The 57,604-nt window shown below is 41.6% G+C and overlaps 1 protein-coding gene across 4 annotated transcripts; it reads left to right on the top strand.

The window, feature by feature from the left end:
• Positions 1-7,359: 7,359 nt before the first annotated feature.
• LOC139653180 (E3 ubiquitin-protein ligase NEDD4-like) lies at positions 7,360-54,975 on the top strand. 4 transcript variants are annotated; one of them, XM_071530150.1, is made up of 32 exons: positions 7,360-7,658; positions 9,956-10,029; positions 15,499-15,580; positions 17,735-17,773; positions 18,238-18,291; positions 27,564-27,599; positions 28,374-28,424; positions 30,118-30,179; positions 30,541-30,643; positions 31,805-31,959; positions 32,556-32,691; positions 32,819-33,007; positions 33,155-33,232; positions 35,643-35,702; positions 37,085-37,222; positions 38,248-38,421; positions 41,006-41,203; positions 41,801-41,878; positions 43,769-43,823; positions 44,388-44,446; positions 44,870-44,935; positions 45,544-45,773; positions 47,843-47,964; positions 48,450-48,520; positions 49,165-49,260; positions 49,407-49,480; positions 49,676-49,736; positions 50,022-50,081; positions 50,279-50,386; positions 51,365-51,461; positions 52,202-52,274; positions 52,392-54,975. In XM_071530150.1, the coding sequence occupies exons 1-32, from the start codon at positions 7,614-7,616 to the stop codon at positions 52,492-52,494; spliced, it is 3,027 nt and encodes a 1,008-aa protein (XP_071386251.1). In that variant the 5' UTR covers positions 7,360-7,613; the 3' UTR covers positions 52,495-54,975. The 4 variants fall into 4 exon arrangements, with proteins under 4 accessions (XP_071386251.1, XP_071386252.1, XP_071386249.1 ...); XM_071530151.1 differs by lacking the exons at positions 27,564-27,599; positions 35,643-35,702; positions 37,085-37,222 and having other exon boundaries at positions 32,819-33,016; positions 33,161-33,236; positions 38,312-38,421; XM_071530148.1 differs by lacking the exons at positions 7,360-7,658; positions 9,956-10,029; positions 15,499-15,580; positions 17,735-17,773; positions 18,238-18,291 and adding an exon at positions 22,515-23,790 and having other exon boundaries at positions 27,571-27,599; positions 32,819-33,016; positions 33,161-33,232; positions 37,085-37,231.
• Positions 54,976-57,604: the final 2,629 nt, after the last annotated feature.

Raw genomic sequence — 57,604 nt, 5'->3', positions numbered from 1 at the left:
CAGGTAGGCTACCTTCAAAATGTAAACAGATTACTGATGTAACGTATCCTATTTGTAGGCCTAATGTAACGTATGGCAGGTTTTGAGAGTAACGGATTAGGCTACACGTGACGAAATGCAATGTGATAATTAGGCTACATGCTATCTGTTACAGTAATGGGGAAAAAAATCACAGTAATCAGACAATAGGCTAAAAAGTAGGAACATGTTGGACAGTTTGAAGGGGATTTTTTTGTGTTTGTTTGCTGTAATAATAGATATAAACTTTTGTTCACAACTTGTATATTAATGATATTCAAATTACAGCCTGTAAATTTTAATAACAATTGTCAATAGTACTTACTATTTTTTGAGGCAACATAATCCAGAAATCCAATGGATTATGTTGTGACAATTTCAAAGTTGCATTACAATATGTTACACTACACTACACTACGTTTTATATGTTACAATTTTACCAATGGGCCTAATCTGTAGTATAAAGTAACATACCCAATCCTATCTGTCTGTTTCTCTCTCTCTCTCTCTCTCTCTCTCTCTCTCTCTCTGTCTCTCTCTCACTCTCTCACACACACACACACACACACGGTTATTATAACAAACCTCCATAAGAGCTGGCCTACTCAACCTTGAACCCTTGCATTTTGTCAGACAACAGGGAGTTTTATTTATTGTACTTGTTAGGATGGCGAGTGGATAGGAGAGGAAGGCACAGGCTGAGGCAGGCTTCAATAGCACCACGTGGAATTTATTGTGGAGTATTTACAAGTTCAGTTGTCAGAACACCAAAAAAAATGAAAATTACTCAAAAATGTTTTGAAAAGAAAAATAAAGAAATAGACAATGCGTCGAGAAAATTACAAAAATGACAAGGCAGAACTAGCACTAAACCTAAACATAGGCTAAGCCCATGACGTGGGCCCTATGCTCATAGGCCAGCAGTCCTGGTCCCATTTCTGGCTGGAGCGAGGCAGAGTGAGCAGGCACCCATGGGTGCTGGCCTCTTATATACCCTAAGCCCCTCCTATGTACACAAAACATAATTAATTTCAATTAACACAGCAATACCTCAAGGGTCTGATTCAATACAATATTTATGACATTGATACCACCATGTAATAAACATAATAAATTGCAATGACCCTTTTATCAGTCTGAAGCATTAAAAATAGCAGTATACATTTATCAATTTGGACCCCCCCCCCCCTCTCTCAACCACACTTGGCACATTCCACTGCCACCCCTCTCTACAAATGAGGTTGGACTCCTCCGCCTCCGTTTCGCAGTCCGGGTCCAAAGCCAGAACTGCTAAGTGCAGGAGAACAAAAATACACGGGGTAAGAGTAATTTATGAACTGTTGCATTAAACATGATAAATAATTAAATGTCTCCGCTTCGTTATTTAACTTTTGAATGAATTATTTGATGTGTAAAGATTGCGGAGTTACGTCAACAATGCAGGCGGGAATATTAAATAACGCCAATGCCGGTAGGCCTCCCGGTATGGCTGGAACACTGCAGTGAGACAGACGAAAATGCATGAATCCAACAATCAAAACCAAAACACAGTAACACTTAACTAACATCTCTTAATGGCGCCAAGATGTAATCTATTGTGAAGAAATGAAAGTTAGTACAGGGAATGTTTGGCTGTATGTTAATAAAGGGCATCAGTACTGATAGTGAAATATATTGTGTGATGTATTGTCATATTCAATGTACCACTCTCATCACTGCAGATCTGTTTTGACCAACTCTGCTCTGTCCCCTCCACCCTTTCTTTAAGGATCACAATGGAAATGAGACGTAGGGCTTTATTGTGTTATCCTGAAAACATTTTCTGTTCAGATATTTTGCTGCAAGTAATATTAGCTCATGATGAACAGGCTTGCATGGAACAGAATACAAAAGCACAAAACAAAATAAAAATACATTGAATAGATTCTATTATTCTACTATTCTACTTCTATCTGCAGTAATATTTTGAAACTCTTAAAACTATTAAAAACAGTTTTACAAAAATATTACCTTGTGGTCTAGTTTATACTGTCCACCAAACCTTTACACCTTTGTTCCAATTATATTCAGTTTGAATACAAAAAAAACAAAACAGTCTCATGGAATCCCTGGTTGCCTATGCAAAAGTGTAATTGGCCTTTCTCTCCAGGACAACACATGGTGTTTGTTTGCTGGTACCTTAGTGACTTTTATAATCACTGTCCGTACAAACAAATATTGTAAAACACATTGTGATGATCAGATCACCATGTCCTCCGAAACAGTGTTTATTCTGTCTCTGGTTCCTCTTACTGGGAGCTGTAAACATAGTGAGGTCTCCCAGGTTTTTATCATCTCTACCTCTCTCTCTCTCTCTCTCTCTCTCTCTCTCTTTCTGTGTCTTTTTTTCTGTTTGTCTCTGTGTATCCATGTGAACCTTTTGCTATATTAACACTTTATGAATCAGTGAGCACAAATTAAACACACACCCACATATTTTTTCCATCCCAACTTTTTATGGAAACACAAATTCTCTGAATGAAACATCAGTGAAAATAACAACCAGTGATATCTGACAACCTGGAAGGAAAATATGTGGTATTCAAATGTACATTTGCATTACAATTTCAACTTTGAAGTACATAACTTCTCCTGAGATGCCTTTTGGCTTTGGATTGTTTATGAGTGAGCGGCTTGTTAGTCGTCTCAGCAGCTCAGTAACAGCCATCCATGGAAAACAGCTGTTCTGCTCTTTGATTGGTAAGAAGCTGGCTATGTCAATTTGGAGGGACAATGTTCTATTCAATTCAATGAGCAGCTGACCCTTCTACAGACTATTTTATTCAGCTAAATAAAGTACCAGAAGAAGCCATCTCACTGAATTCACTGAGGCAGACACTGGCTGTGTGGCAATGTGAGGTTCCTGTGTGGCCCACCCACACCACCCATGACATGGTGGAGTCTACTGGTCTAACAAAACTAAATATGGTTAAAGTTATGTTGGAGTTATACATTAACAAAGAGTAAAGTTACAGCAAAATATGGTTAAAGTTACGTTGGAATCATAACAAAGGTTAATGGTATAACAAAATATGGCTAAAGTTATGGTGAAGTCATAACAAAGGTTAAAGTTACATAAAAATCTGGATAAAGTTATGGTGAAATCATAACAGTGAAACAACAAATAGTGTTTGGAGCGGAGCCTCATTGCTCCTTGTGTTCTGAGGCTGACAGAGGGGCTGCATGTGCTCTGGGAAGCCACAGCTGTGGAGATTACACACACACACACACACACACACACACACACACACGTGTGTGTTGATGATAATGCTTGACTAATATGCCTGGATAAACTTCAAATGAACCCCCCCCCCCTCTCAATTCAATTCAATTCAATTCAATTCAATTCAATTCAAGGTGCTTTATTGGCATGAAATACAAAAGTACATATTGCCTAAGCAAAGTCAACAAATTCAAATAACAGTAATCAAACTTAAATATACAATTGATATGTCAACACATATACAACAATTAATTAACAGTCGATCAATTTCTATAAATATGTGACAGTGTCAGTGTGTCTCCCGTCTGAGACAATGACAGGCTGAGACATATTTGGCTGCACTAGTGATGCACTCCTTTTTCTCTCCTAGAAGGTATTGGAGTTTTTCATTTAATGGGAGGTTTTCAAAATCTGTGCATAAATTTGGGGAGGTAGAGATCTCTGATTCCTGCATAGTTTGCACAGTGCAAGAGGAAGTGCAGCTCTGTCTCCTCCTCTGCCTGTGAGCAGAGTGAACACAGCCACTCTTCTCTGGGTTGCCAGGTCTGCCGGTGTCTGCCTGTTTCTACAGCCAGGCTGTGTTCACTGAGTCTGTATCTTTTCTCAGTTTTCTCTCTCTCTCTCTCTCTCTCTCTCTCTCTCTCCTTCTCTGCCTGTCTATCTATCTTTCTTTCTTGAAAATCTTTGCTTGAAATTATTTTAAAATTTAAAATTAAAACAAAAAAAAATCATAACCAATGATAATGGTATATGGTCAGTGGGATATGTTCAGTACATTAGGTTAAATCATGTGAAGAAATTAAATATTTCACATGCTTTTTTCTTTTAACTCTTGTATGCTTAAACTGTTTAGCTTATCAAAAAATATGCACTTTTTGCGACAAAAATGAGCCATAAAAGTGAACTAGTCTAAGAGACATCAGTTTTCAGTGGTGATATCTGTGACTGTGTATGATGGTTGCCTGTAAAGTGAATAGCAAAACCAATCTCTCATAATTTATTTTGCCAGAACAACATTTTGATCATGTTTTCATGCAACCTAACACTGCAACACATTATTTGGAACGGAAATTCCTTCATTTTAGAGAATATTTTGAGATCTGATTGTTTGAAAACATCAATGTACAGTATGTCACTCATTTAATCTCATTAATCTATAGTTTTTGCATGTGGGATTAAGGAGTTGAAGAGAAAATTCAGCGCAGCAAACAAGCATTTAGTTGAAAGGATGGCTTTGTGTCAAGGGTGGCTTGGGAAATCTCTGCCCCTCCCCCTTTCAGCTCTACTTAGAAGCAATAATGTTATATAATGTGGCCATCTGCTCCTCAGATTGATTTAAAAGTCCCATTATATGACATATCCATGGTGAATGAGTGAAGCTACTGTGCAATTCAGAAACACATTTAATAATTTGTGGTTGATGCTCTATTGATGAACTATTATTGTGCATTAGGCCTATTATTACAATGCATTTTTCATCATTTATCTTAGCATTAATGATAAACACATTTTATTGTGCATGCGTATCTGTAGCCTATGTTGGATGTGTTTTGCATGTTTGTGTTTTTGTTTTTTGTGCATGTATGTAGGCCCATGTCAGCGTTCATTATTGTTCATTCAGTTGTCTCTAAAACAGATTCATCCAGGGGTGAAGTGGATCTGATCTGTTCCCAGCCAGGCTTCCTCCTCAGTTAACCAGCAGGCCTACCGTTTACACATCAGCGTATCAAGTTGTGTCTGCATTACATTTTCTTTGTGAATGTGTCTCATCAATGTGTAGCATGCACTGCAGCGGCTGGGCAACTGAAATGTCATATTGAATCAGTTATGACTGTGTAGTGACATCTAGCGGTGCTCCTTGGAAACTGATTAGGTGAATCCATTTGTGTTAACCAAGCAAAACTCGGTCTCTGTATGGGTGAAGGTACAATTACAGTACAGTTTGAAGAACTACCATTGCTGTTGACGTCATATTAGGCTACCTGAGGGGGATTTATAGGGCTATTATAGTTCTTGTCTGACACCGATTGACAGAAAGAAAGAAAGAAAGAAAGAAAGAACCGTGACCTTGAAACTAACTCATCTGTATGTTTATTTATGTTATTATATTTATTTATTTATATTATATTATTATATTGTTATTTATTTATTGTATACTAATTTCTTAATTTCTTTAGGTTATATCACTTTATTAATCTGCTGTGGGGAAATCTATAAAATATCTATTTCTAGTTTTGTTCATTTTAAATCTTTGTAAGGTAGCCTACATTTTGGTGTAACTCCAAGGAAAGCTGTGCAGCACATTTCACTCCGGTAGGTTTGCTCGTTTTCTATAGTATAGTAGTCTATGGGCGGCGCTACAGGACAAGCAAAGCAAACTGGTTGGTCACCAGAGTGGCAGAGAGACGGTTTGGCCTCAGGGCCTGTCTCACCAGGCGAGTGGGTTAGAGAGCTAACTTTGGCCTCAACCCTGATGAGTTTTCTGTGTCATGAAGGTGTCTCACTTTACAGCGGGTGATCACCATGGTAACTAACCTGCTCCCTATCAGGTTCAGCTCAGGCCAAACGAGGCCCGCCTCCTCACCAATCAGCTGACTGGGAAAATGACATCACCACACCTACAGGATCCCTGGAGGGTTTTTTTTTAATAGGCCTAACCTTCCCTGGAAAAATTCAATTTACCAAACCCGATATGAACAAAAACATTGACCAATACAATTGCATTCAAATGAATGATACAAGCAATAAACAGAACTGCACAGGGAGATACTACTGAATTAACACAAGGGCTCTTGGCAGTGTTTAGATACCAACAGAACACTTTCGCTTTCCCTGATGATTTATTATATCAGATACAACAATAGTAATAATAATGATAATAATAATGATAATTATAATAATAATAATAATAGATATAATACATATTTAGAGTGTTCCCAGGCCACTCTGGCTATAAAAGAGGGTTTTTATCAAATAGCAGGTATGGTACATTCCTTGACTAGTCAATTAATAATTAATTAAAGTTACTGTTGCATATTAAGTGCGATAAAATTCCTTCATAGGACTCACGAGAGTGATTGGTGCAATAAAATGCGCCTATATTCCCAACACCACAGCCCATGAGGCAGACTTTTTGAATATTACATCTTTTCAAAGCCTCAATGTGATTACACACACAATATTGTATCAGTGAGAAGTATGTTAATGAAGGGGCAGTGATAAGCCTGTTTACTTACACAGTCACACTATCCGCAATTTACCTTCAGCCTTGGCAGCAGAAACAGTGTTACTTTTCACTGCTACAGTGTTTTTATTGCTCATATTTATTTATTATAATAGTTTGTTAATGAGATAAGAATAGAAATCTAGTAATCCAAATTGTTTCCCATACTTTCCACTTTTACACTCTAGGCCTAATACTGTTTTGCCGGCAGCATATGTTTACATAACCCCACAATTATTTATAATCCATTGCTTTTATTGTTTGATTATTTTATTATTTTCTACTGTGTTATTGCTTATTTTAATAGTCTAGTTGTGTTGTGTATTATATTCCCTTCGAGTCATATTACTTTTGCTACTGCAACGACCTAATTTCCACGGTGATCAATAGTTTAATCTGATATTTTATCATTAAATGGGCTGCACTCTGGATGAGTCCGTGTTGCATGTGATTGGCTATTTGGTACAAACCCCGCCCCTTTCATGTGAACGCGCTCATAGCAGGATTGGAAAATCCTGGGTTGACAGAGCGAGCTGATAACCGCCGTTAGTGAGATTTATTAGCTAGGATTGACATTGTTAGGTTTTGTGTATCCAGTTATCGCAAAGATACCCTGCCTGTGTTGAACTTGCTTCGTGAGACAGGCCCCGCACACCCTGAAGAAGAAAAAAAAACACACATACTCCAGCTCCACGCCCTCTGCCTGTTTTATTGGCCGGTGTGGGGCTTGGAGGAATCCACGATCCACTTGGTTGGTCACAGTTATCATCAATCAGATATACTGTCATGCGATTGGCTCAGCCGGTTAGAGGAAGTCAACTGTCACACCGTTTCTGGGGATAAGCTCGGAGTTGACAAAAGCGAGCTGCCTCGAAACATTTTAGGCATAGTTTTAATTGCCAAGTTGTAGACTCGTCAGACCACGCTGGCGAGGATTACGTTATTTTGCTGCAAACGAAACCACCGTGCCGTGCCCAGGATTTGCTCTTACTCTGGACTCACCACCACCGCACGGCAGAGAGAAAAGGGGACTTTATTGTTCAAGGCTAGCTAGCTAGCTTTGCCAGGCGGCTTGTTTTTTGTGTGTGTAGAGTGTGGACCGTAGGCTATATGGCTACGAATTTCGAACCAATATATGGACTTTCAGAAGATGAGGTAAGCTGTAATTTCAATGGAGCTTTGTTATGTAGCTAGCAAAGACTGATAGGTTTCTGTAACAGGGGGTTCAATACAGCCAATCAGCCACATATAGCTAACGTTAACATTAGCTGGATAATCAAGCTAACAAGTCCTACATTCCATAGAAAGTCAGCTGTCAATTTCCTGCTCCCTGTCTACATGTCCATGGCATTAGTTTACAGACCTTTATTTCATTTATTTCATGATTACCGCACACTATGGCTTTACAGTCTAGAAATTACACGACAGTAGAGTACGATCGAACAATCTTAAAATTTTAAATAAAAATTATATATTAACGAACTGTAGCTTGACCAGCGCCTCAAAGTGCTGTTTTGGAGCCTAGATGCGCAGGTTAGATTATATTGTGCAATCTGTGTAGAAAATGCATGGCTGCATTACCAGTTAGCCACTCTGTCTGTTCAGATTTTAACACCATCTGTTGTCAGTGTTCAGAGCTGGTGATGGCTAGTTGACCACAAAACGAGTTTGAAGAGTTGAGCCATGGCATGTTCATCTGCCATTGCCAAAGGAGCTCGTTATATCCACTCCTATGCGGTGAACTCTCTTACCTTTGACACCCATCGAGGAATTAACGTTAAGCAGCCTATAAATCAGTGTTAGCATAAAAATGTTGTTTTACAGATTATGAATCACGAATTAGACATGAGGAGATTACTAATTAAAAAATAGAATGATTTGCTAATTGATCATCTGGCCTTTATCATCATTGTGACTGCAGGGTGTCTCCTCTAGTCACATCAGCAAACTGCCTAGTAGACATTACTGGTGCAGTAAGGAATAATAAGACTACAGATTTTTTTGGGATGATCCAGATGGATGAATAAAAATAATACTCTTAGATGTTCTTTCTGATTTCTTACAGGAGAGTAGGGGGCGTGTCTCTTACTGTTGAGCTGTCTGTTTACAGCAGTAGACAAAAGAGTCACTTTTTCACTAGGATGCATATAAGATTAGCCTCAGTCAACTCATTATACTGTGCAAAGGATTAGGTATTAGGTGTATTATGTTGACTCTCAAAATATAGGCTAGTGTAGCCTTGGTCAGGTTGCTATTTTAGTCAAATACACAGTTATCTTTAAGTTGATATAGTGGATCTATGTCTTGGTGATATTGCATTGGTTAATTCTAAAATTTTGTATATTGACTGAAACACTTTATGTTTTTTTAGTATTAGGATCATAACAGTCAGTGGTATACCTTATGTCACAGGGTAAGAGTAATGAAACTGAGATAGCCAGGTACCAAGGCAGTTGTATCTGTTTTGGTATCTTGACTAAGTTCCTCCTTGACTCCCACTGTGAACCCTGTCTGTCAGTCTGTCATTATGGGAGGGAGAGCTAAAAGGCATGATTATAACAGCATTCCACACGCTGCAACACAAGGGACTTTGGGAAGGGTTGGCTAGTTTTTGGCTAACATTCACTGTGTTACAGACATAAAACCGGAGCTTGACTCAAGTTTCTAAGACAATATAGGCCCACATTCCATAAGACAATAAGCTTCCTGTGAGAGCGATGTAAACATTCAGTAATGTTACACCCCTCTGAACAAGGCCGTGGCCTTAGGTAACAGCTGGGTAGGCCTGGGCTCCCCCTCCCTCCCCCATTCTCCAGCACTTATCATAATTAAAGCTGTGACAGAATTTGTTGTCAGCCATTATGTATATGGCATAAACATTACTTAGCCTACCTACTGGGAAGCAGCACGTCATCGATTTTCTTTTAACGCGCATTTCAAGTTGCAGTGTAGTAGGGAAAAGTGGGTGTGAACCAGTAAACGGAGCATGGTGTGAGGTAGGTCGAGGTTGACTACAACATGCAGTAGGTTTCCTCTGCAGGAGGTGCTGTTGGAAGAAAATGTGTGCATGCACACAGAGTAACATTAGGGTCATAAGACGTAAGGAAACATTCCTAGAGAGACTAATGAGCCAATCCTGCATTGCGTATATATTTTTTATATTTTATATATATTTTTTTTATATATATATTTTTCTGCAGTAGTTTAATAGAGTTTTGTCTTATCTCCTCTGTTAAGTCATGAATATTGTGATCACTCAGCAACCCTCAGCAATAAGCTAGTCCTGAAAGCCTTTGAAATACCACTCAATCCTATTTAGGTCAGGGTTATTAACTTATAAAATGCAGGTCAGTGCTGCCAACAGTTTCAGATGTTTGAAGTGGCTTGGTTATGAGATCATTTTTCCATGAGTTTGATCAAATATCTCGATCCATCATCTCTTTCTTCTCCAGCATGAAACGAGGGTGCTGCGGGTTAAGGTCATTGCTGGAATCGACCTGGCGAAGAAAGACATCATTGGAGCCAGGTGAGCATTTTGTGACACACCAGAACATGATCTTTTTATCAGAAGCATCTCTGTCATTACACTGTTGCTCACTTCATCATTGTGAGAATGCTTTGTAGGCCTGTTCAGTTCACTGGTTGTGGACGCAGCTAAGGTCAGGGTTGACATTGCACTTTGTTTAGCCAAGCTAGGCCTTGGGCTAGGTAATACTTTGGTTGGTGTTGGCTCTTTAAATATGACATTTTTGCTGGGCTCCAGCCATACAGTTTTTGAAACGTACAATATCTAGCTAGGCAAAATACTTTGGTTAGAGACCAGGAAATAGCATGCACAACTCAAAAAAGTTCAAATATCAAAGAATATATCTTAGACTGAGTACAAGGTCTAACGGATACAGAACAGAACAGAATTGAAAAGAAATGACCAGCACTACAAGTGTATGGACTAATATGTCTTCATTTATTCTTAAAACATGTAGTAGCAACAGCCGAATGTTGCCATCGGCCATCATCAGCATCGGAGCTGAAATGCATTTCAGCCATCAGCCATCATCAGCATCACAGCTGAAATGCATTCATCTGTTGCTACTACCGTGTTTTCAGAATAAATGAAGACATATTAGTCTATACACTTGGAGTGCTGGTTGTTTCTTTTCAATTCAAAATACTTGGTTAACGAGAATGATCTGTCAGGGACGTTTAAGTGAGAAATGCCCAATGTAGGACCAAGCAGAGAAACGGTTAGCCTTGGCCTACCTATAGCTTTCTGCCTTGACTTACAGGGTCTCCTTCAGTCTGTCCTTTCAACTTTGGCCAATACAGTGTTTTGCACTTTCACTACATTCCAAAGTCACTCTTTTTATGAATAAACAAAGACCTTGAACTCCAAGACTTAGGCTAATCAATGATTACCTAGTTGCCTTCACTATCCCACTCATAACCCACTTACTTTCCCATTTTTGTCTTTACAGATAAAAGAGTTCAACTAATAATTAAACATAGCTGCTATTTATTAAGATACGGCAAATATTGAACTTCAACTTTAGAGGGTCTTTCAAACATTACGTTGATCAAAGGGCTATTCTGTGAAGCTGCCCTTGTTTCCCCAGTGGTGATTCTGTGATGAAGTGTAACCCACTGTTATCAGAACATTTATGTGATGTTGCATAATGCCCCTCTGTGGCGTTTCATTTAAAGATTGCATTTCGTTTTTTTGTTTTTTTTTGCATGACTAAGCAATGTGACTCATGTCCCATGATGAATCTTAATTACCTACCTTTTTGTACCCGCCTTGCTAGAATAACACTGTCAGTCATGAATAATATGCCATTGAGTGACCACCAATCACCACTTAATCAGTTATTGCTCTGGTCATGTGACAAATGGCAAAATACTACCTTCTTAGTCCAGGCTAAATGCATCATTTTGACAGTCCAAGGCCTAACTTCATGCTTAAGCTCAACACTATCTTATAAATCAAGTGAGGTGTAGAGGTACAGGTAGGGAGTATTACTCTAAAGAATTTAAAACAAGCTCATCAGAAGTGAAGATTAGAATGAGGGCTGCAACCATTAGTCAGTGTCTGCAGTGATGTTATTTTCAGATACATTGTTGAAAAAGTGATAAAGCAGGTTCTCCCTCGAGTACAAATTCTTAGAAGGCTGTGTTGAGTTTTCAGTCCGCCTTCATAGTCATCTTTTTGGCCCACAAAGGTGTGCTGAAATATCTGACTAGATCTATACATTTGAATGTAATGCAAATATAGCTAGCCATACTTGTAATGCAGTATCATATTTGGGTTCTGTTTTATACTGTGCTGAACTATAGTTTTGTTGTACTTGACTTACTCCACATGAAAATTTATGTCCATGAATTTTGAAATGTTCAGTTATGTTCAATTGCTATTGTAAATTATTCACTGAGATTGAGATTGTCGTTTAGCCATTTATATATTAAGTAATGGATAGATTCATTGATAACAAATTAGATGTTAGTTGCAGCCCTAATCATAACAGAAATTGATTATTTTGGATCCTCCTTAAATGTCTTCAGATTTCACTGCAGGGGTTTTCTTCCCGGAATGGCCTAACCAGGAAATACTCAGAACAGGCTGCCTCACTGGAGATTGCACATTACCAACATCATTCTTTAATTGCATCCTTACCAGCATCCTCAAACCTCTGTTGGTACAGTACACTGTGTGCATGATAAGGTCAAAGAATAGTCTAGATGGGACAACGCCCATTTGGAACATAGCTGACATGCAATCAGACAGAGAATCAGAGGTTTTTTCCTGGGTAGAGTTATGGAAAAGGGGTTTCTTTTTCATTGAAGTGTGATTTAAATGTAGTGGGTATCTGGCTGAAACCATCTTAAGACTAGTGTAACCCTCACCCAAATTTTAATACATGTCTGGAACTACAATCCCCATGATGCATTACCATTGTCTGTGGTACTGTGTTGTATCTGAGCTGTGAGAAAGCTGAGATTGAGAGCCTGACATGTTCAGCACTGTGTGAGTGCTACTCACATGCCAGAGTGCCTGTGTTAGCATCCTGACGCCCTACTGGCAGGCTGGCTCGGCTCTGCTCAGGAGAAAGCTGTAATGTAATGAAGAAACACTGAATGAGGTCTCAATGTGTGGCGAGCTACCATCGGAGAGAGAGCGCTGACTTGGCAGTCTGTCACCTCATAAGATGCTCAAACACTGCAGGCTTGTTCTTTTCTTGTGTTTGCTCCAGACAGACCCATTCCTGTTACTGTTCTATTCTGCAACTCTACTTTCTTCTGTAGTGTCCTGCTCTGTTATTTTGGACGTTTTGAAGGGACCCTGAGGTTTTGTCTTTTGTTGGTGTCCCCCTGAGGTGTTGATAGATAGAAACTTGGAGAACTCTTGTGCAATCAAACAGAGCTTTTCCACTGGTGGCATTGGTGTTACCAACTTATTCAGTTGGTGGCACCAGCATGCGATTTGGTCCTAGCATTTTTTAAATGTAAATATAAATCTTTTCTGCTGTCATCCTGGTGACAGCGCCTGCAGCTATCTCCTCCTGTTGTTCCTGCTCCTCCTCAGCATCATCAGCACCACTTGGTGGCTCTGTCTCCTTTTCTCTCTCCTCTCTCAAAGTACTCCGCTATAGAACGCTTAATCTTTTCACTGACGATGCGTTTGTTGTTAAACGAACTTAAATTCATGTGACTGTCCGTTACTGTGAAGAATTAGACTTTTTTTAAATGCAGTGTTAATGGTATGTCAGTCAGGATGGAGGAAGCCAAGATGAGCAAAAGTGATTAGCCTATAGGCTACATGGACTACAAATAAATAAGTACACATAAAATAAAGAACAGGTTAAAATGATTGTACACAGTTGTTTAAATTAATCATTTCTCCCCACTCGCACAAATGTGACCAAGTCAAATATGAACTTGCATTTCTTTAAAAAAAGGGTTGCACTTTAGAGCCCTGTCAAACAACCGGTGGCCCAAACTATCATTTGAATCCATTGACAGTTATTTGAATGCAGTGACGAACGCTCGCTTTCATCTCCCAGGCTTGACCTGAAGTAGCCTGTCTGTCTCCCTCAGCAGGATTATTATTGAGAGAGGGAAGGAGACAAGAAGGAGTCTCAGTGTAGCTGAAATAGGCCCATTGTTTTTGTTTAGTCACAACACATCACAGAACCACGTCAACACACAATTAGAGGCTGTGGGGATCCTGGAGATGTTAATTAGCAATCAAGGAGCAGTTTTGTGGGGTTCCAACTGCACAGGAAACTCAGTTCTCTTTTTTCCCCATTCCTTGTGTCTGCTTTCTTTGCTCCCTCTCAGCTGCTTTCTTAGAAGGAATGTAAGAGAAGCCCCTCCAACTCCACACAATTTGTAGCGGATGTAAGGAAAAGGATGCAGGGGCAAGAAAATACAATTTTAACAGACAATCAGTTTTGTCTCTGGTCTTGATAGGAGAAGTTGTTTCAGGAGCCTAACTAGAGGAGTAGATAAAGGCTGTGACATTAAGTAGTCCATAATTGGGGTAGCATAAGTTCACTTAATGGGAAACTTTGACCCTATTTACACCTGATATTAAAATGTGATCTGTATCTGCATATCTTATCTGGATAAGGGAAAAAAGGTGTAAACACACAGAGCACATATTGCGATGGGGATGTGATTGGATCTGCCAGACCTTCGGAGGTGGTCTGGCTCACATTGAGATTGAGATCGGATCTCAGCCAGAGTCAGCCAGGTGTAAATGAAATCCGTACAGTATGTTCACATTTGTGAGAAAGTACCACCCACTCGGTAGAAATGTCTTGACTCAAACTGAAGTTTGCCCTCCATTCAGGACTCCAGCATGATCCGCTCCCACCAGTCATCACTCCTCATCCTCATCCACAGTGAAGGAGTCGCTGTAGTAGCCTTCACAGCAGCTAAAGTTTGCAAACACTGATGAGGCATAAATAACCTGTCATTATTTGTCGTTGTTGTTGTGTACTATGAAAGAATCGAAAAAGACAACCCTTCCCAGGGCAAATGAAAAGTGAATCCAGGCTGTATAATATCTCGTCTAATGACTCTACATCCGCCATGTTAATTTCTGTTGACAATCCTCCCCCCCACCTGCTGCCTGTTTTGCATAGTGACACAAAAAATGAGATCTGATCAAAATGCAGACAGAATGCACAATGCAGACAACGAGAACGCATACAAAAATACAGGTATAAATGCAAATGGTGTGATTGGATTGTTCATTATCCAGATAGCATATAGATACAGATTGCATTTGTGAAAGTGGTCGGTTATCCAGATTAAATTTGTGAACGTGTGAAGTCTTCCTTTGGGAAGGTTATGACCTGACACTGAACCTAGTGTGGCCTATTGGGAGAGCAGCAGAGGACTTGGTCTGCCTAATGAATAGTGCTGCCCTCCTCTCTACCTAGAACTCACTAGAGATTTCTACCCTGTCAGCACCTTCAGATAAACCAGTCGGCTATTTTTAAATGGCACAGTCACAGGCACTCTACTTACTATTTGTCCTGCTCACCTCAAAATGTTTTGCTCTTTCTATTCTTAGCACTATGCTTTGTCAATAAGACATTATAGCCTTATCTCACAATACCCTAATGCAAGCAGTTTTTTTCTGCGGGGTTGTCCGTTGCTGCTCAGGTTTCAGGTCTGGGAACCGACATGGTGACAGAGCCTAGCCTAGCACTACCTGTGACCATGTTAAATTTATTGTTAGATTGGGAATAGGACTAAGGTACATTAGGTAGGCACACTAAGCACTAGATGGGGATCCCTGTCTTCCTTTTAAGACTTCTGTAAAGTAAACATAATGTTATTGGGTGGAGTTTGTGCAGTGCATGCAAGAGAGTGTTTGGTGCAGATTTGTACATTTGATGTTGGATGTGTGGTGACAAATGAAGCAATGTGACAGGCTCAAAGTCACTTTAAACAGCACTGATATGTTTCTCTGTTGTGTCTGTTTCTGCAGCGATCCTTACGTCAAACTTTCCCTCTATGTTGCGGATGAAAACAGAGAGCTCGCCTTAGTCCAAACGAAAACCATTAAAAAGGTAAGTCCAAAGGTAAACAATGGCTTTGACTCATGCTCATCTGTAGCATGCTACCGCTCCCTTCCTGTGTCCAGCTATCAAATGTTAATTTTCCCCTCATGAGGAGTTTTGGCCAGTTGAGTTTCCTTCCATCATTAGCTCTACAAGTACAATTAGAAACGCAGATGGACTTAACATCATTCTAATTTGACCTGTGGCTGTCTCCTTCAGACATAATGACCTCTGATGTATTTTGTTGTTTGCACTGTATCAGAAGGGTCATCCCTGCCCACCACAATAATCTCCTCCCACACCTACGCCACTCACTTACTGCACAGTCATTGCAACAGGGCTTTAATGTCACTCACATGTGCCCTTGATCACTCCCCTTGTAAATCACAGGCCTGAGATGACTAGCTCTTCCTATTCTCCGCTTTGTGTTTTTTAACCATGTCATCTGTGAAGGAGGGAAACCAGTGGAAGGCACCAGAATCCAGTGCATCCTTGTCTGTTTAGGAGAGACTATCTGAGTCTAGAGGGAGACATAGGCCGAGCTCTGTTTCCCCCAATGGACTGTTTCTGGGGGGAAATCTGTTCACACCAGGGGGAGCTGTTTCTTGTTATTCAGTGTAACCTTCACTGAAAAAATAGCTTTAAATTTCAGAGGGGCTGTAATTTAGAAAATAACTGTCAGTACAAACATTGTGGAATGATTTGGACTAGACATGGTTTAAAATGAACTCAAACGGTTCTGCACAGCATTTTATTCATAGGCCAAAGCTAGGCCTAGGTCTGTGGAAATATATAACATGCAAAGATGAAGCTTGGATGATCAGAGCACTGCAATGTAGCCTGTTGTACTGTGGCTGTCTGTTGTGTAATACCTGCATATGCTTGCCAGATAGACATCAGTTTGACTCTGCAAGCAGCTTCATATGTCTTTGTAAATTCCTCCTTTCTCGGTGGTTTAGGTCAGCTAGTTGCCAGCCAATCCTCTGCTGGAGTGAGGCAGCGCAGGCCTCCATGCAGGCAGACATATGCTGCCAGTGGCCATGCCTGCCTTCTAGGATATAAATAGCTGACAATGCACTGCTATGTGGAGCAGAAAAGGAAGCATCACTGCTACGCTCTTCTATGGGCTCTGTCTATGTGTCTTTAAAGTGGGCCACCTCTGCCGGCATCTTTGTTGTCGAAGCTAAGAGTGTTGCTGATGGCAAGATGCACTGGAAAAAAACCCACATTGTATTCTAAAGCAGGTCAGAGACTGTTATTAGTTGGTAAAACCTACCCTGAGCTGCTTGGTCTACCTCATACTGTGTGTGTACACAGGCTCATGCTGTAAAGTCATACCTAATGTTGATATTTTGCATAGCATACAGGATATTTTTGCTATTTATTAAGGAGAAATTGTCAAAATTTGAATATTTCATTAAAATTACATTTTTGTTTTTTTGTCAAGGGCAATGGGTTCAGTGGGAACTCTGATATCGCAGCAAAGTTATTTTAACAGAGACGTTATTTTATCGCTGCGGTAAAATATTAAGTGTTTATTAATCAGAGAGACTTGTGAAATTAAGGCTTCATTGACATTCTGGTGTTTGCCTCATTTCAATAACCAAAGGCATTTTAATGAGATCTGTCACATAGTTCTCAGACCAATAAAATATAAAACTGGGTATGTGTGAGAGAGAGGCAGAGGGACAGAGGCTTTGCAGACACATATTGAGTTGATCCCTCCAGCAAGTCAGTGGAAATCCTCATGGCTGTTGATCTGGAGACTAATGCCAATCATTGGGCCATGTTGCAAGCTACAAACTTCCTCTAACAACTTAAGAGGATCATTGAAGCACAAGATCAAGCCTAATTTCTCACTCAGGCGCTCCTCTCTCACTCCCTCTTGGATAAGTTTCTGACGCGTCCTTGTGGCTCAGAGGTCTAAGTTTGAATCTGGCCCAGGGCCTTTTGATGGATGTCATTCCTCTGTCTCTCCCAGTCTTTCAAGTCTCTCTCTACTTTGAACAATCTAATAAAGGTAAAAATGCCCCCCAAAAAAATCTTTAAAAAAACCCAAACAAATTCTGTTCTTTGTAAACGAGTGATGATGTTCAGTAGGCTTCAGTAAGTGGTTAATTAATTATTAGTGTAACCATGTCTATACTTGGTCTTCTTTTTCAGACCCTCAATCCCAAATGGAACGAGGAATTCTACTTCAGAGTGAGTGCTGTTTTAAAAGCATAACTTTTTATACTGCAATATGCCTCAAATTCCCTTTCTTCCCAATATAGATCCTCCAGAAAGACTGTTACTGCACATATTGTTTACTCTATAGTTGTCATGCTAGACTTAGTTCATCTCTTGTGGCAGTTAAACTGAGAACTGAATCCCATCTCCTCCACCGCTGTAATCAAACGAGCCATATTAAAGTTTACAAGCTAAGCCACACGCATATGATTACTGCCTACTGGTTATTTATAGAAGAATCATAGTTCAGTCAGTATAGTGTAACGATTAAAGGAGGAGATTGACTATTTTTTAGCCACGCTATTTCGGTAGTTGTGAATTATTGTTACCCAAAGGCAAACAGTTAGGCAGTTACCTACAAAGTGTTGGCTTTATATTCTACATCACCACTGGATGACTGCTCTAACATCACCCCTGTCATTTTATTGCCAACACAGGTGTGTCCTCAGAATCACAGACTGCTCTTTGAGGTGTTTGATGAAAACAGATTGGTAAGATTCACACTTCGTCATCTCTTCTCCTTTACCCCTTGTGTAACTTATGATATCACATTTTACCTTTTTATTTTGGTCTGTTGTGTTCTGACGTCTTTCACTGTAGTTGATTTAATTCCACACACCAAATGCAACATGCTTTTTTCATTGATTTCACATAATTTATTTCTTCTTGTTGTAGACATTGTCTTGATAACATCTCTGGCCATATTTGGTATTGTTTGTTCTACTGTGGTGATAATGGTCCTTAATGATGATAATGGTCCTGGTTTCCTTAAAGATTCAGGTTCTAAAAAATGACTGTAACAGAATCCAAATGCAATGTAACTGTGTAACTGATATTACTGTAAGCCATCATAGACCTGATATATCTGAATTGCATGGACTCTTTATCTGTACCCTAATTTCTTCACAGGAATCCTCTTGTGTACTCTATGACACATTTCCAGATTTGATTTCACAGGATTTTAGCTACGGACTCTTACATCAGTATTATGATTTTGAGCAAAGGAAATGCATTGGTGGGGAAGATCTATCTGCAGGTATTCTCTCAAAGAAACAAAAGCCTTTTAAGACTGTGGTCCACTAACAACTCCTACACCCCCCTTATGTCATTGTGGTGCTCAAATCCTAATTTCTCAGATTTCTACCATGGAAGAGAACACTGGTTTCCTAGACTTGTGAAATTAAGCCTGTCGTAGGCTTTCAGTTGCCATGACGACTAGATTAAATTTCTGCATAATGTCAAATGCCACAGTAAAGAAAAGCAGAAGTAGGCCTTGGTAATCAATTTACCATGCTCTCTATCCATCCAGTTGTCTGGTATAAAGGTTCCCCCACCATGGCTAACCGTGCTCTTAAAACAGTGGAGACTGAAGTGAAATGGTTATTGACATGGCGTCCTAAGACATTGTTCTGTGGAGGAAGCAAAGACTTCCCTGGAGGGGGGTTGTAGGATAATGAATGGTGATATTTATTTCTAATGGCTATTCAGTAACTCTGGATGTTCAGTTTGATGTTTGATATAACAAACAGTGGAGGCAGCCCGACAGAGAACTGGTGTTCTTGGCTGGATAAGGCGGATTCGGTTGGGGTCTCACAGGTTCAGGGCTACTGCTTTTGTGGTTGGAGGAACAACGTGGGAGGCCAACAGTTTGGGAAGTGTCTTTCCCGTCTTTGTAATATGATAGACACTGAATTTTCTCCTTTCCCCGATGAGTTTAAGTGCAGAGGTGTGGCTATTATGATGAACTCTCAGTTACTTTTTATGTGCACTGTCCATGTTTCATATACTCATGCAATTGCTACATATAGGTGTGTGTTGTTTGTGCACCTTCTACATTCCCCTGTTGATGGGGACCTGCTGGCGTTTGGCTCTCTAGGAAAAGGGCAGCTCTGGTTTTCCCTTAGCGCAGTGGGAGCTCTCCTGGCGCAGTCTTAGTGTCGCAGGATAGAAGAGGACAAGACAAGAGAGCAGAGCACAGGCAGCCTCAAGCCTGGTCGTCTCCTTATATGTCTGAGGAGGTGCTTGCCTGTCTGACTCTAGGTGCATGCCAAGGCAGCTCTCCCACCACTGGCCAATATTTCTTTTGAGTGGGCTGCTGGTCCTCCTGCGTGCATTAATTTATGGTTTATTTGTCAGAAGGGATGGCTGAAAAGTTAAACTAAGCTTTGTGTTATGGTATTTGTGGTAGATGATGGCTTAGTAATGCGAAATTGTAGGTATACTAATGCTCTAGATAAACTAAATGTCAAGTAAACTGAGTGTCAACAAAATGTATTAAAGACTGCCTCCAGTCAATGCTGCCTGTCTCCTTGTTGCCCTGTTGTCCACAATCCACAGCATTCCTTTTTTTTCTTCTTGACCATTCCTTTTTTTTTTCTTCCCTTTCCCTCTGTGGTGCACCATAAGTGGCCGGGTTGTCACTACTGCAGCTTGTTTTTTGACACAGACGGGCTGACACACACTGAGGACTGGATCATAGGTCTTAGCAGTCATGGAGGTTCGAACAAGGCAGCCACTTTTGAGACCATACGCCTCTGAAAGGCCACATTATCATAGAAGCTTTGTCCATTCTCTCCATTCACTCCCCCACTAAGTCTAGCCTCAGGGCAACATAGTGTTACATGCGGCCAAGTAGCCTAAAACCCCCATTTATTCACTTGTTTGAATTCTGATAGGCTGAGGAATCTCTTTGCTATATGTCAGTATTACACATTCTCTCATTTGTGCACTGGTTGAGTCATGATGGCTAGCCTTTAGACGAAGAGGTTTCATACAGAGAAAACCCATATAATTACCTTTCAATTCAAGATGGGGCGATAAACAGTGAAACCTATCCATATCATCCAAAAGTTTAATCTGTTCTAAAAATGTAATCTGTTCTACATTTTCCCAGCGAACCCATGGTGTATCTTGGATTACATTAAGCTTGTTTAAACCGAGACAATACTGGAGATAAATCAGTCATACTTGATTACTTGTCCATACTCATTCAGATCTACCTTTCAGTATCAGTAGTTACTTTGGACACAGATGTATTTGATCAATATGGATGTTAAAGTGTCTCTAATGCATCTTGTTTTACCATGTGCTCTAATGTAGCCTAACTGATTACAAAAGCTGCAGCATCATAAGTGTGCTTGAGTTCAGCATTGCAGTCTATGATCACAGCTGAGTCTTATCTTCAGTGATATTTGGAAGCAAGCAGAGTGGCCTATAAAACCACCAGGCAGTTAAGTGTTTGGCTGTGTATGGGAGACAGCTCATGTCTATTCTGTTTGAAGAAGACTTGGATTGCTTTCCCCTGAGATGACTATGGGGTTTGCCTTATCAAAGCTGCAATCTGTCAGATAGTCTGCTCTTCATTTTGCTGCTGCCTTTTTTTCTGGTCCATTTTTAGCATCCACTTCCTTATGCTTCTATGTTGTGTTTCCAAACTACAGGAAGTAACAGGGCTGAGATTTGATGGTAAATTTTGCGTTTTTAGTAGGACTTTGGGCTATATTTGGTATTAGTAGGGAGTTCAGGAAGGAAATCATCTTCTCTAATTGTGACCGATGTACCAGTTGCTAGGGGGTATGGATGTGTGTTTGTGTATGTGTGTTGCACCCAGATTTATGGTTCTGTTCTTCTACTGCCTGTCCCAGCTGTGTTCAGACCCTGGTCTCACCCTTTCCCACTCCCCCGTACTCTCTCCCCTGTCCTCTTTCTTCCTCACAGCTTCCCTCTCTCTTCCTCCCCTTGGAGCCGTGGCTTGGTGTCCTTGCAGATCAGGGGCAGCTGAGAGGGTGCTGTTAGTTTGGCCCGGAGTTGTTACAGTTAAAAAGAGACCGTATGGGGGCGGAGAGCAATTGAGGGAGGGGTGGTGAGAGATGATGTTCACCAATTATATGTTCAGATAAGATGAAACTTTAATGATCTTTAGTGAGTGGGAAATTGGGTCGTTGGGGAATTGTTCTGTGCTTCTACAAGTACTTGGCTCCTGTAACTCAGAGCAGTTTTAGGTAAGAGAATGAAGTGGGAGGTCAAGTTGAGTTATGGGGGTTAAAAACCACCAGACTGTCTAGAACTCGGAGTGAGGAGGGGAGAGCATAGCCTGGAAGAGGAGGGGATAGCGGACATTTATGAGAGGTGAGGGGACAGTGATACAGGCGGTTAGAGACATTGTGGAGTGGGGGGGGGTGGTTGGTAGGTAAGATGTGTGTGGGGGACAGTTGGCACTTGAGGGCAGCATGGGGTTGCAATAGGAGGTGGTGAAGCCATTTGCAGTCACATGACTGACAAGCAGCCCACTGTCACCTCGGAAACCAGGAGCGCCGGCCGCTCTTATCCAATCATGCCAGGAATGCTGGCCGTCACTCGGCTCAGGCTATTTCTGCTGTCTGTCGCTATTGCTCGGTAGTGCTAAGAGTTTGGCATACAGGGATCCTTCTTTTTTTGTTTCTCCCTCTCTTTTTTCCCCCTCACCCTTGCTCTCTCTCTTTTGGCTCCACTCTGCCACTCTCGAGTGTGTAGCCTTAAGTTGTTAGCTCTCTTGCAGTGTGTCTTTTGTTTTTGTGGTGTGAGTTTGCTGCTCTTCTTTCCTTCATACAGTTTACTGTAGGAGGGAAAGTTGTGGAAGAGACTCGGAGAGGGAGAGGGGGAAGGAGGGAGGGGGGAGGGAGAGAGAGAGAGAGAGGGGGAGAGAGAGAGAGAGAGAGAGAGTGTGGAAGAAAAAAGGGGATCAGCCAGCTAGCCAGCCAAAGGAGAGAAGTGGGCGACACTCAGAGACAGAGACGGGAGCCAGAGGAGAGAGCCAAACAGTCAGCCAGAGAGAGAGAGAAAGGGAGCTGTAGGGCGCGAGGTGAAAATGTCCCACCGTCTGCGTCTCTACTTTGGTTCAGGCCGCAGTAACACAGCACCGGAGCTGGAGGTACTGGAAGGAGACTCCGCGGAGCAGCAGGGAGACAACGATGTGGCCATGTCATTCCGCATGCAGCCACCTCCAGTGTCGAGGCCATCTCAGGAGCAAGCCGTGCAACGCTTCTCACCTAGCTCTGTGGTTCCGGGCTCGGAGCCTCTGCTTAAACGCAGCTCCTCCATGTTCATACCCCAGCTCACCCCCTCAGCTGAGCCGCGGCCCACCAAGAGCTCATCTATGCAGATCTCCCTCCAGCGCTCCAATGGACCAGGCAATAGTGATTCAAGTGGACTCGCTGATGATGGCCCACCACCCTGTTACACTCCTCCAGGACCTGCTCCCGCCTACACCGAACCACTGGTCCAAACCGACTTTCCACGACCGCCACCTCCTCCGTACTACAGCCCAGATACTTTAAACTCGCTAAGTTATCCTACAGAGGCGGACCTGCCCAAACGCAGGGTCTTCAGTATTGGTTCCAATGGCCATTCTATGAGCAACAGAGGCCAACCTGGTATCAGTATTGGTGGGATTTGTATCCAGAGAAACTCTCCTGATGGTTCTGACGTCCAACATTTCAGAATCCTCCCTTATGGTGGTACTGGCTGGTCTGTTCAGCAGCAGAGCTTGGACCGAGGCTCTGCCGTTAATGGTGGAACACAGAGACTGGTGTTTCAGCTCCAGCAAAATCAGAGCCAGGATCAGAGCCAGGGGAGGCAACAGGCTGCTTCATCCCTGGGAGAATTCACTGATCCGGGCTTTGCCAGCTCCAACGGTGGCCGTGTGGTGCGTTACCCTCAAATTCGCCTGGAGAGAAGCTTGTCCCAACAGAGGCTGTCTCTGGAGAATCAACACAAGAGATCTGGTGCAGATCACCAAGCTACAGAGGAGAACCAAACAGAGACGGAGACACAGAGAATGGAAGCAAATGACAGATCTAAAGGTTGCACTGTTAAAATCGGTGGGGAGACTCCCAGAAGGCAGCCTCATTTCAAGATATATTTTACCCCGGGCGGGGGTGGAGATCAGGATGTAAGCTTTGGCAATGACTCGACCAGGAATAATCCCAAGGTAAAGATTACTGATGGAAAACTTTAGTAGGACTATTATCTCTTAAAGGTTTGGTCTAAAGCTATGTGTGAAAAGGTCTTTGTTTTAAGTTTCCTTCAACTGATTATGTTGGCCTCATAAAATGTAGTGTTGCACCAATAATTTTGATTTATTATTTTTAAAGAAATCAATTTGAGAATGACTGGTAAGCAAACACAGGGAAAAGGTAGTGTTTCTCGTCGGGCTTTTGGCTGCGTACATGATGGCTCGTATTTACTTTGGTCAAAGAAGGGGGTGGGGGGGGGCATTCAGTAGGGCTGTAGAATATAACAGATGGAAGGAAAGCAGAGTGGACTTTCTGCCACATAACTTATGGAAACTTGGTGGGGTCTCTATAATATTTCACATCTAAACTGTGAACTGGTTAGTATTTCATCTTATTGAATCCAGCCCAGATGAGTAGAGAACCCACTATCTGAGGGGGCAGGAAGAGGGTGGTGACATTCTGGGAAGTGAAAAGCCCAGACCGGGAGTTGCTAAGCTAAACCACACACCGGCTTTCTTTCACTTCACAACCGCAGGCATTTGAGGTTTTTACACACATCAGCCAATTCACAGTCATGAAAGGAAAACAGGAATAGGCTTAGGATAAATGGATAATTTCTCCTCATGCACTTGTTGCCTTCTGATTCACTGGAGTGTGACTCTAACTTTTGGTAATACACTTAACTGCAGGCAGTGCTCTTTCAGACTTGGCTGTTTCTATCTTTAGTCTGTTTCGAGTGTGGTTGTTGATTTTGAGAGCAGGCAGGCGGCATGTCTTCTTTGGCTCTAGGCTGGTATGGATCTCTATCCCCGCAGCTGCTCTTCGAGTGATTAAGAACTAAGATGTCATTACAGCCCAAATGACGATCAAGAAGTTTAACAAGCTATCAGTATCAACATTTCCTGAAAGCCTGGAGTCTTTTGATGTAGCTGTCTCTTTGCCTTTCATGTACGACTCGAGCTGTTTTTCTATCTCATTCAGAGTAAAAAAATCTCCACTCCCAGTATCCCATATTTATTCATCACTTGCAAAGCATCACTATCATATTATGAATTTACTTTAGATATTTGCCTTCATGGCAGTTTTCTGAATGTGTTCATGTTTTTTTTTGGGGGGGGGGGGGTAGTAAACTCAAATCTCAAGCTGCATCTGTAAATAGCAGTAATATATAGTAGAGATTTGTGTTATGGCGGTGTCATCATCAGCTATGTAAGTATTATTCCTAGTGCTTTCTTATGGAGAATTATCTGACAGGAGGCTGTAGGGATAATCTAAAAAAAGAACTTTAATGTTCTGCCTGCCTTTTGCTTTTTTTATTTTTACAACCTGTACCTTTCACACCACATATTGTAAGCAGTCACAGTTCTTGTTTTTCTAATACAGAACAAAAGTGTGAACCGTAATAATTTGTTTATTTGTAACATTAAGGACTTTTGGTGAGCAGCAGCAATGTACTGGTCTCTGCGAAGCTTCAAAACCCTGTGTGTCACAAAGACTGCACCATTACAGTGGATATGCAGGGCTTTTATCATATGAATGGCATTTCTGGTAAACCAGTGACACTTGAGGAATGCCACCAGGATTTCCGCAGCTTGATGAGCAATGCCAACCTTGAACTCAAATGTTGGACTCTAATTTCGTGAAATATCTCTGGTTTTGTTGTCGTCAGAGTCACAGAACTGGGGCCAGTTGCATAAACTTAGTTAAAGTTTAGTTTAAGATTAAGTCTAGTCTAGAGTGGGAAGTTTAAGTATTTTAGCTATTTCATACAAGATAGCAAATATTTGTTTTTTGGAAAGAGCCTGATGAAGAGAACGAGTCTTCAGAGACAGAAACAAGTCAGAGTAGATTAGACTGATGAAGTGATTGGCTCGCTAACATTGGCCATAGCCCACTACTACATCTATAGTCTTTGTAGTATTTTTGACAGCACTTAAGACCATACATCAGGTGTATTTTAAACACTTCCTCCTTTCCCTCTTTTAAGACACGTGGTGTTGTGTTACCCCGGGGCAGCCTGTTTCTCATGCAAGAGGGAAATCCTCATATAGACTATAATGACAGGTCTTCCCCCGCTGGTACCCTGTAGCCGGAGTGCCCCTTTAAAAAGCCCTGCATGTGATACTACGCGTGTTTGTGTGTGTTTGTGTGTGCGCCAGCTAGATTGGCTGCAGACAGTTATGCCGCCGTGCCATGCCCTCTTCACAGCCCTGCTTAGACCCCCCAGTTGCCATTCACAAAGAGCTCTTGCAGGCCACTGGGCTGGCTATATTTACCTGAGATGGGGGGGCTCCATCTTTATTTTAGTCCTCTTGCCTGTGAGAGGGATTCAGATTGGTATTGTTGTGAAGGGCTTTCTCTGCCAGCTCCGATCCCTCAAAGTTGCAAGGCATTGTAATTCAACTGTGTCCACTTGGAGACTGTTGAGTAGGTGAGACAACCTTTTCACACCATAGTGCCAGCCTGGACTTGATCCATTTTGACCTATATCATTGCTATAAACTCTCAATCCTTTACTGTTCCAGTCCTTCATGTAGCTGTGCCGCCCAACCACATGAATGCAGTATAGCTAAGCATTGTTTATTTTTGTCAATTTACCTACTTTCATCCCACCATATTTTTGTTCTTAACACTGTACCTTCTCTACCACTTTCACTCTCCGTCCCTTCTCCTTCTCTTGCTCTCTCCCTCTCCATCTCTGGTACCCTCCCCCTCTCGGTGTAACCTGGCCCTAGGAGGCAGCTGCAGGCTCAGCTGTGACCCTGTGATGACTCTGCAGATATATCCCACTTCATACACATACCCATAACTTAAAATGCTTGTTATGGTTGAAGACAGAATGTTATGAAAAAACTGCCATGTACTACGCTCCCTAGAGTGCAGGTATCCTATGGGCTACTACTGCTACTGCCCGTAGTACAGGATACTAACTACAGAGCAAAAAGCTAGCACTTGCGCAAGGCCAGGCCTGGTAGCAAATGAGATTTCCAGGTCAAGACTGTAACTGTTCATAGTGACTCATCACTGGTGAGAGAATAGGCTAGAGCAGACTACATGGTGATATGATACTTTCTCTTGTTGTGCTCCGGGTTGTTTTTGTTGGTCTTTCAGAGTTCAACTAAAGCTCACCATTCACTGTTTTGAATTACTTGGTTATGCAGCAGTGAATTAAATCTTACACAATAATTCTTTAATTGGTTTGGGAAACATAAACAGATATTGTAGTTATCTACAAAGTAGTGACTCTGGCTTTTCCCAAGAAAAACAAAGTTTAAACTGTGTGTGTGAGTGGGTGTGTGAGAGAGAGCACATGTGCCTTCACCAGTATCTGTCCTACGTGCCTGTGCATTAATAACACTTCTATTTTCTGTGACTCATTTGTAACCTTTCACCACTCAATTGCAGTTCTGTTAACTGTGGTGGGAACCGAGGCCACTCACTCCCTGCACAGCTTTTACTGCTTTCCTACTGTTGATCAGAATAGACATGTGACTAACTTGTGTGGTTGTTGTTGTTGTACACCTTTGCGTGGGGTCAGTGTGAAATATTAGGCCTGCATATTGTAAGAAACCACCAATCATGTACACCTGCAATTTATAAGGGCTGAACTTTTTTTGTTTTATTGTGTTTCTTAATATTTCTTCACAGTAGACTGAAATCTCAGACATTTCCATAATCCACCCACACCCTGTTAACCAGTGTCTACTCTACAAATGGACACTAATGATAGTTAATGCCTGTTGTCTAAATCAATTGTGTCCCACACACAGGCTGTCTCCAAGAATGGGCTTTTCCATCTCGGACAGGTAATCACTGCCTCCACTGTGGGCTGCTGCTGTGTGGCTCAATCACCTGCCAATCTCCCCTCTTACTCTTAGTTTTTATTAACAACGGAAGGATGGACACACTACAGGCTCCTTTGATTTGAAACACAAACTCTCCCTGGCTCTACCCTGTTCCTGTTGCCACCTCTACCCTTCTCTCCCTCTGTCTGGCTGACCTGGCTCCTGGTGGCGGTTGATGTTATTTTTCCTTGCTGGGTTCATTGGTTCTTCTCCTATAAAGTGATACCAAAGGCCTGTCCATAAATAAACCCTAGACTGAGCCTACTACTTGGACACTTGTGGAAATCTGTGTTGATTGGATAGGGAGGATAATAGTGCTGTCAGCAAACTAAAGCAAAAGTTGTAAATTAATTTATTTCAATAGACTGTAGTGATAGACACTGGCCAAACGTTTAAGTGGTCCTTACTGTTTTGCAACTATCCAGGTTTTTTCAGATCAACACAGGTGTTCAAGAACAAGGCTAGAGTTTATTTCTGGATGGGACTCATTAAATGAAATTAAAATCTATCTCTCTGTCTCTCTCTCTCTGACTCTGTCTCTGACACACAAATTATTACTGGATCTTCTGGTGGGCTTGGTACATTCCCTCAACTTTGTGGTTTTCCCCTCTCTTTCCCTCTTCGAGCCCTGCTGGAAACATAGCTCTTGCTTTTGGTATTCCCCAGACAGACTCAAAAAGCTGTTGCTTCTAAATTTAAGCTGCTGAAGGTGATCTTCTTTTTTTTCTTCCCTAGACCAGAGATGATTTCCTGGGACAAGTTGATGTGCCTCTCAGTCATTTGCCGGTGAGTATGTTGTCTGTACGTGTGTGTGTAGTCAGTTTGGTTGTTGTGACTGGGTTTTTGAATACTCAGCTGTTTCTTATCTTCAGTTTTTTTCTGCCTGATTAACCTCTGTGAAGGTCAGGCTAAGAGTTTGTGTGTGTGTGTGTCTTGAGTGTGAGAAAGCCCTTGCCGCTCAAGTAACCTGTTGTTGCGATCAAGCAGCTGAACGCCCCTTGTTAGAAATGGAAAGAAGGCCGTCTGGAATGTAAACAGAGGTGACTATCCTGAGGGCGGGCTACCCTCAAAGCTAATGGAAAAAGCCATACTGAAAACTCAAATTTACACACACACACACACACACACTCACTCACTTGGAAACTGCAGACTGCTGTCAGATATCAGCTACTGAAAACAATAACACACAGAGCCAGTGCATGCTCCTTGAGAAGTGTTGGCTGGTAGGTTACTGTATAGGTTTGATGAAACCGTAATAGTACCTGAAACCCAAACAAATAGGCCTGCAGTTCATTCTGATTTTGAAGTTGTCGTCTTTGCAGCAGCGGCTCACTTTCTCTTCAGCAGACTCAGCAGCTGAGAACTCTGAAGTCAGATTGGTTGTAGCTCTCTGATGTTCTTTTTAAGTGGCGAAGCTTAAAAGCATATCAGCACAAGGTGTGGGGGTTAATTATTAATGTCCTACTTGGCTCCCCTAGGCTTGGGGAATTGGCAGGAGATAAAAGCTACAGCTGAGTCATTTTGTGAGGTAAAGTGGACAGGATAAGGGAAGTTTGGTCCTGATGCATCCTATTGCAGTGATTCTTATTTTATCCATAAAACAAATTGGCTGGGCATGAATAAACTACAGCTAGGTTAGTAGGCCTATATAGACACTGTCTGTGTTTTCTGTGTGTTTTCATTTGATCCATTAGTTTTGTTTATGAGTACATTTTGTAGGCCAGTCTTACTCATAGTCGCTGATCATTCTTTTACTCATTGCCTCTTTCTCCATACTTGCTTTCACTGGATATTCTTCCTTTAACTTTTCATGAGTGAGATCATCCAGGCTGACTCATTTGAAGGAGTCTTGTAGCTACATTGGCCCTGTGGAGGCTTGGGCTACTTTGACTTTTTACAACCTCAGGTTTGTGCACAATACAAGCATGAATCCTTGTGTCAACTCATGGACTGAGTCCTGGTTTCCACGATCCACAAATAGTTCAGGCTATGTGTAGCTTTGATGTGTATGTGATGAGTAGTTTTTAGCGGGAACATTTTCAAACAAGTATTTGGATCAATTAGTTTCAAAACCAAGAATCAGTTCTTTCAGTACAGAATTGTCTGGGATGTCTTGAACAGTTTTGGTCATCTCAATTTTTGTGACCAAACCTGTGCCGGAGATTGCGATTATGATTTGGAAATGAACAGTCTATTCACTGGTTCTTCCAAAGCAGTGCGCTGTGAGCAGCTGGTGTTGACTGGCGTGACCCAGTCAGAGAGTGTCCCCCTCGGTGTGATTGCAGTACCCAGGACCTTTTCGGCTGTTCAATATGTAACGCGAGAACCTCAGCATTGCATAATGACTCCCAGGATGCTGTGCAAAGGACTGCGGCCTCGCTGTAAACTCATGGCTCTGTTATTTTGATACTGTCTGACGTGTGTTTGTTGCTTGTGTGTTCTGTTGATTATCAACAAATGTCTTGCTGTTAATTTGCAGACAGAGGACCCTGCCATGGAGCGTCCCTACACATTTAAAGACTTCCTTTTGCGGCCCAGAAGGTCAGTTTCTACAGGATGTGACACATTGACAAGTAAACAGTGGAAATAAATACAAATGTAGCTTGTGGGGTTAAATTGTGTGCAATTTGCATTTCTGCTCCTAGAGAACGCATGGAGCAGAATAGACATAGACTGTAATCATGGTTTGCAAGATTATGTTGACCGGCACCGTTTTGCAAAAATCAGTAACATCATGTGCAGGTCATTGTAGACTGAAGGTGAAAGATGATTTAGTGCTAAGAAGCAGTTTGGAAACTCCCCTACATTTCTGACTCTTACCAGGGGCTATAAAGGGGTGGGTCACAAAGTTGTTCTGTGTAGTTTTCAAGTGTGCCCATGTTGCCCTTTTTTTTTCTACCAGTCACAAGTCCAGGGTGAAGGGCTACCTGCGCCTGAAGATGGCCTACCTGCCCAAACAAGGAGGGCCGGAGGAGGAGGCTGGAGAGATGAGGGAGGAGGCTGAGGTGAGTTCTGGGCCCCTTTTAAGTCTTGATTTAGCATCATTAAATGTGTCCTCTTGGCTGACTTGTTCATAAGGCAAACTGAGGTCTAGAGAAAATAGTGATGGGATGATATGCTTATCTCACGATACGATTTGATACACGATATGGGGTTCATGATTCAATCATACAATACAATCATAATACAATGTAATAAATAGAAGTTTCACAGTCAGCAACATGACTGTGCAGAATTCTGTTCATTTCTGAGCCACAAATCTTTCTAGCAATGGCATTGGCTTGCTAGAATGTAAACAACGATTTAAAAATGTCATTATAAAGTTTAAATGATATCATTTGGATGGAGAGCTTGTGAAATTGTGATGGGCAAGCCGTCTCGTTTGTGAATACTACAGCAGAATAAAATGGAGCTAATATTGCAATTCATTTTTCTGCCCCACAATACATATTTTCACATTTTGTATTGCGATATATTGAATTTTGATATATCGTCCCATCCCTAAGCATACCTAGCACTTCTTTCTGTGAATGCTTGAAAAATATATCTGCTCTGGTTGTATAATTCCTTCCTGACCAGACAGGTGAGGGTCCTACCTTGGTATTTGTATCAATCTAGAATTGCGAGATTAGTGATTGCTACGAGTGAGGGGAGAAAGGATGTTTTTTTTGTTTTCTTTTCTCTAAGAATTCAGGCAGCGCCTTGCTGCCAAAATCTGGAGAAAGTCTTTTCCAGGTCAGGGTCTGGAAAAAACATTTACAATACGTCCCCTTATTTGGAGAAATAGGAGCTTCTCCTGTCTTATTTTATGTGTGTGCATGTGTGTATGTGTGTGTACAAGTGTGGATTTCTCTGTACTTGTGTATGCGCGAGTGAGAGAGCACTAGAGAGGATGATAGGTGCTATACATTTTCAGACAGTGAAAGACTGCATAGATAAGGTGACATTTAGCAGGCTAAGTAGGAAAACTGAAATGTCACTCCTCTAACCTCCTCACACTTCCTGTTCCCACTGTGAAAAATCCCTCATTCTCAGTCTCTGGAATTTGTTTCTTTTTTTACCTCAGTGCACTGAACTGCAAAATGAAATAAATCTGCTTTACTAATGCAGTCTCTTTCTCTTCGCTACTTTCCTCTCCCTCCTTCTCTCCCCTACCCGTCCTCCAGGGTTGGGATGACTCTACGGACTCCGGCTCCCAGCGACCCCAGCAGCTGCTGCCCCCACTGCCCCCAGGCTGGGAAGAGAAGGTGGACAACCTGGGACGTACCTACTATGTCAACCACAACAACCGCTCCACACAGTGGAAAAGGCCCTCCAACATGTACGCCTGCTCTCCTTCCATGCATGTTTAGGTTTAAACACATTTGTCCATCGACTCAACTTGGAAAATGTCTTTAGCTCATTTAGATCATTACCTTCCATGCTCAAAATATTTGCAAATTTATTTCTAAATGGTCTCTAAGTAAAGAGGCAGGTTAGATACAATGGCAGTGTGGAAAACACTTGGTCACCATTATTGTGCACCACAGGCATTGCGTTTCCTCATCATTTCCTCAAATTCACTTTGGCTCTTCAGTCAGACCGAGCACCTGAAAGCAACGGCACGAGCGGTAGACTTAAGCTGATGTTGGCTAACTAAAGTCAAGATGACAAATAACGTTAAGTGGAACATGGGGAAATCACTTGGCTATAGCTCTGGAAACAGTTTTGTATTACCAGTCAAAAAGAAATTTCTCTACCAGCAACAAATCTGCTGTTGCTTTAGCTATCAGTTGTGTTTTGGTCATATTTATTTTTCACATAGGAGTTGACTTAATTTTAAATGTATTCTGAGTCTGAATCATATTTCCTAGCAGTAGCTTTCTGACTTAATGACAAATTTTTATAGATGAAATCTCTTATTCTCTGCTGTCTCAGGGATGTGATTTCGGAGACAGATAGCGACAACCACCAGCGGCAGATCAACCAGGAAGCGCACCGTGTGTTCCGCTCAAGACGCCACATCAGTGAAGACCTAGAGAACGAGCACCTAGAGCCCAGGGACATGGACAATGTGAGAGAGAAGGATAAATAGACACACACACACACACACACACACACACACACACACACACACACACACACAACTGGCTAACGAATGATAACGACTGACTCAAATTGTCTCCTTCTCCCTCTTCTAGTCCTGGGAGCTAATCACAGAAGAAGACCCTAACGACTCCTTAGCCCAGTCGCTGCCTGGCCCCTCCTCCATCATGACACCACAGCACCCCCCGACACCGGTCACCCAGGAGTTCTCTGAGGATTTGAATCTGAGGCTGTCACTCACCCCTGATACCAACGGAGAAGTGCCAGGGCCCAGCACTGCTATGGTGAGACTGGTGCAATTTTAAAATTTCACTTAAGGACCCAAAGGACTTAATGACCTAACTGCACATGACCAGCTAGATTGACTAATAGCAAGGTGTTTGTCTGTCTCCCATCGATTTCTCTTTCCCTCCCTCTCTCTTTTCGAACAGAGCCAGCTGTCAAACAGACTTCGTTCCTCCAGTATGACAGATGGCGTTAGTGATCAGGCCCAGGCTCCTCCCCTAATGGTACATATTTCTCCTCCATCCTGTTCATCTCCCTTCTTTGACTTCCTTCCTTTCCTCGTTTCCCTGTTACTTCCAGTATAGTGACCACCTTCTTCCTCTTCTTTGTTCCCTGAATGCCTTAAAAAACAGGCATGCATTGTTGTCTCATTAGTTAGTCCTCTCCCTCTCTTGTCAGCATATCTCTGTGCTGTGGGTGTATCACACATCAAATCCTCCTCTTTGCTCTTACTCACTTTTATCATTTTCCTTTCTCCATACTACGCAGGTGTTGCCACCTCTTCTCCTTTCCTTCCCGCTCTTTGCGCCTCCTTAATTTCGCCGTTCCTTTCTTTCTCCTCGTCTCTGTAGCCATGGAGTACCACCCCTCTTCCTCCTCCTCCTCCTCCTCTCCCACTACTACTCTCTGCTCTTTGTGATTCACTCGCCGCCATTTCTGATATATCAGAGAAACCTTGGCTACAGCTGGGCCATGTGCCAGCACAACACCAGGGAAGTAACACAATACCAATCAAGCACACCCAGAATGACCTTTCCAGTAGAAGCCATTGGCAGGAATGTTAAGACTAGGGAACAACACCACATCAGATCAAACGCACCCCAGAGAGTCCTGAGTCACAGTGTCGATGTGAGGTTCAGCTGAACAAACTGTCACAGGATCTGAATCAAATGCGCCTGTCATAGAGCTGAGTCACAGCAGTGAGCTTGGCATCGTCAAGCCAAGGCTCCAAAGGAAAAGTACAGGTGCTGATGTCAGCCTTTCCCTTGAATGACTATTCTCTCGGGATTGGACAACATTAGGCACGTTCAGGAAACATCAGAGGGAAAATATAATCTCCCCATGTGTTGTGCCCTATATTAGGCTTGATATTATTTTCCTCGGGGGTGTAGTGAGTAATTGAGTGTGTGGGACTGCAGTGGTTATGTCAGAGTTGGAAGGCACTTTTCCCTTCAGTTTTAGTGCTAACTTGCATTGATAATATCAAAGGAAAGAGCAGTTTGCTGTCAGTGTGTTGGTGTGAGAACCCAGTGAATTTGGCTACAGTCACACCATCCCTCAGTGATATTCAATGTGTATGGTGGTGGGTGGATACTATCTGTACAGACCAACGCAAAGTGTGTTTAGAAGTTAGTTAACCTTAACCATTAGTGGGGAAATTGTATTAGTGAAGCAATTTCATCCTGCTCTTGGTGTATGCGAATAGGTTGGTGGCTGGTCTGGGTGTCAAATCGGCTGAATACACATCTATGAGTATGTGTGTGCAAACACGTGCTTGGATGTTTAGTTTTGATTATGGGAATAATAGCTCAGAGGTCATTCATTACTGTAATCATGGGTGTGATGGTGATTCCAGTTGGTACGAGGTGCAAGAAGCAGAGTAGCGTAGAGTAGTATCCAATTCAAATTTTGATGAAGCACAGCCAGCTGAACTGTACTGGTAATATCATCTTATTTGGAATGTGTCTTTGACTACAGTAATTTAATTGTATGCTTGGTTAAAATTACCAGTTGTATTATTTCTTCTTTCTATATTTGAACATTTTCTCGCAGATATTGTCCAAGTGTTAAACTTTTTGTGAACTTAAGTGCATTCTTTCACTTTTGCTGCCTCCTCCAACATTTTCACACAAGTTTTTCAAAGAAAAGAGAGCTTCAAGACACAGAATTATTTTCTTTGATTGATGTTACAGCATTGTTCTGAGTGTGGCTTTAATATCCTTTGCTACTTGGGTTGAGATTGAAGATGCTGCAGTGGCCAGGGATTTCATTCACAGCTCAAAGAAAGGGATCTGTTTAAACATTGTCTTCCCTCTACAAGAGAAACACAAGCCTGAACACTTCTGCTACTGATTCAGTCTTGGCTCTTTTTTCCTCTGATATCTAAATAAAAAATTAATAAATAAGAATGTTGATTTACTGTATCCAGAAGTCACTGACAACACTGCTAAAAGAGTTAACCTCCCAACTGAGAAGAACAACTGCTCCCTCCTAACTTTTTCTTAACCCACATCTTAATCTGCAATCCACTCAACCAATGACTACTGCAATATCCTGATTCTTTGTGCTCCTTCCTACCTGCCCGTCAACCTCACAGTTGGTACATTTCCATGAGTGTCCTCTCTTCTTTTAGTCACAGCCACCCCACTTTCCCACTACAAGATTTGATTTCCCCCTTGTTTAGTTGCTCACCCAATTTCACCTTCATGGCCCATGATCACGGGAATCTCCCCTCTTTCTGTCAAGCCTCACCTCCTCTGAGATTTAACCGCCTTCGTCCATGTAATTCTTCCTCAATCAACTTTCACTACTACCCACACTACCCTCCACCTTGCCCCATTGCTTCCACCCTGACAAGGACAGTACATCTCCACTGTAAACTAAAGACCATCTCCCCCTGTTGTCTACCACCAGCAGAGTTCCCAGACCAGAAGAACGAGAGCTCAAACAGTCACAGGCGCTGAGGAGCCCATGGTAATATCTCAGTTTATGTACAGTATATACCCTATCAGTCCCACACCTCTTAGTGCCCAGACACCATGTTAGACGGGACATATTCTTCTCTGGACTGCGTTTGTTTTTCTTCTTTCCTTCTCCGTGAATCACTTTTTTTTTTACTTCTGTATGGGTAGAAGGCCACATGAGGGATTCCAGCAACCGTTTTTTAGGATTTATCCTTTTATCCTTTTTTTAGCTAGGGTAGTCCTTGACATTGCAATCTCTTTTTCATCTCTTTTCCCTGGCCAAGAAGACAGCATACAAAAGCTTTCTTACAAAAACATGACACATCAACATGAAAACAAGCGCGAATTCGCAATAGCTGCGACCACGTACGCGCATGCATACACACGTGGGGAAATTTTTGTGAACCAACCAACCAACCAACTGACCGACCGACAGAGCAAGCTATAGAGCTGCTGGTCGCAGCTAAAAAATAATGTAAACCACAACACAGCAAATACACGAGAGCTGAAAGAAAAGCAGAAGTGCAAGGAAACATGAATTAAACCATTCATCAAAACATGTACACACTTGTTGGAAGCTGTCTAATTTGTTCTTTAAAATGATCAATTCCAATGAGAAATGGGAATATTATGATGTGCTGAAATGCTTAGCTAGGTTGGCAGTTGTCCCAAAATTGCTCTGTATGTGATCAAATGACTTGTGTATGTGTGTTGTATTACAACCAAGAATGGTCAACCTGGAAGTCCATAAGATATTGAATAATGCCATTGATCAGCCATTGATAACAAACCATGTAGCAGCATGATGAAATGTGTCTGTTGTTCGATGATGTGATCTGTGGGCATTCGTATATAAAATATCACTACAGCACTTTGTGGAACTTATCATGTTTATTTTGTGACCACTCAGACTACTGCAATAACCTTTTTATGTTGCAAATGGTTAATAGTTTGCTTAGCAAGTAGTAATGGTGCACATTTCTTCCATGTGGTATTTTTTCCTTGTCGGTGTTTGAGTGCGTTTTGTGTTTGAAGTTCCACTCGATACATTATCACCCATTATTCCATGAGAGTTAAAAATCAGGCTGTCATTTTGTCATGTATTTTCCTAATCCATTGTTGACTGTTGAAATGGGAAAATATTTGAAACCCCTTGTGTTGTTGCTAGATGTTAAGATAACATTTCTGTAATATAGTGGACCAATGCTTACTTATGCAACAGCCCAGTTCTCCGCCAATTGTGTAGACAAAGTTAACAGGTGTCCTAACTCTCTTTCTGTGCCACTGACAGACATTTTAAAAGATTAGGAGATTCTCTCCACTTGTCCCCAACTATATCCAGCTTGTACTAACTAATTGTCTTTGCTTTGCTCTCTCCCCACACTTGGCCAGTCTCCCTCGTCAACTGCTTACACCTTGACCACCCCTGGCCTGCCCCCGGGATGGGAGGAGAGGAAGGATGCCAAGGGACGAACTTATTACGTCAACCATAACAACCGCTCCACTACCTGGACTAGGCCTATTGTGCAGGTACACCAGGTCTGAAGGTCGGCTTTTGGGCTGCCTGGACTCGATGCATGGGACTGGACCTTGCCTTGGCCTGGGTCTTGGCCTCGGCCTGTGTTCTGGATCTCTTCCTCTATCCCTCCTATGTTTTTCCTCTTTGTAGCCATGAGAAAGAAGGATGGAAAGAGAAACAGCTTTGCAACCTCCAAGGCTCTTTTTCTGTCTTTCTCTCTCTGTTCAGTTTCTTATTCTCTCCTACTTAAGTGTGTGCTGTCTTCCTCCTCTTGTCTAGCATTTTGTTTGATACACTGGATGAAATCCAACTCTGCATGGGTCACGTCTTTCCAAACCCAGGCATGGGATTGCAACCACCACTTTCCCTCTCACTTACTGCATTTGTGCCCTGTTGTTTCTCTGCTTGTCTTCCCCTGTCTTTCTGTGTATCTGGGAGTGAGGCAGCTCTACACAGCCTGGGCTGGGACAGAGTCTGCTACATGGGACTGAGCCTGGCTCTCTAGGTGTAGCGCTGTATGTTTAACGCTCACCTCTCTCCTCTTTCAAATCCGCCCTTTCGCTTGTACCTTTATCTTCACCCTGTTATAATTTACCAGTTTGTGCATTGTCTGTCATCGCGTACTCTTCTCACTCTTTGCTTCTCATCTGCATTTCATTATTACTCGAAAGGAGAGGTCACTGTCAAGTGATTTCCACTACAATTGAATGAAATATTTACAATCGTGCCACTAACGCAGACTGCATTTCCTCTGAACGTTATTATTATGTTATTGACCCCAAACCCTTGTCCCTCTTCTCTATTTGGAAGCAGCATCTTTATTTAATAATCAATCATTTTTATATTAATCAAGATAAATGATTGTTATTTGGGGCCCTGTTGACTCCAGCCTGTGTTTGCATCCAGACCTTTCCAGTGCAGACAAGCACCTTTGGCAGCATGGCTTGCGATGGGGACAAGTTTTTTGTTTTTGCAACAGCATCACTTGCCTTATTCAAACCCCACTTAACCTCAAGAGTGTTATTCTCACTGACAGCTGACTGAAGATGGAGCAGCATCAGGAGGGGCCTCGGCATCGGCATCGGCTTTGGCAGCCCCACCCACCCCCTCCACCTCCTCCACAGCCTCCAACAACCACCTCCATGAGCCCCAGGTCCGACGACCCCGTAGCCTCAGCTCCCCCACTGTCACCCTTTCCACCCCCTTGGAGGTGAGAACTAGCCACCTGTACCGTCCCGCTCCGCTATATCCATCCATACTGTCTCTTCTTTGCACCACCCAAGAACCGCTCACTTCTGTCTCCTTCTTTCCTCCATCCACACCTTTCCATCTCTTAACACTTTCTTTTCATACTATTCTTCATCGTATCACCATTTCCGTTCCTTTTGAAGGTGACCTAATCCATATCCTCAACGGATCCTATTTATTCACCCATCTACATCATCTAATTCTCAATTTCCCTATTTAATAGTATCATTTTTCTTCTGTATCGCTCCCTCTTTCAGGTTAATTCTGTCTTGATGCTACTTCTTCTCTCTCCTCACCATTACCATCTCTATGGAAATGTTAATCTCATCATTCAACTGGCCTTTTCTTCTCAACTCTCATTTTTCATCTCTCCATTCTGAGGGTGATTTTCTTTCCACTCACCACTCTTTCTTTCAACTGGCATTGAGAATGAGCTGATGACTGAAGACTAACGCAGATTGCAGTTAAATAATGATTAGTCACATGAAATGGTCTGAGCTTTACCCTGGCTTTGTGTGTCACCATGATGATTTCATTGTGAACTGTATGCATCCTTGGCATATTTGGCATTTCAATCACAGCACAGTGTGTTTTAAAGCAATACCCATAACAGGAGGAAACTGGTCTAATAATTACAATCTTGTCTGCTGGTAGATCTAGTTACCACTGAATGAATAATAACCCAAATAACCAGAATGCTCCAAAGAAAGCCTTGGAGCATCCAAATCAACTATTAAAAAAAAACCCCAAAAAAACATTTGAACATAAACATTGATCATTAAAACTGTATTCATGTCATTAAATACCCATAAATTTGCTGTCAGAAAAAGGCCCCCGAAAAAATAATCGACAGCACATGTTGCTGTGACCCTAATAAACAGTTGAAGGCTAATTTGTAAGGGATGGCTGATAATATCCATCCTGTGTGCCTCAATACAATAACCTGCCTGTACAGTCATTTGCCTTGTAAATGACCCAACCACCTGATTAGATCTAATCTGCACAGTCTGTAATCATTTGTCAGTGCTTTCTGGCTGTGTTTTGAAAGTGTGTATCGAATGTTGTTTTTCCTTTTCATGAAATCAGTCACTTGTGTCTGGATAAATACTAACTTGTATGATGATGTGGATGATGTGTTGGGCACATGCTGTTGCAGGTGAAAGTTAATCTCACAACACTGACAGAAGGGTAAAGCTGGTTTAGAACAATATAATTTGCCAACTTCTCTTTCCTTCACTGGAGTGACACTGTCCCTCTGACATAGCTTCAGTCAAAAATGACCCCATATGAACCTCCTGCTTAGGAGCTACATAGTTTAACAACAGTGGGAGAATGATCAACTACAAGATGCTTTTGACAGTTAAACGTCTGCTGAGAGAATAGATGGACAAAGCTCTCTTTCTTTGTTTTTAAGGCCATGTAACATTGTGCAAATGACTATTAGGGATAAAGCCGAAGTCCTCCAGATCTCATCACAAGTTTTGACTCAGGATGATGTTGAAATCTTGCATCACACAGTGATGGGGGGAGTTTAGCAGCTGTTGCACGGATCATATTATATGCACTCATCACTGTGTGTGTGTGTGTGTTGGGGATGTTTATGTGAGTATGTCGGTCCTTGTAAATGGACTTGTGTGTGTGCACGTGCACCTATGATTGCAGTTTACATCAGCTGATAGTTTTAGAAAACTTGGGAAACTTTTGATTTAAGCATTTGTCCTCTGTGCAAAAGATCTGTTATATACAGCACAAACTTGGTTAATTAAGATTAATACATTGTATCTAAAAATGGACAATCTCTTGTTATCTGCTCTTACTGCATTTAATGACAGTGGAGGGCCTATGTTACTGCCAAGGGAGCAGACCTAAAAGAGGTTTAATTAAGAAATGTGTTTGTGTGTGTGTTAACAAGACGTTGAGAAAGTAAGTGGAAGTGAAATCCTCACTCTAGAATGTTGTAATTACAAAGTCTAGAGGAGTGAGAGGAGGTGGGAGGTCTGTAGATTAATTAACAAAGTCTTTTCTCTTATTAAAAATCAGATCAGTCAATTGACAGGATGGTAATTAGTGTCAAAAGAATACTCTGCTGTAGGAACACTCATTAGCCCAGACTGGTCGAGTCTGTATAGTCTTTAGAAACTTTTAAGACGCAAGAAAAGGAAAAATTCCTGTAGATGCAGGGTTCCTGGACCAGTGGCATTATGCTCTGGTTCAGGCAAGGTAAAAGTGAACTGAGATCCACTTTCTTTGATTCTTTGATGCTTTTTCCTGGACCTCTCTAATCCTCTTGGGGAGAACAGTCTTCAGTTTGTTTTGGAAAAGAAACAAAAGGAAAAGTTAACAGGATTCTCGGAAAGAATTTGTAGACTGGTTTTCTTCTTATTATTATTCATTTTGGTTCGAGGGACCAGTGATAATTTGTCACACTGCCAGTCATCCATATCGGGTTACTGCTTTAATTTTACGTTGTCTTCTCACCTTCTCTGTTTCGTCTCATGGGACCAATAATATTACGCAATCATTTTTTATTCCCATTTTGGCTCCAGGGGGCCAACAACATCCAGGTGCGGAGGGCTGTGAAGGACACGTTCTCCAACCCCCAGTCTCCCCAGCCGTCCCCCTACAGCTCCCCCAAGTCACAACACAAGCCACAGCAGAGCTTCTTGCCCCCGGGCTGGGAGATGAGGATAGCCCCTAACGGACGACCCTTCTTCATTGACCACAACAGCAGGGTCACCACCTGGGTGAGCTAGCACTCGGCTTTAAATGGACTATTGAGATTTGGGTTATTTGGTTTTACCTCGGCAAATGTAGGAGATGGTTTTTGAAATAAGAATAAACCTATAAAACCAGTAAGGGTTTTAATTTTTGCTCCTTTGTTTGATTGTGAATTTTGTTTGACAGTTTCATTTATTGAATAGACATTTTAAAATATACAGGACAGTGGTGGTTGTTGTCGATCTCATGGGATCTTACAGTGACATCTGGTGGTGTGGAAGTGAATGTAGCATTCAGGTCTCATTTGATTAAACACCAGCAGCCCTCTTTCGAAAATCTAATCAAATAATGTACCATTGTGAGGAAATGGTATTGATTGTAGCCTCCTTCAAACCAAGTGATCTTCAGGGAGTTTGATTATATTGAGAAGCCACTGCTGCCTCCTAAACCTAAAGCAACTGTAAATTTGATTAGTTTGGATCAATTTTGTTCTTGATCTCTTTCTGCCCCCTAATTGTTTCCCACCACTTCCTATGTCCTCTCTTCTCTCTCTCTGTTCCATCTCTTCCCTGCCTCCCTCCCTCTCTCCCTCCCTCCCCATCCCTCTCTCTTATGATGACCAGGAGGATCCCAGGTTGAAGTATCCAGTCTATATGAGGAATAAGAACTCGATGGAGCCTGGTGACCTCGGCCCTCTTCCTGTGAGTACGGTCCAGAGTAGACCAACTGCTTTGGCCACAAATCACATTAGAAAAAACTTCAGAGTTCCCTTAATAGGCCAAACACTGTTCACTTGCTAATAAGTGCTATTACCATATTACTCTATTAGCTATTCATCAAATCAATCGGTTTGGATTACCTCTGTATTATCAGTTTACCAAGACAAATCTTTCAATGAGAAAAGGGATTTATTCACCTAGTTAAATAATCAATGATTATTTTACAAAGTACAGTACATATAATTAATGTAGCTCCTGTTCTTTTTAAAGGTCAAGCCCTTTCTGTTGGTTAGCTTAATTTAATGGCCAATTTATGTTTGATTTAAAGTGTGGGAATTAAATGGCTTTTGCGATAAAAGATGAGATTTGAGTATGTGATCAGACTCTATAAGACGTTATGTGGCTCTCATTTTTGTCTTTATTAGAAAAGAGGTGGCAGATGGAGAAACTAGTTGGTGGGTGTGAAAAAGCGGGGTCTGGGGGCTCTGAAAATCCCTAATTTGGAGCCTGTGAATGTCTATTCACCTACAGTATTTTAATCTATTTGAATCAGACAAACTGCCAACAACTAGGCTAACCCTTATCTTAGCTAGGTTTTGAATAACCAAAGATTCATAGGTTTGCACATCTCACAGGCTTGTGTGGTGTGTGCATGTGTGTGTGTTCTCTCTCCTTTCTCTCTCTCTCTCTCTCTTTCTCTCTTCATTTTGGGGGATCTTTTGTACGCTACTTCTTCTACACCTGGCCATGTCTGTTTGGCAGAACCTGCCAGAGGAGGTTGGTTGGTGCCTCCCTCCCTCTGCCTGCCTACCTACCTGTCTGGTCTGGTGTGGTCTGGTTTGGTCAAATGCCTGCAGACAGCCTTGCACTCTCTCTCTCTATCTCTCTCTCTTTCTCTCTTTCTCTCTCTCTCTCTCATATGACCGGCATGGATGGACTGTATCTCTCCCTCCCCTGTCATCTGTATTATCCCCCACCTCCCCCTCCTCTCTCTGTGCCCCCTCCCTCTACCACCGCCCCTCTTAGTCGTTATCATTCGGAGCCCCCCACCACCCTCCTGGGACCCCTCAGACTTGCACAATGTCTGTGTATCTGTATCAGTGTCTGAGGGACAGATAGACAAGTCAACAGGGGAGACGTACTGTGCATTTGACACTGGTTAGAAAGAAATGGAAAATTGAGCAGGAAGGAGGAAAAGGGAGCGAGGGAGGGGCGGAGAGAGTGGGAGAGACAGAGAGAGGGAAAGAGGGAGGGATGGAGGCTTGAAGAAAAACAAAGCAGCTTTATGTAAGAGGAAGAAAGTTGCTGTATGCTGCATGTTGGTGGACTCCCTTTGTCTCCCTGTCTCTCTGGTCTCCACTTGTGCAGTGTGCAGCATACAGTTAAAACACACATACTGTACACACACATGCACACCTCGTTGTCAGACCTGGCCCCTCTCCCCCACCCCTTTACTCTCAATCTAACCTTTTTTTTAAATTGCCTGACTGCCGGTACTGTATGAGTGTGTTTGGCCTGTGACACTGTACTGGGTGGTCACTGTGTCAGTGGTGGTGTTCTGGCTTGAACTGGTAGTGGTGGTTAACCTGTCTGTTGTGGTCGTATCCCTGCCTTGCCACTGTCTCAGATCCAGCTCAAATAGAAGAGAAAATCCTTTCAGTTCCTTTGTGATTGTTTGATTGAGCTTGCCTGCAGTGCTGGGCAACCATAGTGTCAGGACTGTTTCATGGTCAGTCAAGTTCAGTCGAGCATAAATTTAAAAAAGAATAAAAGTGAATGGATTTAAATGACTATTTGAGCCCGGTCACTAGTACTGCCTGATGGGGATTGTGTGGTTTAACTCACTCTTTCTTCTCTCATGTTTCTTTGTAGCCTGGATGGGAGGAAAGAGTCCACTCAGATGGACGTACCTTCTACATCGACCACAGTAAGGCAGCTCTATCTTACTGCTTTCTGTCTCTCCTCCATGCTTGTATTTTGTCATCTGTCTGTGTCTGATCCGTCTTTGTCACTTTATCATACAGTTTACTTCCTCTGCTGTGTTTACCGGCTTCAGCACAGCACACATTTTCTTTACAGATGTTTGTCAGTGAAGGCAAAGCACATCATCCATTACAGAACTGTGTATGACAACAGAACAAGATGTGTAGGTGTTAAGTGAGCCTGCTGGACTCAACAGGCACTATTCAGATCAATAGCTCGGCTTGTGTTAACCTGAGTACGGATCAGGTATCTGAACACAGTGAGCACTGAAACTGAATGGACAGATCATGTTTCAAATTCACTGTGTGGATGCCTGAGGTAATGGGGCAGTATCATTAAACTAAATGATGATGTATGGTAATGAGGATGGCCGTGCAGAGGGAAGTGAGAGGAACATAGGTAGCGAATCTTGATTTGACAAATGCACACTGATGAACATCCATTTGAATAGATTTTACTATCATTTTATAAGTCTCAGTGATGTTTCATTTGTGTTTGTTCCATCCAGATACAAAGAACACCCAGTGGGAGGACCCCCGTCTGCAGAGTCCAGCTATCACAGGACCGGTGAGTCTAGTCTCTTGTCTGATGCCTAGACAGTTGAGGGAGCCACACCTGTGTTGCTACATGGAAACAACTAGCCCCTCTATTAACACAGTAGTACTATATGCCACACACCGTTGTCAGCCTTAGTGTATGTCATCACTAATGTCTTAACACAACAAAGATAAGTCACTTTGTCACTGCGGTTGTCACTTAACATGCCAACACCTTCATGTCATTCTGCGTGCCACTTCAGATACTGTTGTCCCTCCCTGGAAATCATTGCCAACCCTCTCCCCAAATTATATTGTATGTAGTTGCTGTTATATAAGTAGGAACTGAAGGATATTCAGTTAGTTCTGTTAAAACTTGCACATTACATGCCACTTCTCGATGAGGAGATTGGTCTGTCCCTTGACTCCTGTGTGTTGTTTGCTGCCTGTGCAGGCTGTTCCCTACTCCAGAGAGTTCAAACAGAAATATGACTACTTCAGGAAGAAATTGAAGAAACCGGTAAGAAGAGTTTTTAAGTTTTTTTTAAGTTAACTTTTGCACAGTGATGTCAATGAAAAGCTAAATTTGGGGAAATTCCAGCTTCTCGTTGTGAAACAAGGCAGTCTGTTTTGCTTGCATTTTGATTCTGCTTGATTGCATTCTTGGTCAACATTCCTGACAGTCTAACAGGGAATGAATTATTAACACACTGTCTGGACACTGTGTGACTCAATTAGCTATGTGCTTTAGTATTCATTCTAAGCATTTCGCTTGTCTTCCTAATTAACACTTCTTAGGTATGGTGCAGAATTACACATTACTGCTCTTACTGTTAGGTTTATGATGCTGGAAGCTAATCTTGAACGAAGAACTAATTAACATGTATGAGCTGAGAGATTTTTTTCACAGACTCTGACACTGCTTTCAATGTTGTGCTAGAAAAAGGCTGTTATCCTTTTGAATAAAATTAGTCTTTCCACTGGTGTGATTATTTACTGTGTGATTTAGCTTTGTTGCCGCATGTTAAAAATGAAACTTGATCTCACCTAAATTTCACTCATGTTTTGTTTTTAAATTTGCATCAGTTTTTTTGATATAAACCAACTCTGCTTTGTGAACTTCTCCAGGCGGACATCCCCAACCGATTTGAGATGAAGCTGCACAGGAACAACATCTTTGAGGAGTCGTACCGTCGAATCATGTCCCTGAAGAGGCCAGATATTCTGAAGGCACGGCTGTGGATCGAGTTTGAGTCAGAGAAGGGATTGGACTACGGTGGTGTGGCCAGAGAGTGGTTCTTCCTCTTGTCCAAGGAGATGTTCAACCCTTACTATGGCCTGTTTGAATACTCCGCCACGTAAGTGTGTGTCTGTACGTGTGTGTGTGTGTGTGTGTGTATGCTGTATATTTACAGGGTTGTCTCTCAAGTTGAAATTCTATCTTTACAATTTTGGATGCCCTGTTGTTTAAAGCCGTGGTAGGTAAGTTTGAAGGAAACCAGGAAGACTAACGCACTTAGACTAACTCCCTCCACTGCCCACCGAGCCAAAAGCTGGAGTGAAAAGTTATGTTGAAAGGAAAATTACAGCGATGGCGAGAATGAGGATAAGGATAAGGCAAGATAAGAAGGCTAGTAGTTTGCAGAAGGCAAAAGAAAACACTATAAAAACAGTAATGCTACAGCAACAACATGGACACCACTGAAAGCAATGAAATCCTGTGGCAAAAGCATACAACAGCACTGACAGAGAAGTTGGTGTATTTCATTTTGCTGAGAAACAGTTGCGTGTGTGCCTGTAAATGTCTGTGATAGAGTCCTTGAAGGCAGAGAGAGATGAAATTGTCCAATTTCAGAGTCTTTTGCAACTCATTCCAGTCACTGAGAGCAGCAGACTGGAATGAGGAGTGGCCCGGGGAGGTTTTAACTCTGGGGATGTTCAGCAGCATGTGACGAGCAGACCTAGTGGTACGGAAAGCTGATGTGTAGCTTGGGCCCTGCTACTGATTTAGAGCCATGAGGAATCCCTTTCTACTCACATGTTTGGTTGGGTTTTTTCCATGTAGAGTCAGTGTTTGTGGCAGGGCCGCCTTATTCTTTCCCTTCCCGACCAGTCATATAGCTTCCTTTTACTTTGATTGGTTTTTCCCTTTCCTCTCATTCATTCGGCCATCCTGAAAACTTCAAAATGTTTCCCACTTCCTAAAGTAATGAAAGTGTCATTCCTTTTTGTTCCTTCTTTCATGCTCTTCTTGGCATTACCGTCGCTAGCCGATGAGGCAGAGGGTTGAGATTTCCCAAGCAGTCAGTATTAAAGTGACAGACTTGCCCTTGTGCTTTCTATGGGGAATGAAGGTAACAAAAACAAATTGATAAAAATGGAACTAATGAAAAGGCATGGAATTCAATAAAAAATAAACCATTATTATCAATGAATAACCCTCTAATAAAGTTAGACTTAATAAAAAACAAGATTTTATTAAATATTGATTTGATAAAACCAGAGCCACATTGTGATTGTTCATCACAACTACTTTTGCCATTTATTATTTTACATGTTCATGCAACAAAATGTCGATAAAAAGCCATGCCCAACAACAACCTTGAAGTTTTCTGCTCTCCACTTGTGTACTTGTCCCTAGCTGCATAAAAATATCTTACATAAGTTTTATCCTTAACCTTTCTTTTGAGGTGTTATGACAAACAAGTAGCAGTTTTAGTGAAAATAATTAAGCCTGACATAATCTTTATATATTATATATGCTCCAAAATAATGCCAGTCTCTGGGAATCATGCAGTGGTTGGTTGCCATGGTAAATAAGGACACATTTGAAGTGTTATGCCTGTACTGACAGAACTGTCAAGATATCCCCTTGACTAAGAACAGTATTTCATAAGCATTATGCAACGCACTAAACAAATGACTAAGGTTAGGAGAATAATAGGCTTGAGTGAGTCTGCAGGTCCAGGAGCAGAGTGGATCAGTAGCGGAGCAGTTCACTGCGTGTCCAAGGGCGTGGTTTGTGCTCGGCATATGGCACCATGCATATGCTAAACAATAGCATAGAGCAGTGCAGCTTAAATGATAAATGTCTAAAGCAGTTTTGAAAAATAATAAAATAAATCACAGCCCATACTTGTATCAAATCAAGATTGTTTTAATCAACTGTATTTGTTTTTCTTTAACTCCTCATAGCTTTCAGCCACTAATAGCATTTAAATTTCACCCAAGCTGTACTGTCTATTTACCTTTTGATGGCTTTGGAGGGGCAAAGGCAAATAAACACATTTGTCCAATACGGTAATACTTATGCAGCAGAGCATAATTGGTACGACAATGTTCCACTGACCATAGTGAGCGTAATAACTTGAAATGAAACCGTGAAAATGACTGCGCCTTATCTGCTCTTTCCCTTGTGCCTGTCCAGAGACAACTACACCCTCCAAATCAATCCCAACTCGGGCCTGTGCAATGAGGACCACCTCTCCTACTTCAAGTTCATCGGACGTGTGGCAGGAATGGCCGTGTTTCATGGGAAGCTATTGGATGGTAAGCTGCTGGATGTGGAGCCTTCCCGCTCTTTCATATTGTAAATTGACTGAAAACTGTCCTCTTTCCTACTGTTAAATTTGAAGATATCATTTAGCAGACACAGTGAATGTATTTCAGTGTTTCTTGTGTGAGAACGCTGTGGCCTCGTTTTTGCTGATGTTGAAACATTATTTAAGCTTATTTCTGTATACATACATTGCAGTACAGTGTCCTGTTTATTTTCTTGTAGATGTGGTGGTTGGTGCTGTTATTGTTTTATTGGTTTTAGTTCTGTGTCTGTCATTGTTTTGTTCACAGAGTCGGTTCTAGTGAGACAATACACTACTCTAATTCTAACCACTGACCCGATGCTTGTTTGTGTGTAGGACCGATGTTTTCTAGCTGAGGCGGCCCACAACTGTTTTAAGAACGTGGAGAGACACTGCATCATATTGTACGTCTTGTACTCTAATTGAGTCTTTTGTTTTTGTGCTTGTGCTCAGGTTTTTTCATTCGACCATTCTACAAGATGATGCTGGGAAAACAGATCTCTCTTAAAGACATGGAGTCTGTGGTAAGAGCCACTTTCATCAGTGCAGTTTGGCATGTTGAAATATGTACTTCGTGATTTATTTTATTTTATATATTTTTTTTTTTAGTTGTAGTCTGAATGACTGCTATTGACAAAGCCAATAATGGGACCTTGTGTCCTTGGAGGGTTATTTGTTTTAAATGGCGTCTCAGAACTATTGTTCATGTTAGCTTTTCACTGATATTAATTTGTCATATATATATATATATATATAGATAGATAGATAGATAGATAGATAGATATATATAGATATAGATATATACATATAAACATACTTTTTTCCTTTTTTTCTGATTTTATTGTTTGCCTCAGTATTTCTTTTATTTCTGTTTTTGATTTAATTTGATGAAATGCCTTTTATTGTTGCTGAACCTTTTGTTCCGTGAAGCAACCCTGGTTTTGAAAGGTGCTATATAAATAAAAAAAATTGCTTGCTAGCTTGCTTGCTTATGTATTTCCAGATAGATGCAACAGAAAACAAGAGGTCTGAAGAAACAACACAAACAAGATAACAAAACATGACAAAACACAACAATAAAAGCTAACAAATAGAAGCCAATAAATGTCTGTTAAGTACGTTTTCTTGGTGCCTCATGCTTATTGTGGTTTGTGCTGTGTCCCTGCAGGACAGTGAATACTACAACTCTCTGAAGTGGATTCTGGAGAACGACCCCACTGAGCTGGACCTGCGGTTCTGTATTGATGAGGACAACTTTGGACAGGTGCTCAGGCCTCACATCCGACACTTAAAATCAACTAATCTCTCAAAGTTTTAATGCCGTAATGTCAGTAAGGTACCTAATATGTTTTTGAGTCTCCGTTCTGGAGTATCCTGGCTTCTTTACTTCATGGTGTTTTTCTTTCTCAGACGTACCAGGTGGACTTGAAGCCCAGTGGCTCAGACATGGTGGTCACCAATGACAACAAAAAGGAATACATTGAGTAAGAACAATATAAATGTTTTTCTTTTTACCTCACCTCCTGTGTTTTATGAATAGTTATACTGTAGGTTTTTCACAAGCCTTTGAATAAATCTACATTATGAAAAGTTATTCTAAAGCTATGGTTTTGTTCTCTGGTTTGTTTGTACAGTACGTTGGTTATCTTTACACACCTCAATGATCTTTTCTCCAACAGCCTGGTCATCCAGTGGAGGTTCGTCAATCGGGTCCAGAAGCAGATGAATGCCTTTTTGGAGGTATGTGCAGTAATATCAGTTGCCACTTGGGGGCAATATGACCAGAGACTTGGCTGCTGCATCATCCCACCTATGGGTGTCTGTGCCCTGAGGTTTCAATCATCAGGGTTGCTTTTAAGCTTGTATTTCTACAACCATGAATTTTTGTAGCTTGTGAAACTTATAGACAACCATAGATATCACCTCAAAGATTTAGTAGATTCTTCTGTAATTGTGTTGAGTTGTTGTTGAATTATTATTGTGTTTGGATTGTGTCTAAAATTCTCATTTTGTGTGACTTTTCAGGGCTTCACTGAGCTCATTCTCATTGATCTGATCAAGATCTTTGATGAAAACGAGCTGGAGGTGAGGATTCCTGTATTTAATCACCACCCTTATTCCCTTGACTCCGATTATAAGATCTGAGCACATGAAAGCGTCTCTCTTGTGTAGTTGTGATAGTGAGCATTTGTTAACACATTGCTCTCTAATGCTGTCTGAGCAGTTCCACTGTTAAATATTTTCTGTCTGCTCTCCCTCACCCTCTGTCTTTCTGTGTGTAGCTGCTCATGTGCGGTCTGGGTGATGTAGATGTCAACGACTGGAGACAACACACTGTTTATAAGAATGGCTACTGTCCCAACCACCCAGTCATACAGTGGTTCTGGAAGGTAAGTCTGCTATGCATGTACACACAAACCCATAAATGCATGTAAAAAAGCATGCTCGTACACAAAAATGAATTTTTCCAAGCATGTACACACTATGTCACACAAACAGACATTAACCTAGCTTATTGCTGTTTGTATGGTGTGTGTGTTAGAGAGAGAGGGAGAGTATCGTTGCCATCAGTCTCAAATGAAACGTGTGACATATTATAAAATTGTGCTCTAGTATAAATTTTGTCTTAAGCAGATTTGTCATTTTATTACAGTGTACTTAATATGTTTTAAAGATTAAAAAAAACACTCTCAGAAACACATGCAGTCATGGAAGCAGTGTAGTTTATCCTGAAATGTCAAATTGATTGATCTAGCAGGCTGCCATCGTCTTTCCCTCCAAATTATTCCTGGGACAGGTTTGCTGGCCCGGCTTTTGAAGATCAAAGTCTGTTTGGAAGAACGAGCTTGTTTGCTCTGATGAAAGAACCTATAGTAGTACCTGCCCTGGTTATCAAGTGTCTTGAGCTGGCAACACACACGCACACACACACACACACGCACGCACATACTTCACACACACAGACAGCCAGCCAAAATATGTGCATGCACATGCACTTACGCATACAAACATACAGCAATGTCATGTGGGCTGATTAAGTGGACTGGCTCAAACAGCTTCTGTTTGTCCGTAGCGGTTTGGGTTTTCTGACACACAGATAACAAAACAGTCTGCAATGGCTTCCCTCCTTTCCATGTTGTAGCAGTCATAGGAATGAGAGTTGAGAAAAAGCATGTCATTGAGGGTTTTTTTTTTAATTATTATTATTTTATTTTAAGTGAAATTAATAGATATTCAGGGTGATGATAATATTTGTTTATGTCCCTTAAAACAGCAGAGTTTCCTAGAGTTCTGCATAGTTAAGCATGATGTGTAACATGCTTCTGTTTGGTCATTGAGGAGTTTGATCTTTTCTCTTCTCTCCTCAGGTTGTCCTGTTGATGGACGCTGAAAAGAGGATCCGGCTTCTCCAGTTTGTTACGGGAACATCCAGAGTGCCCATGAACGGCTTTGCCGAGCTCTACGGTCTGTATAGCCACCAAATAAGTTCCAAGTATCCTTTATTTGCCACTTGTATAGTAGTACCAGGGTGGATTGGATTGGAATTTCACGAGACATGACTGCATTAAAAAAGTAATCCCGTATCTGTGTTTCCATGGCAAGACTATATAGGTTCTGCAGAGTTCTATGAAATCATGTCAGCTGTACTGTAACAAGTGCAATGTTTGCTTGAACGTCATTTAACACTGAAATTGTTTTCCAAGAAAAAATGAGTCAACAGTGTTGCTGTTGCAAGAATTGAGTACTTTTGTAGTATTCAGCAGATATATGTGTAGGATGTGAATAAAATATCAAAAGATCTATATATATAATAGAATGTTTTTTGTGAGGAAAAAAACAGAAAAACGTTTCATGTATCTAGAAATAATTTGGGTCTTAAGGGGCAAAAAATGAAAAATTTTATTTTTTAATAGACTACACTACTTGCCATAATCACCCAAAGGCTCTCCATCCTCCCATATTCCGCCATTAATCTCTCAGTTAAAATGCTCATTTGTAACAAGGTTGATTTTGCCATGATAAGACGTGATGGGTGAACCACACAGGTGGGTTGGCGCTCCCTCCCTTTGTGAATGTGCATCCTCTGAAAAGTCACGCGATTGAATATGCGAAATTAACCCAGAGGTAAATTTTTTGTCTAACAGCCAATATCTCATAATCATCTCATCATCTTCATCATGTCCATCATCTCTTATCTCTCCTAGGCTCCAATGGGCCTCAGCTGTTCACAATTGAGCAGTGGGGAACACCAGATAAGTTGCCAAGAGCACACACATGGTATGTGCACACACACACACACACACACACATACGCATGTTTTCATCTTTGTTTTTTCAAACAGGATGCTCTGCAATCTTTTTGTAATATATCTGATGAAACATTTTTCCTTCCCAGTTTCAATCGCTTGGATCTGCCCACCTATGAATCATTCGAGGACCTGAGGGAGAAACTCCTCATGGCCGTGGAGAACGCCCAGGGCTTTGAGGGGGTCGACTAAACGGCAAAACCCTGACTGCATCCAAACTACTCTAACAAAAAAAAAAAAAAGCCACAGGGATGTCAAACAAACTGCCGTTTTTACAGTGGCCGTAGCAGTTCTGTGCAAGCATGTTGTACTGTATGCCTGACTGTGAGCCACCTCCACATCATGGTGGTTTGAGACTGTACAGTGACTTGTCGAGCCAATATGCCTACGTCTTTTATCTTTTCTGTGTGGGTAGGTCACTCCTTAAAGGTGCTGGGGCAGGGCGGGGCTTGGAAGGGGAAAGGGGGTAGAGTTGCACCATAGAATGTTGAATTCTATTAGTACACAGGCATGAACGATGAATGATGAGAACTGGCCCCCTATATGCCGTTTCTTTCCCCTCTTCCCTTATCCTGTGAAAATCTACAGTGCTGGAAAACACTCTAATGCATTTCAATAGCTCCTTTATGTACACTATAGCACAGTATTTCAGCACCCTTCTGTGTAAGGGTCTTAGCATGGCCTTAATCTGGCTCCTACATGCACTACTTCTCTAACAAACTGCAATGGCACTATGATCACAATTCTCTCAAATCCTTATACTAACACCAGATTACCTTAGGAATGCTAGCCAATCACAGATCAGGAAATCGGCCACACCCTTCTATAGACCATTTTTCTGCTTCTAAATACAGCTGACGTCACACGCCTGCGACTGGAGGCAGAAAGCGCCTGCAGTACCATTAGCATACACGACTATTCGTGGCACGCCAACTAGCTGTATCTTTAGAAAAACGATCTTTTACACTATGTGCTGTCACTTGGACCAAAGGACCGCAAGGTTTAGCTTAACAAGTTAATGTTAAGTAACGAGGTAAAATTACCCGTCCCGTATGCGCTGACTGACTGGGCGGATGATGTGACCTGCTGAAGAAAAATGAAAGGCATATAAGTTTTTAGATGTGTACAATTATGTACTAAGTGGCCATGATCAGGATATAAGGATATAGCTGATGGCTTTTGTGTGCTTGCTTCTGACATGCTCCCTATCCAGCGACAGGGGGACAAGTCCAGCATGTACAAAGTGTGCCAAGCTGTTCTTTTACAGCAAAAAGAACAGAATAACCTTACTAAAAAAAAATAGCTCTGACTTCAGACAGTCTTTATGATACTGCAAGAAAACATTGCAAGCATGACAGTGTTTTGTGTATCCACACTGTTCCCGGTGCGCCTCCAGACACGTCACACGATCAGAAAAATGGTCTATAGAGCCTCATCTCTGTTGTGTGATCAGTTATCGCCACTGCAGCCTTTTGTAGAATAATTTTTTATCCACTGGGATAGAATGGAGGACGGGGGAGGAAGTCGTCCCCAAAGATGGTTTTATAGTCTTCTTTTGCCAGTCAAAAAGGAACAGGAGGGTCGTCGTTTTTTTGTTTTTTTTTTTTTGTTTTTTTTGTTTTTTTTTTAATCATTGGTATAATTTTTACAGGAAAATACTCTAAACGTATTTGTACTGATGAACAATGTTGTTTACTATTTTGACAATACTATATGACATGGTGTGTGAAGTGTAAATCTGGCTAATTTGGGAAATGATTAATCCATATCATTTGTTACGGTGATAGAAAATACGTTGAATAAAATGTTTTTTATCGTAGTGCTATGGAAGCGGCATGAAATTGTATCTTGTGTTTGCTTTGACTACATAGTGATTGGAAGTGTAATCTCCCTCTTGGTCTCAAGGTTTGGGACGGGAAAACTAAATGGGGATAGTTTCTTTGGGATGTTTGCGTCACAATGATTATATTCATATTCTCATGCCTATCCCTGTTCATAATGCTGTAAATTGTTCTTGGAAAACACATTTTAAATTCTTTCATGATATATAAATATATGTATGTATTACATCTAACAGAAGTATTAATGATCAACAACACTAAAATGAAGCTGTGTGTGTGTGTGTGTGTTTGAGAGAAAAGCTGTGATTGCCACTGAATATAAAGCAGCACGTTTCTTACAAAGGAAAAATGTTTTCTTTTTTATGTTTTATTTCTCTCTCTCCTTTTTCTAACACCATTGAACCTAAAGGGCACTTTATAGATCACTCTGAGGTCATGTCGCCTGTTGTATGTCTTTTATCATTAACTCGAATGTGATTCTGTTGTTTTCCATTCAGAGCACTTACCTGGTGCAATATAAATAGTCTGTAAATCTGGGCTGCTGCTAAGGTAGAAAGAGTTGACAGATGTGAAGCTGACACTTCACACCTTTTAGTATTCTCTGTTCTATTTCTCTTTTTTTTGTCTCTTTCTCTCCTCCTCTTCCCTTGTATTGCTTCCCTTCTGTGACCCCCCCCCCTCCCACCCCCACACCCAAAATGACTCAGTATAGATTTGTGCTTCTTTTTTAGGGGGTTTTCTTTTTTATTAATGGCGGGAAATATCACTTTTGTTAAAGATTCCACCACTCTCTGCAACTCTTTGTGGTTCGTTTAACTTCAGTCAAATAAAAATGGAACTTCTCAGACTGTGTTTATTTATTTATTTTTGGACTTCTGGACTTTTCCTCTCATTCAGTTGTGTTGAAAGATCCATGAAAACATGATACAGATACAAAAAACAAGATGAAAACGGGTTGTCTAATAGTCTTCTATAGCCATAATGTCTCTTTATATGCTCAGACTTTAAAAAACATGGACTCTTTCCTAAAATAAAAAACAGTTTACATTTGCAATATTCTACCACAGGACAGAGTTATCAATACACCAAATTGCTGATCTGCCCCCAGTTGATGACCAGTCTTTTGACTTGAATTGAATTTATTTGATCCTGTAGTCACAAAGATCTGATCTAGAATTAGTATAGCCTGTCAATTCAGTGAGACCTATATGAGGCAACTGACCAGTGATCCTTTAATCAGTGCTGTCGCTTTGAAATATTTTGTTTTGTTTCATTTTGATTTGTTGAGTTACTTAAAATTCACTTAAGTATTGTCATGATCTGAATTTATGTATGGTAGATGAATAGTCCTACAGTTTTAAAGATGTGAATATCAATAGTTTTTGCTCGGGCCTGGTAACCTTTGACGCGAGGACACAAGGTCTTTGAATAAATGATCCCGGATGGACAGGTGCTGCTCTTGGCCCTGTTAGTCCTTACAATGCAGAGAAATATATGGTTTTCATTCATCCACATTAGATAGAGTTCTTGAAGGCCAATCTCTTGGCACATTTTCCTTGCGTCCAAACACTTGACAAAAGCACTAGTGGAATGCAGAATCACCTTTCAGAGCAAAAGTGTAACTAACTTGTTATATTTTGACTCGGCACCTGTTATTGAGTCTTGAGGAAGTAATGGGGCTTGCATTACTCTCTCTCTCTCTCTCTCTCTCTCTCTCCGTGCACGTGGTGTGGTGAAGGGACCTCAGTTCATTCACACAGGCAATCTAGGAGTTATCAGCTCCAAGGACAAGCAAATAAAAGCCGCCCTGCCAGTACGGGGACATTTTATCAAGCCCCCTTACCCTCGATCTGGTCACAAACAAACCAAGAGCCAACTTCTCTCTAGTTCCACCTACTACAACACTCCAACTGATTGAAAAAATGTCACAAAATGCATGTGAGAATAAACCTGCGTCTGTGACCTGCTACTGTAACTGACCTGCTACATATAAATGGACTTAAATCTTGTTCCAATGTTAAGAATTGTTTTTTTTTGTGCATATGTGTTAAAGAATGAAACAGCAAAGTACAAACACAGAGCGTTGCTTTCCTATGAAAGATAAGACGGTTCTAGTAAGTAAGTAAGTAAGTAAGTAGTAATCAGGGCTATTTACAGTCTGTCAGTCTCTCACAGACCTCTGGTTTCTATGGTTACGTCAGAGCATTGACCTGACCGAAACCCTGACAGGTAATTTGAGCTTGGGCAGACCAGGGGAGGATGATGAAGTTGAAAACATTCACTACTCTAACACTGTTCTTCTTCGTACATGTTAAAAGAGAGGGACAGTTTTTCATCTACAATACCCATAAAAAAAAAAATCACATTAACTCAAGCTACATAAGACTTGAGGTACTTAAAACTTGGCTCTTGTCCAGCCCTTCACAGACAAACATGTATGTAGTAGCTTATAATATAATTTACCCAGTACAATTTACTAAGGCAGGGTAAAAAGGCAGTAGACAGGATGGGGTTGCAGAGGGTGAGGATTGAGAAAAGTGACACTATCAGACTTCTGGGAAATGATTTTAGCCAAAAAGAGTGATATGGAGGCTATATGTTATGATCTGCCCTGTTTGTCAGCTTTTAGCATGAAGCTGGACAGTCACAGTGGATCCTTGGGGACATGGCATCTGAAAAATACTGTGGGAAAATATATCAAAAAAAGAAAGAGGGACTCATATTGCATATGTGAAAAGTTTTGGGTGGAGAGAAATATCATAGTCATACACGATGGTAGTGATTGGATTTTGACAATGGAGAAAAAAGGCCTTCTACTTTTCTTTAACATCCTCTCCTACAGATTTGGACAGTGAGGATTAACAATTGACAAAAATGTTTTCCTTTACAAGTGCTGGATTTAGCTTCATTACTGTGCCTGGTAGTTGTGCGCCTAGCAGACATTTTGGCCCTGTCAACTCCACCAAAGTCAATATCTGATCATATACTCTCCAGTTTGTTCCTCTGTGGTGAACCATCACCTCCAGCATATAGTGTGTTGCATTCGGCTCACAGTGACTTAGAAACCCTGGTATGTCGGCCCTGTTGCCACACCAGGGCAGTTTTTTGATGCCCCCCTTCTCCTCCACCCTCTACCTCTGGTCAGGGTCGATCAATACTTCCCCTGTAGCTTATCACTGATGGGGAACTGGCTGTTTGTCCAAACCCCCCTCTGTCTACATAAAGGGCCTGGACGGGACAGCACCAAACCCAATTGCACCACGGATCACCAGACCCTCATGAACCTAGCTCCGGACACGCTACTGGACTTAAACTGTATGGCAAGGAAAGACGTGGAGACAAAGATACCTCGGGGCAGAGAGGGAAGGAGCAGAGAAAAGAGAGCAGCTGGGAGAAGGAGAGCAGGAAAGTGACCGATGGGTATCAAAGAATGAATGGGGAAAGAGGATCCAGGTATCCAC

Source organism: Centroberyx affinis, unplaced genomic scaffold (genome assembly GCF_046629955.1).
Source record: "Centroberyx affinis isolate AG114_WGS23_722 - 3 ecotype Tasmania unplaced genomic scaffold, CSIRO-AGI_Caff_v1 ptg001885l_1, whole genome shotgun sequence".
Taxonomy (NCBI): Eukaryota; Metazoa; Chordata; class Actinopteri; order Beryciformes; family Berycidae; genus Centroberyx; species Centroberyx affinis.
Note: the sequence above shows the minus strand (reverse complement) of the source record. Positions and strands in the feature narration are given on the sequence as shown.

Coding starts and splice junctions, on each gene's coding strand:
- LOC139653180 (XM_071530148.1), top strand. CDS start 22,647: ATGTCCCACCGTCTGCGTCTCTACTTTGGTTCAGGCCGCAGTAACACA. Junction 27,600..28,373: donor GGCTTTTCCATCTCGGACAG/GTAATCACTGCC, acceptor TTTCTTCCCTAG/ACCAGAGATGATTTCCTGGG. Junction 28,425..30,117: donor TGCCTCTCAGTCATTTGCCG/GTGAGTATGTTG, acceptor GTTAATTTGCAG/ACAGAGGACCCTGCCATGGA.